The 71465-nt window shown below is 40.7% G+C and overlaps 2 protein-coding genes across 3 annotated transcripts; both read left to right on the top strand.

Moving 5' to 3' along the window:
- Positions 1–59831: 59831 nt before the first annotated feature.
- LOC125599931 lies at positions 59832–63512 on the top strand. Its single transcript, XM_048772953.1, has 9 exons — positions 59832–60258; positions 60430–61218; positions 61298–61504; positions 61585–61674; positions 61752–61859; positions 61940–62173; positions 62261–62611; positions 62690–63001; positions 63076–63512. Exons 2-9 carry the CDS (start codon positions 60442–60444, stop codon positions 63361–63363), a joined length of 2367 nt encoding a protein of 788 aa, XP_048628910.1. The 5' UTR covers positions 59832–60258; positions 60430–60441; the 3' UTR covers positions 63364–63512.
- A 240-nt stretch (positions 63513–63752) lies between these two features.
- Positions 63753–68030, top strand: LOC106392781. Of its 2 annotated transcripts, XM_048772952.1 has the most exons (7): positions 63753–64251; positions 64343–65969; positions 66053–66323; positions 66429–66678; positions 66781–67068; positions 67144–67249; positions 67319–68030. In XM_048772952.1, exons 1-7 carry the CDS (start codon positions 64223–64225, stop codon positions 67928–67930), a joined length of 3183 nt encoding a protein of 1060 aa, XP_048628909.1. In that variant the 5' UTR covers positions 63753–64222; the 3' UTR covers positions 67931–68030. The 2 variants fall into 2 exon arrangements, with proteins under 2 accessions (XP_048628909.1, XP_048628908.1); XM_048772951.1 differs by having other exon boundaries at positions 66053–66678.
- Positions 68031–71465: the final 3435 nt, after the last annotated feature.

Below are 71465 nucleotides of genomic sequence, written 5' to 3'. Positions count from 1 at the left end.
TGAATCACCTGATTTGAAAGTGGGATAACTTCTTCATGCCAACTCCTATGAGATTTATTCAACTTCCTGGTGATTCTCCACCACTTTATGTATCCAAATCAAGCTTCTTACAAAGTGATTCATCCTGGTTTGATTGGAACGACGAAGAAGAAGGTGCTATTCCCAAACTGGGAAACTGGAATCACCTGATTTGAAAGTGGGATAACTTCTTCATGCCAACTCCTATGAGATTTATTCAACTTCCTGGTGATTCTCCACCACTTTATGTATCCAAATCAAGCTTTCACAAAGTGATTCATCCTGGTTTGATTGGAACGACGAAGAAGCTGTGCTATTCCCAAACTGGAAACTGGAAATGGAATCACCTGATTGAAAGTGGGATAACTTCTTCATGCCAACTCCTATGAGATTTATTCAACTTCCTGGTGATTCTCCACCACTTTATGTATCCAAATCAAGCTTCTACAAAGTGATTCATCCTGGTTTGATTGGAACGACGAAGAAGCTGTGCTATTCCCAAACTGGGAAACTGGAATCACCTGATTTGAAAGTGGGATAACTTCTTCATGCCAACTCCTATGAGATTTATTCAACTTCCTGGTGATTCTCCACCACTTTATGTATCCAAATCAAGCTTCTTACAAAGTGATTCATCCTGGTTTGATTGGAACGACGAAGAAGCTGTGCTATTCCCAAACTGGGAAACTGGAATCACCTGATTTGAAAGTGGGGATAACTTCTTCATGCCAACTCCTATGAGATTTATTCAACTTCCTGGTGATTCTCCACCACTTTATGTATCCAAATCAAGCTTCTTACAAAGTGATTCATCCTGGTTTGATTGGAACGACGAAGAAGCTGTGCTATTCCCAAACTGGGAAACTGGAATCACCTGATTTGAAAGTGGGATAACTTCTTCATGCCAACTCCTATGAGATTTATTCAACTTCCTGGTGATTCTCCACCACTTTATGTATCCAAATCAAGCTTCTTACAAAGTGATTCATCCTGGTTTGATTGGAACGACGAAGAAGCTGTGCTATTCCCAAACTGGGAAACTGGAATCACCTGATTTGAAAGTGGGATAACTTCTTCATGCCAACTCCTATGAGATTTATTCAACTTCCTGGTGATTCTCCACCACTTTATGTATCCAAATCAAGCTTTCAAAGTGATTCATCCTGGTTTGATTGGAACGACGAAGAAGCTGTGCTATTCCCAAACTGGGAAACTGGAATCACCTGATTTGAAAGTGGGATAACTTCTTCATGCCAACTCCTATGAGATTTATTCAACTTCCTGGTGATTCTCCACCACTTTATGTATCCAAATCAAGCTTCTACAAAGTGATTCATCCTGGTTTGATTGGAACGACGAAGAAGAAGCTGTGCTATTCCCAAACTGGGAAACTGGAATCACCTGATTTGAAAGTGGGATAACTTCTTCATGCCAACTCCTATGAGATTTATTCAACTTCCTGGTGATTCTCCACCACTTTATGTATCCAAATCAAGCTTCTTACAAAGTGATTCATCCTGGTTTGATTGGAACGACGAAGAAGCTGTGCTATTCCCAAACTGGGAAACTGGAATCACCTGATTTGAAAGTGGGATAACTTCTTCATGCCAACTCCTATGAGATTTATTCAACTTCCTGGTGATTCTCCACCACTTTATGTATCCAAATCAAGCTTCTTACAAAGTGATTCATCCTGGTTTGATTGGAACGACGAAGAAGCTGTGCTATTCCCAAACTGGGAAACTGGAATCACCTGATTTGAAAGTGGGATAACTTCTTCATGCCAACTCCTATGAGATTTATTCAACTTCCTGGTGATTCTCCACCACTTTATGTATCCAAATCAAGCTTCTCACAAAGTGATTCATCCTGGTTTGATTGGAACGACGAAGAAGCTGTGCTATTCCCAAACTGGGAAACTGGAATCACCTGATTTGAAAGTGGGATAACTTCTTCATGCCAACTCCTATGAGATTTATTCAACTTCCTGGTGATTCTCCACCACTTTATGTATCCAAATCAAGCTTCTTACAAAGTGATTCATCCTGGTTTGATTGGAACGACGAAGAAGCTGTGCTATTCCCAAACTGGGAAACTGGAATCACCTGATTTGAAAGTGGGATAACTTCTTCATGCCAACTCCTATGAGATTTATTCAACTTCCTGGTGATTCTCCACCACTTTATGTATCCAAATCAAGCTTCTTACAAAGTGATTCATCCTGGTTTGATTGGAACGACGAAGAAGCTGTGCTATTCCCAAACTGGGAAACTGGAATCACCTGATTTGAAAGTGGGATAACTTCTTCATGCCAACTCCTATGAGATTTATTCAACTTCCTGGTGATTCTCCACCACTTTATGTATCCAAATCAAGCTTTTCACAAAGTGATTCATCCTGGTTTGATTGGAACGACGAAGAAGCTGTGCTATTCCAAACTGGGAAACTGGAATCACCTGATTGAACTGATTTCAAAGTATGAGAATTCTTCTTGTGATTGGAACGACAAGAAGGAGCTGTGCTATTCCCAAACTGGGAAACTGGAATCACCTGATTTGAAAGTGGGATAACTTCTTCATGCCAACTCCTATGAGATTTATTCAACTTCCTGGTGATTCTCCACCACTTTATGTATCCAAATCAAGCTTTTACAAAGTGATTCATCCTGGTTTGATTGGAACGACGAAGAAGCTGTGCTATTCCCAAACTGGGAAACTGGAATCACCTGATTTGAAAGTGGGATAACTTCTTCATGCCAACTCCTATGAGATTTATTCAACTTCCTGGTGATTCTCCACCACTTTATGTATCCAAATCAAGCTTCTTACAAAGTGATTCATCCTGGTTTGATTGGAACGACGAAGAAGCTGTGCTATTCCCAAACTGGGAAACTGGAATCACCTGATTTGAAAGTGGGATAACTTCTTCATGCCAACTCCTATGAGATTTATTCAACTTCCTGGTGATTCTCCACCACTTTATGTATCCAAATCAAGCTTCTTACAAAGTGATTCATCCTGGTTTGATTGGAACGACGAAGAAGCTGTGCTATTCCCAAACTGGGAAACTGGAATCACCTGATTTGAAAGTGGGATAACTTCTTCATGCCAACTCCTATGAGATTTATTCAACTTCCTGGTGATTCTCCACCACTTTATGTATCCAAATCAAGCTTTTCACAAAGTGATTCATCCTGGTTTGATTGGAACGACGAAGAAGCTGTGCTATTCCCAAACTGGGAAACTGGAATCACCTGATTTGAAAGTGGGATAACTCTTCATGCCAACTCCTATGAGATTTATTCAACTTCCTGGTGATTCTCCACCACTTTATGTATCCAAATCAAGCTTCTTACAAAGTGATTCATCCTGGTTTGATTGGAACGACGAAGAAGCTGTGCTATTCCCAAACTGGGAAACTGGAATCACCTGATTTGAAAGTGGGATAACTTCTTCATGCCAACTCCTATGAGATTTATTCAACTTCCTGGTGATTCTCCACCACTTTATGTATCCAAATCAAGCTTCTTACAAAGTGATTCATCCTGGTTTGATTGGAACGACGAAGAAGCTGTGCTATTCCCAAACTGGGAAACTGGAATCACCTGATTTGAAAGTGGGATAACTTCTTCATGCCAACTCCTATGAGATTTATTCAACTTCCTGGTGATTCTCCACCACTTTATGTATCCAAATCAAGCTTTTCACAAAGTGATTCATCCTGGTTTGATTGGAACGACGAAGAAGCTGTGCTATTCCCAAACTGGGAAACTGGAATCACCTGATTTGAAAGTGGGATAACTTCTTCATGCCAACTCCTATGAGATTTATTCAACTTCCTGGTGATTCTCCACCACTTTATGTATCCAAATCAAGCTTCTTACAAAGTGATTCATCCTGGTTTGATTGGAACGACGAAGAAGCTGTGCTATTCCCAAACTGGGAAACTGGAATCACCTGATTTGAAAGTGGGATAACTTCTTCATGCCAACTCCTATGAGATTTATTCAACTTCCTGGTGATTCTCCACCACTTTATGTATCCAAATCAAGCTTCTTACAAAGTGATTCATCCTGGTTTGATTGGAACGACGAAGAAGCTGTGCTATTCCCAAACTGGGAAACTGGAATCACCTGATTTGAAAGTGGGATAACTTCTTCATGCCAACTCCTATGAGATTTATTCAACTTCCTGGTGATTCTCCACCACTTTATGTATCCAAATCAAGCTTCTTACAAAGTGATTCATCCTGGTTTGATTGGAACGACGAAGAAGCTGTGCTATTCCCAAACTGGGAAACTGGAATCACCTGATTTGAAAGTGGGATAACTTCTTCATGCCAACTCCTATGAGATTTATTCAACTTCCTGGTGATTCTCCACCACTTTATGTATCCAAATCAAGCTTCTTACAAAGTGATTCATCCTGGTTTGATTGGAACGACGAAGAAGCTGTGCTATTCCCAAACTGGGAAACTGGAATCACCTGATTTGAAAGTGGGATAACTTCTTCATGCCAACTCCTATGAGATTTATTCAACTTCCTGGTGATTCTCCACCACTTTATGTATCCAAATCAAGCTTCTTACAAAGTGATTCATCCTGGTTTGATTGGAACGACGAAGAAGCTGTGCTATTCCCAAACTGGGAAACTGGAATCACCTGATTTGAAAGTGGGATAACTTCTTCATGCCAACTCCTATGAGATTTATTCAACTTCCTGGTGATTCTCCACCACTTTATGTATCCAAATCAAGCTTTTCACAAAGTGATTCATCCTGGTTTGATTGGAACGACGAAGAAGCTGTGCTATTCCCAAACTGGGAAACTGGAATCACCTGATTTGAAAGTGGGATAACTTCTTCATGCCAACTCCTATGAGATTTATTCAACTTCCTGGTGATTCTCCACCACTTTATGTATCCAAATCAAGCTTCTTACAAAGTGATTCATCCTGGTTTGATTGGAACGACGAAGAAGCTGTGCTATTCCCAAACTGGGAAACTGGAATCACCTGATTTGAAAGTGGGATAACTTCTTCATGCCAACTCCTATGAGATTTATTCAACTTCCTGGTGATTCTCCACCACTTTATGTATCCAAATCAAGCTTTTCACAAAGTGATTCATCCTGGTTTGATTGGAACGACGAAGAAGCTGTGCTATTCCCAAACTGGGAAACTGGAATCACCTGATTTGAAAGTGGGATAACTTCTTCATGCCAACTCCTATGAGATTTATTCAACTTCCTGGTGATTCTCCACCACTTTATGTATCCAAATCAAGCTTCTTACAAAGTGATTCATCCTGGTTTGATTGGAACGACGAAGAAGCTGTGCTATTCCCAAACTGGGAAACTGGAATCACCTGATTTGAAAGTGGGATAACTTCTTCATGCCAACTCCTATGAGATTTATTCAACTTCCTGGTGATTCTCCACCACTTTATGTATCCAAATCAAGCTTCTTACAAAGTGATTCATCCTGGTTTGATTGGAACGACGAAGAAGCTGTGCTATTCCCAAACTGGGAAACTGGAATCACCTGATTTGAAAGTGGGATAACTTCTTCATGCCAACTCCTATGAGATTTATTCAACTTCCTGGTGATTCTCCACCACTTTATGTATCCAAATCAAGCTTTTCACAAAGTGATTCATCCTGGTTTGATTGGAACGACGAAGAAGCTGCTGCTATTCCCAAACTGGGAAACTGGAATCACCTGATTTGAAAGTGGGATAACTTCTTCTTGGATTGGAACGACGAAGAAGTGTGCTATTCCCAAACTGGGAAACTGGAATCACCTGATTTGAAAGTGGGATAACTTCTTCATGCCAACTCCTATGAGATTTATTCAACTTCCTGGTGATTCTCCACCACTTTATGTATCCAAATCAAGCTTCTTACAAAGTGATTCATCCTGGTTTGATTGGAACGACGAAGAAGCTGTGCTATTCCCAAACTGGGAAACTGGAATCACCTGATTTGAAAGTGGGATAACTTCTTCATGCCAACTCCTATGAGATTTATTCAACTTCCTGGTGATTCTCCACCACTTTATGTATCCAAATCAAGCTTCACAAAGTGATTCATCCTGGTTTGATTGGAACGACGAAGAAGCTGTGCTATTCCCGAACTGGGAAACTGGAATCACCTGATTTGAAAGTGGGATAACTTCTTCATGCCAACTCCTATGAGATTTATTCAACTTCCTGGTGATTCTCCACCACTTTATGTATCCAAATCAAGCTTCTTACAAAGTGATTCATCCTGGTTTGATTGGAACGACGAAGAAGCTGTGCTATTCCCAAACTGGGAAACTGGAATCACCTGATTTGAAAGTGGGATAACTTCTTCATGCCAACTCCTATGAGATTTATTCAACTTCCTGGTGATTCTCCACCACTTTATGTATCCAAATCAAGCTTCTTACAAAGTGATTCATCCTGGTTTGATTGGAACGACGAAGAAGCTGTGCTATTCCCAAACTGGGAAACTGGAATCACCTGATTTGAAAGTGGGATAACTTCTTCATGCCAACTCCTATGAGATTTATTCAACTTCCTGGTGATTCTCCACCACTTTATGTATCCAAATCAAGCTTTTCACAAAGTGATTCATCCTGGTTTGATTGGAACGACGAAGAAGCGGTGCTATTCCCGAATTGGGAAACTGGAATCACCTGATTTGAAAGTGGGATAACTTCTTCTTGTATTGGAACGACGAAGAAGCGGTGCTATTCCCGAACTGGGAAACTGGAATCACCTGATTTGAAAGTGGGATAACTTCTTCATGCCAACTCCTATGAGATTTATTCAACTTCCTGGTGATTCTCCACCACTTTATGTATCCAAATCAAGATTTTCACAAAGTGATTCATCCTGGTTTGATTGGAACGACGAAGAAGCTGTGCTATTCCCGAACTGGGAAACTGGAATCACCTGATCTGAAAGTGGGATAACTTCTTCATGCCAACTCCTATGAGATTTATTCAACTTCCTGGTGATTCTCCACCACTTTATGTATCCAAATCAAGCTTCTTACAAAGTGATTCATCCTGGTTTGATTGGAACGACGAAGAAGCTGTGCTATTCCCAAACTGGGAAACTGGAATCACCTGATTTGAAAGTGGGATAACTTCTTCATGCCAACTCCTATGAGATTTATTCAACTTCCTGGTGATTCTCCACCACTTTATGTATCCAAATCAAGCTTCTTACAAAGTGATTCATCCTGGTTTGATTGGAACGACGAAGAAGCTGTGCTATTCCCAAACTGGGAAACTGGAATCACCTGATTTGAAAGTGGGATAACTTCTTCATGCCAACTCCTATGAGATTTATTCAACTTCCTGGTGATTCTCCACCACTTTATGTATCCAAATCAAGCTTTTCACAAAGTGATTCATCCTGGTTTGATTGGAACGACGAAGAAGCTGTGCTATTCCCAAACTGGGAAACTGGAATCACCTGATTTGAAAGTGGGATAACTTCTTCATGCCAACTCCTATGAGATTTATTCAACTTCCTGGTGATTCTCCACCACTTTATGTATCCAAATCAAGCTTCTTACAAAGTGATTCATCCTGGTTTGATTGGAACGACGAAGAAGCTGTGCTATTCCCAAACTGGGAAACTGGAATCACCTGATTTGAAAGTGGGATAACTTCTTCATGCCAACTCCTATGAGATTTATTCAACTTCCTGGTGATTCTCCACCACTTTATGTATCCAAATCAAGCTTCTTACAAAGTGATTCATCCTGGTTTGATTGGAACGACGAAGAAGCTGTGCTATTCCCAAACTGGGAAACTGGAATCACCTGATTTGAAAGTGGGATAACTTCTTCATGCCAACTCCTATGAGATTTATTCAACTTCCTGGTGATTCTCCACCACTTTATGTATCCAAATCAAGCTTTTCACAAAGTGATTCATCCTGGTTTGATTGGAACGACGAAGAAGCTGTGCTATTCCCAAACTGGGAAACTGGAATCACCTGATTTGAAAGTGGGATAACTTCTTCATGCCAACTCCTATGAGATTTATTCAACTTCCTGGTGATTCTCCACCACTTTATGTATCCAAATCAAGCTTCTTACAAAGTGATTCATCCTGGTTTGATTGGAACGACGAAGAAGCTGTGCTATTCCCAAACTGGGAAACTGGAATCACCTGATTTGAAAGTGGGATAACTTCTTCATGCCAACTCCTATGAGATTTATTCAACTTCCTGGTGATTCTCCACCACTTTATGTATCCAAATCAAGCTTTTCACAAAGTGATTCATCCTGGTTTGATTGGAACGACGAAGAAGCTGTGCTATTCCCAAACTGGGAAACTGGAATCACCTGATTTGAAAGTGGGATAACTTCTTCATGCCAACTCCTATGAGATTTATTCAACTTCCTGGTGATTCTCCACCACTTTATGTATCCAAATCAAGCTTCTTACAAAGTGATTCATCCTGGTTTGATTGGAACGACGAAGAAGCTGTGCTATTCCCAAACTGGGAAACTGGAATCACCTGATTTGAAAGTGGGATAACTTCTTCATGCCAACTCCTATGAGATTTATTCAACTTCCTGGTGATTCTCCACCACTTTATGTATCCAAATCAAGCTTTTACAAAGTGATTCATCCTGGTTTGATTGGAACGACGAAGAAGCTGTGCTATTCCCAAACTGGGAAACTGGAATCACCTGATTTGAAAGTGGGATAACTTCTTCATGCCAACTCCTATGAGATTTATTCAACTTCCTGGTGATTCTCCACCACTTTATGTATCCAAATCAAGCTTCTTACAAAGTGATTCATCCTGGTTTGATTGGAACGACGAAGAAGCTGTGCTATTCCCAAACTGGGAAACTGGAATCACCTGATTTGAAAGTGGGATAACTTCTTCATGCCAACTCCTATGAGATTTATTCAACTTCCTGGTGATTCTCCACCACTTTATGTATCCAAATCAAGCTTCTTACAAAGTGATTCATCCTGGTTTGATTGGAACGACGAAGAAGCTGTGCTATTCCCAAACTGGGAAACTGGAATCACCTGATTTGAAAGTGGGATAACTTCTTCATGCCAACTCCTATGAGATTTATTCAACTTCCTGGTGATTCTCCACCACTTTATGTATCCAAATCAAGCTTTCACAAAGTGATTCATCCTGGTTTGATTGGAACGACGAAGAAGCTGTGCTATTCCCAAACTGGGAAACTGGAATCACCTGATTTGAAAGTGGGATAACTTCTTCATGCCAACTCCTATGAGATTTATTCAACTTCCTGGTGATTCTCCACCACTTTATGTATCCAAATCAAGCTTCTTACAAAGTGATTCATCCTGGTTTGATTGGAACGACGAAGAAGCTGTGCTATTCCCAAACTGGGAAACTGGAATCACCTGATTTGAAAGTGGGATAACTTCTTCATGCCAACTCCTATGAGATTTATTCAACTTCCTGGTGATTCTCCACCACTTTATGTATCCAAATCAAGCTTTCACAAAGTGATTCATCCTGGTTTGATTGGAACGACGAAGAAGCTGTGCTATTCCCAAACTGGGAAACTGGAATCACCTGATTTGAAAGTGGGATAACTTCTTCATGCCAACTCCTATGAGATTTATTCAACTTCCTGGTGATTCTCCACCACTTTATGTATCCAAATCAAGCTTCTTACAAAGTGATTCATCCTGGTTTGATTGGAACGACGAAGAAGCTGTGCTATTCCCAAACTGGGAAACTGGAATCACCTGATTTGAAAGTGGGATAACTTCTTCATGCCAACTCCTATGAGATTTATTCAACTTCCTGGTGATTCTCCACCACTTTATGTATCCAAATCAAGCTTCTTACAAAGTGATTCATCCTGGTTTGATTGGAACGACGAAGAAGCTGTGCTATTCCCAAACTGGGAAACTGGAATCACCTGATTTGAAAGTGGGATAACTTCTTCATGCCAACTCCTATGAGATTTATTCAACTTCCTGGTGATTCTCCACCACTTTATGTATCCAAATCAAGCTTTTCACAAAGTGATTCATCCTGGTTTGATTGGAACGACGAAGAAGCGGTGCTATTCCCGAATTGGGAAACTGGAATCACCTGATTTGAAAGTGGGATAACTTCTTCTTGGATTGGAACGACGAAGAAGCGGTGCTATTCCCGAACTGGGAAACTGGAATCACCTGATTTGAAAGTGGGATAACTTCTTCATGCCAACTCCTATGAGATTTATTCAACTTCCTGGTGATTCTCCACCACTTTATGTATCCAAATCAAGCTTCTTACAAAGTGATTCATCCTGGTTTGATTGGAACGACGAAGAAGCTGTGCTATTCCCAAACTGGGAAACTGGAATCACCTGATTTGAAAGTGGGATAACTTCTTCATGCCAACTCCTATGAGATTTATTCAACTTCCTGGTGATTCTCCACCACTTTATGTATCCAAATCAAGATTTCACAAAGTGATTCATCCTGGTTTGATTGGAACGACGAAGAAGCGGTGCTATTCCCAAACTGGGAAACTGGAATCACCTGATTTGAAAGTGGGATAACTTCTTCATGCCAACTCCTATGAGATTTATTCAACTTCCTGGTGATTCTCCACCACTTTATGTATCCAAATCAAGCTTCTTACAAAGTGATTCATCCTGGTTTGATTGGAACGACGAAGAAGCTGTGCTATTCCCAAACTGGGAAACTGGAATCACCTGATTTGAAAGTGGGATAACTTCTTCATGCCAACTCCTATGAGATTTATTCAACTTCCTGGTGATTCTCCACCACTTTATGTATCCAAATCAAGCTTCTTACAAAGTGATTCATCCTGGTTTGATTGGAACGACGAAGAAGCTGTGCTATTCCCAAACTGGGAAACTGGAATCACCTGATTTGAAAGTGGGATAACTTCTTCATGCCAACTCCTATGAGATTTATTCAACTTCCTGGTGATTCTCCACCACTTTATGTATCCAAATCAAGCTTTTCACAAAGTGATTCATCCTGGTTTGATTGGAACGACGAAGAAGCGGTGCTATTCCCGAATTGGGAAACTGGAATCACCTGATTTGAAAGTGGGGATAACTTTCTTGTATTGGAACGACGAAGAAGAAGCTGTGCTATTCCCAAACTGGGAAACTGGAATCACCTGATTTGAAAGTGGGATAACTTCTTCATGCCAACTCCTATGAGATTTATTCAACTTCCTGGTGATTCTCCACCACTTTATGTATCCAAATCAAGCTTTTCACAAAGTGATTCATCCTGGTTTGATTGGAACGACGAAGAAGCTGTGCTATTCCCGAACTGGGAAACTGGAATCACCTGATTTGAAAGTGGGATAACTTCTTCATGCCAACTCCTATGAGATTTATTCAACTTCCTGGTGATTCTCCACCACTTTATGTATCCAAATCAAGCTTCTTACAAAGTGATTCATCCTGGTTTGATTGGAACGACGAAGAAGCTGTGCTATTCCCAAACTGGGAAACTGGAATCACCTGATTTGAAAGTGGGATAACTTCTTCATGCCAACTCCTATGAGATTTATTCAACTTCCTGGTGATTCTCCACCACTTTATGTATCCAAATCAAGCTTCTTACAAAGTGATTCATCCTGGTTTGATTGGAACGACGAAGAAGCTGTGCTATTCCCAAACTGGGAAACTGGAATCACCTGATTTGAAAGTGGGATAACTTCTTCATGCCAACTCCTATGAGATTTATTCAACTTCCTGGTGATTCTCCACCACTTTATGTATCCAAATCAAGCTTTTCACAAAGTGATTCATCCTGGTTTGATTGGAACGACGAAGAAGCTGTGCTATTCCCAAACTGGGAAACTGGAATCACCTGATTTGAAAGTGGGATAACTTCTTCATGCCAACTCCTATGAGATTTATTCAACTTCCTGGTGATTCTCCACCACTTTATGTATCCAAATCAAGCTTCTTACAAAGTGATTCATCCTGGTTTGATTGGAACGACGAAGAAGCTGTGCTATTCCCAAACTGGGAAACTGGAATCACCTGATTTGAAAGTGGGATAACTTCTTCATGCCAACTCCTATGAGATTTATTCAACTTCCTGGTGATTCTCCACCACTTTATGTATCCAAATCAAGCTTCTTACAAAGTGATTCATCCTGGTTTGATTGGAACGACGAAGAAGCTGTGCTATTCCCAAACTGGGAAACTGGAATCACCTGATTTGAAAGTGGGATAACTTCTTCATGCCAACTCCTATGAGATTTATTCAACTTCCTGGTGATTCTCCACCACTTTATGTATCCAAATCAAGCTTCTTACAAAGTGATTCATCCTGGTTTGATTGGAACGACGAAGAAGCTGTGCTATTCCCAAACTGGGAAACTGGAATCACCTGATTTGAAAGTGGGATAACTTCTTCATGCCAACTCCTATGAGATTTATTCAACTTCCTGGTGATTCTCCACCACTTTATGTATCCAAATCAAGCTTCTTACAAAGTGATTCATCCTGGTTTGATTGGAACGACGAAGAAGCTGTGCTATTCCCAAACTGGGAAACTGGAATCACCTGATTTGAAAGTGGGATAACTTCTTCATGCCAACTCCTATGAGATTTATTCAACTTCCTGGTGATTCTCCACCACTTTATGTATCCAAATCAAGCTTCTTACAAAGTGATTCATCCTGGTTTGATTGGAACGACGAAGAAGCTGTGCTATTCCCAAACTGGGAAACTGGAATCACCTGATTTGAAAGTGGGATAACTTCTTCATGCCAACTCCTATGAGATTTATTCAACTTCCTGGTGATTCTCCACCACTTTATGTATCCAAATCAAGCTTTTACAAAGTGATTCATCCTGGTTTGATTGGAACGACGAAGAAGCTGTGCTATTCCCAAACTGGGAAACTGGAATCACCTGATTTGAAAGTGGGATAACTTCTTCATGCCAACTCCTATGAGATTTATTCAACTTCCTGGTGATTCTCCACCACTTTATGTATCCAAATCAAGCTTCTTACAAAGTGATTCATCCTGGTTTGATTGGAACGACGAAGAAGCTGTGCTATTCCCAAACTGGGAAACTGGAATCACCTGATTTGAAAGTGGGATAACTTCTTCATGCCAACTCCTATGAGATTTATTCAACTTCCTGGTGATTCTCCACCACTTTATGTATCCAAATCAAGCTTTTCACAAAGTGATTCATCCTGGTTTGATTGGAACGACGAAGAAGCTGTGCTATTCCCAAACTGGGAAACTGGAATCACCTGATTTGAAAGTGGGATAACTTCTTCATGCCAACTCCTATGAGATTTATTCAACTTCCTGGTGATTCTCCACCACTTTATGTATCCAAATCAAGCTTCTTACAAAGTGATTCATCCTGGTTTGATTGGAACGACGAAGAAGCTGTGCTATTCCCAAACTGGGAAACTGGAATCACCTGATTTGAAAGTGGGATAACTTCTTCATGCCAACTCCTATGAGATTTATTCAACTTCCTGGTGATTCTCCACCACTTTATGTATCCAAATCAAGCTTCTTACAAAGTGATTCATCCTGGTTTGATTGGAACGACGAAGAAGCTGTGCTATTCCCAAACTGGGAAACTGGAATCACCTGATTTGAAAGTGGGATAACTTCTTCATGCCAACTCCTATGAGATTTATTCAACTTCCTGGTGATTCTCCACCACTTTATGTATCCAAATCAAGCTTTTCACAAAGTGATTCATCCTGGTTTGATTGGAACGACGAAGAAGCTGTGCTATTCCCAAACTGGGAAACTGGAATCACCTGATTTGAAAGTGGGATAACTTCTTCATTGGATTGGAACGACGAAGAAGCTGTGCTATTCCCAAACTGGGAAACTGGAATCACCTGATTTGAAAGTGGGATAACTTCTTCATGCCAACTCCTATGAGATTTATTCAACTTCCTGGTGATTCTCCACCACTTTATGTATCCAAATCAAGCTTCTTACAAAGTGATTCATCCTGGTTTGATTGGAACGACGAAGAAGCTGTGCTATTCCCAAACTGGGAAACTGGAATCACCTGATTTGAAAGTGGGATAACTTCTTCATGCCAACTCCTATGAGATTTATTCAACTTCCTGGTGATTCTCCACCACTTTATGTATCCAAATCAAGCTTTACAAAGTGATTCATCCTGGTTTGATTGGAACGACGAAGAAGCTGTGCTATTCCCAAACTGGGAAACTGGAATCACCTGATTTGAAAGTGGGATAACTTCTTCATGCCAACTCCTATGAGATTTATTCAACTTCCTGGTGATTCTCCACCACTTTATGTATCCAAATCAAGCTTCTTACAAAGTGATTCATCCTGGTTTGATTGGAACGACGAAGAAGCTGTGCTATTCCCAAACTGGGAAACTGGAATCACCTGATTTGAAAGTGGGATAACTTCTTCATGCCAACTCCTATGAGATTTATTCAACTTCCTGGTGATTCTCCACCACTTTATGTATCCAAATCAAGCTTCTTACAAAGTGATTCATCCTGGTTTGATTGGAACGACGAAGAAGCTGTGCTATTCCCAAACTGGGAAACTGGAATCACCTGATTTGAAAGTGGGATAACTTCTTCATGCCAACTCCTATGAGATTTATTCAACTTCCTGGTGATTCTCCACCACTTTATGTATCCAAATCAAGCTTTTCACAAAGTGATTCATCCTGGTTTGATTGGAACGACGAAGAAGCTGTGCTATTCCCAAACTGGGAAACTGGAATCACCTGATTTGAAAGTGGGATAACTTTGGAACGACGAAGAAGCTGTGCTATTCCCAAACTGGGAAACTGGAATCACCTGATTTGAAAGTGGGATAACTTCTTCATGCCAACTCCTATGAGATTTATTCAACTTCCTGGTGATTCTCCACCACTTTATGTATCCAAATCAAGCTTTTCACAAAGTGATTCATCCTGGTTTGATTGGAACGACGAAGAAGCTGTGCTATTCCCAAACTGGGAAACTGGAATCACCTGATTTGAAAGTGGGATAACTTCTTCATGCCAACTCCTATGAGATTTATTCAACTTCCTGGTGATTCTCCACCACTTTATGTATCCAAATCAAGCTTCTTACAAAGTGATTCATCCTGGTTTGATTGGAACGACGAAGAAGCTGTGCTATTCCCAAACTGGGAAACTGGAATCACCTGATTTGAAAGTGGGATAACTTCTTCATGCCAACTCCTATGAGATTTATTCAACTTCCTGGTGATTCTCCACCACTTTATGTATCCAAATCAAGCTTCTTACAAAGTGATTCATCCTGGTTTGATTGGAACGACGAAGAAGCTGTGCTATTCCCAAACTGGGAAACTGGAATCACCTGATTTGAAAGTGGGATAACTTCTTCATGCCAACTCCTATGAGATTTATTCAACTTCCTGGTGATTCTCCACCACTTTATGTATCCAAATCAAGCTTTCACAAAGTGATTCATCCTGGTTTGATTGGAACGACGAAGAAGCTGTGCTATTCCCAAACTGGGAAACTGGAATCACCTGATTTGAAAGTGGGATAACTTCTTCATGCCAACTCCTATGAGATTTATTCAACTTCCTGGTGATTCTCCACCACTTTATGTATCCAAATCAAGCTTCTTACAAAGTGATTCATCCTGGTTTGATTGGAACGACGAAGAAGCTGTGCTATTCCCAAACTGGGAAACTGGAATCACCTGATTTGAAAGTGGGATAACTTCTTCATGCCAACTCCTATGAGATTTATTCAACTTCCTGGTGATTCTCCACCACTTTATGTATCCAAATCAAGCTTCTTACAAAGTGATTCATCCTGGTTTGATTGGAACGACGAAGAAGCTGTGCTATTCCCAAACTGGGAAACTGGAATCACCTGATTTGAAAGTGGGATAACTTCTTCATGCCAACTCCTATGAGATTTATTCAACTTCCTGGTGATTCTCCACCACTTTATGTATCCAAATCAAGCTTCTTACAAAGTGATTCATCCTGGTTTGATTGGAACGACGAAGAAGCTGTGCTATTCCCAAACTGGGAAACTGGAATCACCTGATTTGAAAGTGGGATAACTTCTTCATGCCAACTCCTATGAGATTTATTCAACTTCCTGGTGATTCTCCACCACTTTATGTATCCAAATCAAGCTTCTTACAAAGTGATTCATCCTGGTTTGATTGGAACGACGAAGAAGCTGTGCTATTCCCAAACTGGGAAACTGGAATCACCTGATTTGAAAGTGGGATAACTTCTTCATGCCAACTCCTATGAGATTTATTCAACTTCCTGGTGATTCTCCACCACTTTATGTATCCAAATCAAGCTTCTTACAAAGTGATTCATCCTGGTTTGATTGGAACGACGAAGAAGCTGTGCTATTCCCAAACTGGGAAACTGGAATCACCTGATTTGAAAGTGGGATAACTTCTTCATGCCAACTCCTATGAGATTTATTCAACTTCCTGGTGATTCTCCACCACTTTATGTATCCAAATCAAGCTTTTCACAAAGTGATTCATCCTGGTTTGATTGGAACGACGAAGAAGCTGTGCTATTCCCAAACTGGGAAACTGGAATCACCTGATTTGAAAGTGGGATAACTTCTTCATGCCAACTCCTATGAGATTTATTCAACTTCCTGGTGATTCTCCACCACTTTATGTATCCAAATCAAGCTTTTACAAAGTGATTCATCCTGGTTTGATTGGAACGACGAAGAAGCTGTGCTATTCCCAAACTGGGAAACTGGAATCACCTGATTTGAAAGTGGGATAACTTCTTCATGCCAACTCCTATGAGATTTATTCAACTTCCTGGTGATTCTCCACCACTTTATGTATCCAAATCAAGCTTCTTACAAAGTGATTCATCCTGGTTTGATTGGAACGACGAAGAAGCTGTGCTATTCCCAAACTGGGAAACTGGAATCACCTGATTTGAAAGTGGGATAACTTCTTCATGCCAACTCCTATGAGATTTATTCAACTTCCTGGTGATTCTCCACCACTTTATGTATCCAAATCAAGCTTCTTACAAAGTGATTCATCCTGGTTTGATTGGAACGACGAAGAAGCTGTGCTATTCCCAAACTGGGAAACTGGAATCACCTGATTTGAAAGTGGGATAACTTCTTCATGCCAACTCCTATGAGATTTATTCAACTTCCTGGTGATTCTCCACCACTTTATGTATCCAAATCAAGCTTTTCACAAAGTGATTCATCCTGGTTTGATTGGAACGACGAAGCTGTGCTATTCCCAAACTGGGAAACTGGAATCACCTGATTTGAAAGTGGGATAACTTCTTCTTGGCAACTCCTGCATGGAACGACGAAGAAGCTGTGCTATTCCCAAACTGGGAAACTGGAATCACCTGATTTGAAAGTGGGATAACTTCTTCATGCCAACTCCTATGAGATTTATTCAACTTCCTGGTGATTCTCCACCACTTTATGTATCCAAATCAAGCTTCTTACAAAGTGATTCATCCTGGTTTGATTGGAACGACGAAGAAGCTGTGCTATTCCCAAACTGGGAAACTGGAATCACCTGATTTGAAAGTGGGATAACTTCTTCATGCCAACTCCTATGAGATTTATTCAACTTCCTGGTGATTCTCCACCACTTTATGTATCCAAATCAAGCTTTTCACAAAGTGATTCATCCTGGTTTGATTGGAACGACGAAGAAGCTGTGCTATTCCCAAACTGGGAAACTGGAATCACCTGATTTGAAAGTGGGATAACTTCTTCATGCCAACTCCTATGAGATTTATTCAACTTCCTGGTGATTCTCCACCACTTTATGTATCCAAATCAAGCTTCTTACAAAGTGATTCATCCTGGTTTGATTGGAACGACGAAGAAGCTGTGCTATTCCCAAACTGGGAAACTGGAATCACCTGATTTGAAAGTGGGATAACTTCTTCATGCCAACTCCTATGAGATTTATTCAACTTCCTGGTGATTCTCCACCACTTTATGTATCCAAATCAAGCTTCTTACAAAGTGATTCATCCTGGTTTGATTGGAACGACGAAGAAGCTGTGCTATTCCCAAACTGGGAAACTGGAATCACCTGATTTGAAAGTGGGATAACTTCTTCATGCCAACTCCTATGAGATTTATTCAACTTCCTGGTGATTCTCCACCACTTTATGTATCCAAATCAAGCTTTTCACAAAGTGATTCATCCTGGTTTGATTGGAACGACGAAGAAGCTGTGCTATTCCCAAATGGGGAAACTGGAATCACCTGATTTGATTGGAACGACGAAGAAGCTGTGCTATTCCCAAACTGGGAAACTGGAATCACCTGATTTGAAAGTGGGATAACTTCTTCATGCCAACTCCTATGAGATTTATTCAACTTCCTGGTGATTCTCCACCACTTTATGTATCCAAATCAAGCTTTTCACAAAGTGATTCATCCTGGTTTGATTGGAACGACGAAGAAGCTGTGCTATTCCCAAACTGGGAAACTGGAATCACCTGATTTGAAAGTGGGATAACTTCTTCATGCCAACTCCTATGAGATTTATTCAACTTCCTGGTGATTCTCCACCACTTTATGTATCCAAATCAAGCTTCTTACAAAGTGATTCATCCTGGTTTGATTGGAACGACGAAGAAGCTGTGCTATTCCCAAACTGGGAAACTGGAATCACCTGATTTGAAAGTGGGATAACTTCTTCATGCCAACTCCTATGAGATTTATTCAACTTCCTGGTGATTCTCCACCACTTTATGTATCCAAATCAAGCTTCTTACAAAGTGATTCATCCTGGTTTGATTGGAACGACGAAGAAGCTGTGCTATTCCCAAACTGGGAAACTGGAATCACCTGATTTGAAAGTGGGATAACTTCTTCATGCCAACTCCTATGAGATTTATTCAACTTCCTGGTGATTCTCCACCACTTTATGTATCCAAATCAAGCTTCTTACAAAGTGATTCATCCTGGTTTGATTGGAACGACGAAGAAGCTGTGCTATTCCCAAACTGGGAAACTGGAATCACCTGATTTGAAAGTGGGATAACTTCTTCATGCCAACTCCTATGAGATTTATTCAACTTCCTGGTGATTCTCCACCACTTTATGTATCCAAATCAAGCTTCTTACAAAGTGATTCATCCTGGTTTGATTGGAACGACGAAGAAGCTGTGCTATTCCCAAACTGGGAAACTGGAATCACCTGATTTGAAAGTGGGATAACTTCTTCATGCCAACTCCTATGAGATTTATTCAACTTCCTGGTGATTCTCCACCACTTTATGTATCCAAATCAAGCTTCTTACAAAGTGATTCATCCTGGTTTGATTGGAACGACGAAGAAGCTGTGCTATTCCCAAACTGGGAAACTGGAATCACCTGATTTGAAAGTGGGATAACTTCTTCATGCCAACTCCTATGAGATTTATTCAACTTCCTGGTGATTCTCCACCACTTTATGTATCCAAATCAAGCTTCTTACAAAGTGATTCATCCTGGTTTGATTGGAACGACGAAGAAGCTGTGCTATTCCCAAACTGGGAAACTGGAATCACCTGATTTGAAAGTGGGATAACTTCTTCATGCCAACTCCTATGAGATTTATTCAACTTCCTGGTGATTCTCCACCACTTTATGTATCCAAATCAAGCTTCTTACAAAGTGATTCATCCTGGTTTGATTGGAACGACGAAGAAGCTGTGCTATTCCCAAACTGGGAAACTGGAATCACCTGATTTGAAAGTGGGATAACTTCTTCATGCCAACTCCTATGAGATTTATTCAACTTCCTGGTGATTCTCCACCACTTTATGTATCCAAATCAAGCTTCTTACAAAGTGATTCATCCTGGTTTGATTGGAACGACGAAGAAGCTGTGCTATTCCCAAACTGGGAAACTGGAATCACCTGATTTGAAAGTGGGATAACTTCTTCATGCCAACTCCTATGAGATTTATTCAACTTCCTGGTGATTCTCCACCACTTTATGTATCCAAATCAAGCTTTTACAAAGTGATTCATCCTGGTTTGATTGGAACGACGAAGAAGCTGTGCTATTCCCAAACTGGGAAACTGGAATCACCTGATTTGAAAGTGGGATAACTTCTTCATGCCAACTCCTATGAGATTTATTCAACTTCCTGGTGATTCTCCACCACTTTATGTATCCAAATCAAGCTTTTCACAAAGTGATTCATCCTGGTTTGATTGGAACGACGAAGAAGCTGTGCTATTCCCAAACTGGGAAACTGGAATCACCTGATTTGAAAGTGGGATAACTTCTTCATGCCAACTCCTATGAGATTTATTCAACTTCCTGGTGATTCTCCACCACTTTATGTATCCAAATCAAGCTTCTTACAAAGTGATTCATCCTGGTTTGATTGGAACGACGAAGAAGCTGTGCTATTCCCAAACTGGGAAACTGGAATCACCTGATTTGAAAGTGGGATAACTTCTTCATGCCAACTCCTATGAGATTTATTCAACTTCCTGGTGATTCTCCACCACTTTATGTATCCAAATCAAGCTTCTTACAAAGTGATTCATCCTGGTTTGATTGGAACGACGAAGAAGCTGTGCTATTCCCAAACTGGGAAACTGGAATCACCTGATTTGAAAGTGGGATAACTTCTTCATGCCAACTCCTATGAGATTTATTCAACTTCCTGGTGATTCTCCACCACTTTATGTATCCAAATCAAGCTTTTCACAAAGTGATTCATCCTGGTTTGATTGGAACGACGAAGAAGCTGTGCTATTCCCAAACTGGGAAACTGGAATCACCTGATTTGAAAGTGGGATAACTTCTTCATGCCAACTCCTATGAGATTTATTCAACTTCCTGGTGATTCTCCACCACTTTATGTATCCAAATCAAGCTTCTTACAAAGTGATTCATCCTGGTTTGATTGGAACGACGAAGAAGCTGTGCTATTCCCAAACTGGGAAACTGGAATCACCTGATTTGAAAGTGGGATAACTTCTTCATGCCAACTCCTATGAGATTTATTCAACTTCCTGGTGATTCTCCACCACTTTATGTATCCAAATCAAGCTTTCACAAAGTGATTCATCCTGGTTTGATTGGAACGACGAAGAAGCTGTGCTATTCCCAAACTGGGAAACTGGAATCACCTGATTTGAAAGTGGGATAACTTCTTCATGCCAACTCCTATGAGATTTATTCAACTTCCTGGTGATTCTCCACCACTTTATGTATCCAAATCAAGCTTCTTACAAAGTGATTCATCCTGGTTTGATTGGAACGACGAAGAAGCTGTGCTATTCCCAAACTGGGAAACTGGAATCACCTGATTTGAAAGTGGGATAACTTCTTCATGCCAACTCCTATGAGATTTATTCAACTTCCTGGTGATTCTCCACCACTTTATGTATCCAAATCAAGCTTCTTACAAAGTGATTCATCCTGGTTTGATTGGAACGACGAAGAAGCTGTGCTATTCCCAAACTGGGAAACTGGAATCACCTGATTTGAAAGTGGGATAACTTCTTCATGCCAACTCCTATGAGATTTATTCAACTTCCTGGTGATTCTCCACCACTTTATGTATCCAAATCAAGCTTCTCACAAAGTGATTCATCCTGGTTTGATTGGAACGACGAAGAAGCTGTGCTATTCCCAAACTGGGAAACTGGAATCACCTGATTTGAAAGTGGGATAACTTCTTCATGCCAACTCCTATGAGATTTATTCAACTTCCTGGTGATTCTCCACCACTTTATGTATCCAAATCAAGCTTCTTACAAAGTGATTCATCCTGGTTTGATTGGAACGACGAAGAAGCTGTGCTATTCCCAAACTGGGAAACTGGAATCACCTGATTTGAAAGTGGGATAACTTCTTCATGCCAACTCCTATGAGATTTATTCAACTTCCTGGTGATTCTCCACCACTTTATGTATCCAAATCAAGCTTCTTACAAAGTGATTCATCCTGGTTTGATTGGAACGACGAAGAAGCTGTGCTATTCCCAAACTGGGAAACTGGAATCACCTGATTTGAAAGTGGGATAACTTCTTCATGCCAACTCCTATGAGATTTATTCAACTTCCTGGTGATTCTCCACCACTTTATGTATCCAAATCAAGCTTCTTACAAAGTGATTCATCCTGGTTTGATTGGAACGACGAAGAAGCTGTGCTATTCCCAAACTGGGAAACTGGAATCACCTGATTTGAAAGTGGGATAACTTCTTCATGCCAACTCCTATGAGATTTATTCAACTTCCTGGTGATTCTCCACCACTTTATGTATCCAAATCAAGCTTCTTCACAAAGTGATTCATCCTGGTTTGATTGGAACGACGAAGAAGCTGTGCTATTCCCAAACTGGGAAACTGGAATCACCTGATTTGAAAGTGGGATAACTTCTTCATGCCAACTCCTATGAGATTTATTCAACTTCCTGGTGATTCTCCACCACTTTATGTATCCAAATCAAGCTTCTTACAAAGTGATTCATCCTGGTTTGATTGGAACGACGAAGAAGCTGTGCTATTCCCAAACTGGGAAACTGGAATCACCTGATTTGAAAGTGGGATAACTTCTTCATGCCAACTCCTATGAGATTTATTCAACTTCCTGGTGATTCTCCACCACTTTATGTATCCAAATCAAGCTTTTTACAAAGTGATTCATCCTGGTTTGATTGGAACGACGAAGAAGCTGTGCTATTCCCAAACTGGGAAACTGGAATCACCTGATTTGAAAGTGGGATAACTTCTTCATGCCAACTCCTATGAGATTTATTCAACTTCCTGGTGATTCTCCACCACTTTATGTATCCAAATCAAGCTTCTTACAAAGTGATTCATCCTGGTTTGATTGGAACGACGAAGAAGCTGTGCTATTCCCAAACTGGGAAACTGGAATCACCTGATTTGAAAGTGGGATAACTTCTTCATGCCAACTCCTATGAGATTTATTCAACTTCCTGGTGATTCTCCACCACTTTATGTATCCAAATCAAGCTTCTTACAAAGTGATTCATCCTGGTTTGATTGGAACGACGAAGAAGCTGTGCTATTCCCAAACTGGGAAACTGGAATCACCTGATTTGAAAGTGGGATAACTTCTTCATGCCAACTCCTATGAGATTTATTCAACTTCCTGGTGATTCTCCACCACTTTATGTATCCAAATCAAGCTTCTTACAAAGTGATTCATCCTGGTTTGATTGGAACGACGAAGAAGCTGTGCTATTCCCAAACTGGGAAACTGGAATCACCTGATTTGAAAGTGGGATAACTTCTTCATGCCAACTCCTATGAGATTTATTCAACTTCCTGGTGATTCTCCACCACTTTATGTATCCAAATCAAGCTTTCACAAAGTGATTCATCCTGGTTTGATTGGAACGACGAAGAAGCTGTGCTATTCCCAAACTGGGAAACTGGAATCACCTGATTTGAAAGTGGGATAACTTCTTCATGCCAACTCCTATGAGATTTATTCAACTTCCTGGTGATTCTCCACCACTTTATGTATCCAAATCAAGCTTCTTACAAAGTGATTCATCCTGGTTTGATTGGAACGACGAAGAAGCTGTGCTATTCCCAAACTGGGAAACTGGAATCACCTGATTTGAAAGTGGGATAACTTCTTCATGCCAACTCCTATGAGATTTATTCAACTTCCTGGTGATTCTCCACCACTTTATGTATCCAAATCAAGCTTTCACAAAGTGATTCATCCTGGTTTGATTGGAACGACGAAGAAGCTGTGCTATTCCCAAACTGGGAAACTGGAATCACCTGATTTGAAAGTGGGATAACTTCTTCATGCCAACTCCTATGAGATTTATTCAACTTCCTGGTGATTCTCCACCACTTTATGTATCCAAATCAAGCTTCTTACAAAGTGATTCATCCTGGTTTGATTGGAACGACGAAGAAGCTGTGCTATTCCCAAACTGGGAAACTGGAATCACCTGATTTGAAAGTGGGATAACTTCTTCATGCCAACTCCTATGAGATTTATTCAACTTCCTGGTGATTCTCCACCACTTTATGTATCCAAATCAAGCTTCTTACAAAGTGATTCATCCTGGTTTGATTGGAACGACGAAGAAGCTGTGCTATTCCCAAACTGGGAAACTGGAATCACCTGATTTGAAAGTGGGATAACTTCTTCATGCCAACTCCTATGAGATTTATTCAACTTCCTGGTGATTCTCCACCACTTTATGTATCCAAATCAAGCTTCTTACAAAGTGATTCATCCTGGTTTGATTGGAACGACGAAGAAGCTGTGCTATTCCCAAACTGGGAAACTGGAATCACCTGATTTGAAAGTGGGATAACTTCTTCATGCCAACTCCTATGAGATTTATTCAACTTCCTGGTGATTCTCCACCACTTTATGTATCCAAATCAAGCTTCTTACAAAGTGATTCATCCTGGTTTGATTGGAACGACGAAGAAGCTGTGCTATTCCCAAACTGGGAAACTGGAATCACCTGATTTGAAAGTGGGATAACTTCTTCATGCCAACTCCTATGAGATTTATTCAACTTCCTGGTGATTCTCCACCACTTTATGTATCCAAATCAAGCTTCTTACAAAGTGATTCATCCTGGTTTGATTGGAACGACGAAGAAGCTGTGCTATTCCCAAACTGGGAAACTGGAATCACCTGATTTGAAAGTGGGATAACTTCTTCATGCCAACTCCTATGAGATTTATTCAACTTCCTGGTGATTCTCCACCACTTTATGTATCCAAATCAAGCTTCTTACAAAGTGATTCATCCTGGTTTGATTGGAACGACGAAGAAGCTGTGCTATTCCCAAACTGGGAAACTGGAATCACCTGATTTGAAAGTGGGATAACTTCTTCATGCCAACTCCTATGAGATTTATTCAACTTCCTGGTGATTCTCCACCACTTTATGTATCCAAATCAAGCTTCTTACAAAGTGATTCATCCTGGTTTGATTGGAACGACGAAGAAGCTGTGCTATTCCCAAACTGGGAAACTGGAATCACCTGATTTGAAAGTGGGATAACTTCTTCATGCCAACTCCTATGAGATTTATTCAACTTCCTGGTGATTCTCCACCACTTTATGTATCCAAATCAAGCTTCTCACAAAGTGATTCATCCTGGTTTGATTGGAACGACGAAGAAGCTGTGCTATTCCCAAACTGGGAAACTGGAATCACCTGATTTGAAAGTGGGATAACTTCTTCATGCCAACTCCTATGAGATTTATTCAACTTCCTGGTGATTCTCCACCACTTTATGTATCCAAATCAAGCTTCTTACAAAGTGATTCATCCTGGTTTGATTGGAACGACGAAGAAGCTGTGCTATTCCCAAACTGGGAAACTGGAATCACCTGATTTGAAAGTGGGATAACTTCTTCATGCCAACTCCTATGAGATTTATTCAACTTCCTGGTGATTCTCCACCACTTTATGTATCCAAATCAAGCTTCTTACAAAGTGATTCATCCTGGTTTGATTGGAACGACGAAGAAGCTGTGCTATTCCCAAACTGGGAAACTGGAATCACCTGATTTGAAAGTGGGATAACTTCTTCATGCCAACTCCTATGAGATTTATTCAACTTCCTGGTGATTCTCCACCACTTTATGTATCCAAATCAAGCTTCTTACAAAGTGATTCATCCTGGTTTGATTGGAACGACGAAGAAGCTGTGCTATTCCCAAACTGGGAAACTGGAATCACCTGATTTGAAAGTGGGATAACTTCTTCATGCCAACTCCTATGAGATTTATTCAACTTCCTGGTGATTCTCCACCACTTTATGTATCCAAATCAAGCTTCTTACAAAGTGATTCATCCTGGTTTGATTGGAACGACGAAGAAGCTGTGCTATTCCCAAACTGGGAAACTGGAATCACCTGATTTGAAAGTGGGATAACTTCTTCATGCCAACTCCTATGAGATTTATTCAACTTCCTGGTGATTCTCCACCACTTTATGTATCCAAATCAAGCTTTTCACAAAGTGATTCATCCTGGTTTGATTGGAACGACGAAGAAGCTGTGCTATTCCCAAACTGGGAAACTGGAATCACCTGATTTGAAAGTGGGATAACTTCTTCATGCCAACTCCTATGAGATTTATTCAACTTCCTGGTGATTCTCCACCACTTTATGTATCCAAATCAAGCTTCTTACAAAGTGATTCATCCTGGTTTGATTGGAACGACGAAGAAGCTGTGCTATTCCCAAACTGGGAAACTGGAATCACCTGATTTGAAAGTGGGATAACTTCTTCATGCCAACTCCTATGAGATTTATTCAACTTCCTGGTGATTCTCCACCACTTTATGTATCCAAATCAAGCTTCTTACAAAGTGATTCATCCTGGTTTGATTGGAACGACGAAGAAGCTGTGCTATTCCCAAACTGGGAAACTGGAATCACCTGATTTGAAAGTGGGATAACTTCTTCATGCCAACTCCTATGAGATTTATTCAACTTCCTGGTGATTCTCCACCACTTTATGTATCCAAATCAAGCTTCTTACAAAGTGATTCATCCTGGTTTGATTGGAACGACGAAGAAGCTGTGCTATTCCCAAACTGGGAAACTGGAATCACCTGATTTGAAAGTGGGATAACTTCTTCATGCCAACTCCTATGAGATTTATTCAACTTCCTGGTGATTCTCCACCACTTTATGTATCCAAATCAAGCTTCTTACAAAGTGATTCATCCTGGTTTGATTGGAACGACGAAGAAGCTGTGCTATTCCCAAACTGGGAAACTGGAATCACCTGATTTGAAAGTGGGATAACTTCTTCATGCCAACTCCTATGAGATTTATTCAACTTCCTGGTGATTCTCCACCACTTTATGTATCCAAATCAAGCTTCTTACAAAGTGATTCATCCTGGTTTGATTGGAACGACGAAGAAGCTGTGCTATTCCCAAACTGGGAAACTGGAATCACCTGATTTGAAAGTGGGATAACTTCTTCATGCCAACTCCTATGAGATTTATTCAACTTCCTGGTGATTCTCCACCACTTTATGTATCCAAATCAAGCTTCTTACAAAGTGATTCATCCTGGTTTGATTGGAACGACGAAGAAGCTGTGCTATTCCCAAACTGGGAAACTGGAATCACCTGATTTGAAAGTGGGATAACTTCTTCATGCCAACTCCTATGAGATTTATTCAACTTCCTGGTGATTCTCCACCACTTTATGTATCCAAATCAAGCTTCTTACAAAGTGATTCATCCTGGTTTGATTGGAACGACGAAGAAGCTGTGCTATTCCCAAACTGGGAAACTGGAATCACCTGATTTGAAAGTGGGATAACTTCTTCATGCCAACTCCTATGAGATTTATTCAACTTCCTGGTGATTCTCCACCACTTTATGTATCCAAATCAAGCTTCTTACAAAGTGATTCATCCTGGTTTGATTGGAACGACGAAGAAGCTGTGCTATTCCCAAACTGGGAAACTGGAATCACCTGATTTGAAAGTGGGATAACTTCTTCATGCCAACTCCTATGAGATTTATTCAACTTCCTGGTGATTCTCCACCACTTTATGTATCCAAATCAAGCTTCTTACAAAGTGATTCATCCTGGTTTGATTGGAACGACGAAGAAGCTGTGCTATTCCCAAACTGGGAAACTGGAATCACCTGATTTGAAAGTGGGATAACTTCTTCATGCCAACTCCTATGAGATTTATTCAACTTCCTGGTGATTCTCCACCACTTTATGTATCCAAATCAAGCTTCTTACAAAGTGATTCATCCTGGTTTGATTGGAACGACGAAGAAGCTGTGCTATTCCCAAACTGGGAAACTGGAATCACCTGATTTGAAAGTGGGATAACTTCTTCATGCCAACTCCTATGAGATTTATTCAACTTCCTGGTGATTCTCCACCACTTTATGTATCCAAATCAAGCTTCTTACAAAGTGATTCATCCTGGTTTGATTGGAACGACGAAGAAGCTGTGCTATTCCCAAACTGGGAAACTGGAATCACCTGATTTGAAAGTGGGATAACTTCTTCATGCCAACTCCTATGAGATTTATTCAACTTCCTGGTGATTCTCCACCACTTTATGTATCCAAATCAAGCTTCTTACAAAGTGATTCATCCTGGTTTGATTGGAACGACGAAGAAGCTGTGCTATTCCCAAACTGGGAAACTGGAATCACCTGATTTGAAAGTGGGATAACTTCTTCATGCCAACTCCTATGAGATTTATTCAACTTCCTGGTGATTCTCCACCACTTTATGTATCCAAATCAAGCTTCTTCACAAAGTGATTCATCCTGGTTTGATTGGAACGACGAAGAAGCTGTGCTATTCCCAAACTGGGAAACTGGAATCACCTGATTTGAAAGTGGGATAACTTCTTCATGCCAACTCCTATGAGATTTATTCAACTTCCTGGTGATTCTCCACCACTTTATGTATCCAAATCAAGCTTCTTACAAAGTGATTCATCCTGGTTTGATTGGAACGACGAAGAAGCTGTGCTATTCCCAAACTGGGAAACTGGAATCACCTGATTTGAAAGTGGGATAACTTCTTCATGCCAACTCCTATGAGATTTATTCAACTTCCTGGTGATTCTCCACCACTTTATGTATCCAAATCAAGCTTCTTACAAAGTGATTCATCCTGGTTTGATTGGAACGACGAAGAAGCTGTGCTATTCCCAAACTGGGAAACTGGAATCACCTGATTTGAAAGTGGGATAACTTCTTCATGCCAACTCCTATGAGATTTATTCAACTTCCTGGTGATTCTCCACCACTTTATGTATCCAAATCAAGCTTCTTACAAAGTGATTCATCCTGGTTTGATTGGAACGACGAAGAAGCTGTGCTATTCCCAAACTGGGAAACTGGAATCACCTGATTTGAAAGTGGGATAACTTCTTCATGCCAACTCCTATGAGATTTATTCAACTTCCTGGTGATTCTCCACCACTTTATGTATCCAAATCAAGCTTCTTACAAAGTGATTCATCCTGGTTTGATTGGAACGACGAAGAAGCTGTGCTATTCCCAAACTGGGAAACTGGAATCACCTGATTTGAAAGTGGGATAACTTCTTCATGCCAACTCCTATGAGATTTATTCAACTTCCTGGTGATTCTCCACCACTTTATGTATCCAAATCAAGCTTCTTACAAAGTGATTCATCCTGGTTTGATTGGAACGACGAAGAAGCTGTGCTATTCCCAAACTGGGAAACTGGAATCACCTGATTTGAAAGTGGGATAACTTCTTCATGCCAACTCCTATGAGATTTATTCAACTTCCTGGTGATTCTCCACCACTTTATGTATCCAAATCAAGCTTCTTACAAAGTGATTCATCCTGGTTTGATTGGAACGACGAAGAAGCTGTGCTATTCCCAAACTGGGAAACTGGAATCACCTGATTTGAAAGTGGGATAACTTCTTCATGCCAACTCCTATGAGATTTATTCAACTTCCTGGTGATTCTCCACCACTTTATGTATCCAAATCAAGCTTCTTACAAAGTGATTCATCCTGGTTTGATTGGAACGACGAAGAAGCTGTGCTATTCCCAAACTGGGAAACTGGAATCACCTGATTTGAAAGTGGGATAACTTCTTCATGCCAACTCCTATGAGATTTATTCAACTTCCTGGTGATTCTCCACCACTTTATGTATCCAAATCAAGCTTCTTACAAAGTGATTCATCCTGGTTTGATTGGAACGACGAAGAAGCTGTGCTATTCCCAAACTGGGAAACTGGAATCACCTGATTTGAAAGTGGGATAACTTCTTCATGCCAACTCCTATGAGATTTATTCAACTTCCTGGTGATTCTCCACCACTTTATGTATCCAAATCAAGCTTCTTACAAAGTGATTCATCCTGGTTTGATTGGAACGACGAAGAAGCTGTGCTATTCCCAAACTGGGAAACTGGAATCACCTGATTTGAAAGTGGGATAACTTCTTCATGCCAACTCCTATGAGATTTATTCAACTTCCTGGTGATTCTCCACCACTTTATGTATCCAAATCAAGCTTCTTACAAAGTGATTCATCCTGGTTTGATTGGAACGACGAAGAAGCTGTGCTATTCCCAAACTGGGAAACTGGAATCACCTGATTTGAAAGTGGGATAACTTCTTCATGCCAACTCCTATGAGATTTATTCAACTTCCTGGTGATTCTCCACCACTTTATGTATCCAAATCAAGCTTCTTACAAAGTGATTCATCCTGGTTTGATTGGAACGACGAAGAAGCTGTGCTATTCCCAAACTGGGAAACTGGAATCACCTGATTTGAAAGTGGGATAACTTCTTCATGCCAACTCCTATGAGATTTATTCAACTTCCTGGTGATTCTCCACCACTTTATGTATCCAAATCAAGCTTCTTACAAAGTGATTCATCCTGGTTTGATTGGAACGACGAAGAAGCTGTGCTATTCCCAAACTGGGAAACTGGAATCACCTGATTTGAAAGTGGGATAACTTCTTCATGCCAACTCCTATGAGATTTATTCAACTTCCTGGTGATTCTCCACCACTTTATGTATCCAAATCAAGCTTCTTACAAAGTGATTCATCCTGGTTTGATTGGAACGACGAAGAAGCTGTGCTATTCCCAAACTGGGAAACTGGAATCACCTGATTTGAAAGTGGGATAACTTCTTCATGCCAACTCCTATGAGATTTATTCAACTTCCTGGTGATTCTCCACCACTTTATGTATCCAAATCAAGCTTCTTACAAAGTGATTCATCCTGGTTTGATTGGAACGACGAAGAAGCTGTGCTATTCCCAAACTGGGAAACTGGAATCACCTGATTTGAAAGTGGGATAACTTCTTCATGCCAACTCCTATGAGATTTATTCAACTTCCTGGTGATTCTCCACCACTTTATGTATCCAAATCAAGCTTCTTACAAAGTGATTCATCCTGGTTTGATTGGAACGACGAAGAAGCTGTGCTATTCCCAAACTGGGAAACTGGAATCACCTGATTTGAAAGTGGGATAACTTCTTCATGCCAACTCCTATGAGATTTATTCAACTTCCTGGTGATTCTCCACCACTTTATGTATCCAAATCAAGCTTCTTACAAAGTGATTCATCCTGGTTTGATTGGAACGACGAAGAAGCTGTGCTATTCCCAAACTGGGAAACTGGAATCACCTGATTTGAAAGTGGGATAACTTCTTCATGCCAACTCCTATGAGATTTATTCAACTTCCTGGTGATTCTCCACCACTTTATGTATCCAAATCAAGCTTCTTACAAAGTGATTCATCCTGGTTTGATTGGAACGACGAAGAAGCTGTGCTATTCCCAAACTGGGAAACTGGAATCACCTGATTTGAAAGTGGGATAACTTCTTCATGCCAACTCCTATGAGATTTATTCAACTTCCTGGTGATTCTCCACCACTTTATGTATCCAAATCAAGCTTCTTACAAAGTGATTCATCCTGGTTTGATTGGAACGACGAAGAAGCTGTGCTATTCCCAAACTGGGAAACTGGAATCACCTGATTTGAAAGTGGGATAACTTCTTCATGCCAACTCCTATGAGATTTATTCAACTTCCTGGTGATTCTCCACCACTTTATGTATCCAAATCAAGCTTCTTACAAAGTGATTCATCCTGGTTTGATTGGAACGACGAAGAAGCTGTGCTATTCCCAAACTGGGAAACTGGAATCACCTGATTTGAAAGTGGGATAACTTCTTCATGCCAACTCCTATGAGATTTATTCAACTTCCTGGTGATTCTCCACCACTTTATGTATCCAAATCAAGCTTTTACAAAGTGATTCATCCTGGTTTGATTGGAACGACGAAGAAGCTGTGCTATTCCCAAACTGGGAAACTGGAATCACCTGATTTGAAAGTGGGATAACTTCTTCATGCCAACTCCTATGAGATTTATTCAACTTCCTGGTGATTCTCCACCACTTTATGTATCCAAATCAAGCTTCTTACAAAGTGATTCATCCTGGTTTGATTGGAACGACGAAGAAGCTGTGCTATTCCCAAACTGGGAAACTGGAATCACCTGATTTGAAAGTGGGATAACTTCTTCATGCCAACTCCTATGAGATTTATTCAACTTCCTGGTGATTCTCCACCACTTTATGTATCCAAATCAAGCTTCTTACAAAGTGATTCATCCTGGTTTGATTGGAACGACGAAGAAGCTGTGCTATTCCCAAACTGGGAAACTGGAATCACCTGATTTGAAAGTGGGATAACTTCTTCATGCCAACTCCTATGAGATTTATTCAACTTCCTGGTGATTCTCCACCACTTTATGTATCCAAATCAAGCTTCTTACAAAGTGATTCATCCTGGTTTGATTGGAACGACGAAGAAGCTGTGCTATTCCCAAACTGGGAAACTGGAATCACCTGATTTGAAAGTGGGATAACTTCTTCATGCCAACTCCTATGAGATTTATTCAACTTCCTGGTGATTCTCCACCACTTTATGTATCCAAATCAAGCTTCTTACAAAGTGATTCATCCTGGTTTGATTGGAACGACGAAGAAGCTGTGCTATTCCCAAACTGGGAAACTGGAATCACCTGATTTGAAAGTGGGATAACTTCTTCATGGAGATTTATTCAACTTCCTGGTGACCACCACAAGAAGCTGTGCTATTCATCCTGGTTTGATTGGAACGACGAAGAAGCTGTGCTATTCCCAAACTGGGAAACTGGAATCACCTGATTTGAAAGTGGGATAACTTCTTCATGCCAACTCCTATGAGATTTATTCAACTTCCTGGTGATTCTCCACCACTTTATGTATCCAAATCAAGCTTCTTACAAAGTGATTCATCCTGGTTTGATTGGAACGACGAAGAAGCTGTGCTATTCCCAAACTGGGAAACTGGAATCACCTGATTTGAAAGTGGGATAACTTCTTCATGCCAACTCCTATGAGATTTATTCAACTTCCTGGTGATTCTCCACCACTTTATGTATCCAAATCAAGCTTCTTCACAAAGTGATTCATCCTGGTTTGATTGGAACGACGAAGAAGCTGTGCTATTCCCAAACTGGGAAACTGGAATCACCTGATTTGAAAGTGGGATAACTTCTTCATGCCAACTCCTATGAGATTTATTCAACTTCCTGGTGATTCTCCACCACTTTATGTATCCAAATCAAGCTTCTACAAAGTGATTCATCCTGGTTTGATTGGAACGACGAAGAAGCTGTGCTATTCCCAAACTGGGAAACTGGAATCACCTGATTTGAAAGTGGGATAACTTCTTCATGCCAACTCCTATGAGATTTATTCAACTTCCTGGTGATTCTCCACCACTTTATGTATCCAAATCAAGCTTTTCAAAGTGATTCATCCTGGTTTGATTGGAACGACGAAGAAGCTGTGCTATTCCCAAACTGGGAAACTGGAATCACCTGATTTGAAAGTGGGATAACTTCTTCATGCCAACTCCTATGAGATTTATTCAACTTCCTGGTGATTCTCCACCACTTTATGTATCCAAATCAAGCTTCTTACAAAGTGATTCATCCTGGTTTGATTGGAACGACGAAGAAGCTGTGCTATTCCCAAACTGGGAAACTGGAATCACCTGATTTGAAAGTGGGATAACTTCTTCATGCCAACTCCTATGAGATTTATTCAACTTCCTGGTGATTCTCCACCACTTTATGTATCCAAATCAAGCTTCTTACAAAGTGATTCATCCTGGTTTGATTGGAACGACGAAAGAAGCTGTGCTATTCCCAAACTGGGAAACTGGAATCACCTGATTTGAAAGTGGGATAACTTCTTCATGCCAACTCCTATGAGATTTATTCAACTTCCTGGTGATTCTCCACCACTTTATGTATCCAAATCAAGCTTCTTACAAAGTGATTCATCCTGGTTTGATTGGAACGACGAAGAAGCTGTTCTATTCCCAAACTGGGAAACTGGAATCACCTGATTTGAAAGTGGGATAACTTCTTCATCCCAACTCCTATGAGATTTATTCAACTTCCTGGTGATTCTCCACCACTTTATGTATCCAAATCAAGCTTCTTACAAAGTGATTCATCCTGGTTTGATTGGAACGACGAAGAAGCTGTGCTATTCCCAAACTGGAAACTGGAATCACCTGATTTGAAAGTGGGATAACTTCTTCATGCCAACTCCTATGAGATTTATTCAACTTCCTGGTGATTCTCCACCACTTTATGTATCCAAATCAAGCTTCTTACAAAGTGATTCATCCTGGTTTGATTGGAACGACGAAGAAGCTGTGCTATTCCCAAACTGGGAAACTGGAATCACCTGATTTGAAAGTGGGATAACTTCTTCATGCCAACTCCTATGAGATTTATTCAACTTCCTGGTGATTCTCCACCACTTTATGTATCCAAATCAAGCTTCTTACAAAGTGATTCATCCTGGTTTGATTGGAACGACGAAGAAGCTGTGCTATTCCCAAACTGGGAAACTGGAATCACCTGATTTGAAAGTGGGATAACTTCTTCATGCCAACTCCTATGAGATTTATTCAACTTCCTGGTGATTCTCCACCACTTTATGTATCCAAATCAAGCTTCTTACAAAGTGATTCATCCTGGTTTGATTGGAACGACGAAGAAGCTGTGCTATTCCCAAACTGGGAAACTGGAATCACCTGATTTGAAAGTGGGATAACTTCTTCATGCCAACTCCTATGAGATTTATTCAACTTCCTGGTGATTCTCCACCACTTTATGTATCCAAATCAAGCTTCTTACAAAGTGATTCATCCTGGTTTGATTGGAACGACGAAGAAGCTGTGCTATTCCCAAACTGGGAAACTGGAATCACCTGATTTGAAAGTGGGATAACTTCTTCATCCCAACTCCTATGAGATTTATTCAACTTCCTGGTGATTCTCCACCACTTTATGTATCCAAATCAAGCTTCTTACAAAGTGATTCATCCTGGTTTGATTGGAACGACGAAGAAGCTGTGCTATTCCCAAACTGGGAAACTGGAATCACCTGATTTGAAAGTGGGATAACTTCTTCATGCCAACTCCTATGAGATTTATTCAACTTCCTGGTGATTCTCCACCACTTTATGTATCCAAATCAAGCTTCTTACAAAGTGATTCATCCTGGTTTGATTGGAACGACGAAGAAGCTGTGCTATTCCCAAACGGGAAACTGGAATCACCTGATTTGAAAGTGGGATAACTTCTTCATCCCAACTCCTATGAGATTTATTCAACTTCCTGGTGATTCTCCACCACTTTATGTATCCAAATCAAGCTTCTACAAAGTGATTCATCCTGGTTTGATTGGAACGACGAAGAAGCTGTGCTATTCCCAAACTGGGAAACTGGAATCACCTGATTTGAAAGTGGGATAACTTCTTCATGCCAACTCCTATGAGATTTATTCAACTTCCTGGTGATTCTCCACCACTTTATGTATCCAAATCAAGCTTTTCACAAAGTGATTCATCCTGGTTTGATTGGAACGACGAAGAAGCTGTGCTATTCCCAAACTGGAAACTGGAATCACCTGATTTGAAAGTGGGATAACTTCTTCATGCCAACTCCTATGAGATTTATTCAACTTCCTGGTGATTCTCCACCACTTTATGTATCCAAATCAAGCTTCTTACAAAGTGATTCATCCTGGTTTGATTGGAACGACGAAGAAGCTGTGCTATTCCCAAACTGGGAAACTGGAATCACCTGATTTGAAAGTGGGATAACTTCTTCATGCCAACTCCTATGAGATTTATTCAACTTCCTGGTGATTCTCCACCACTTTATGTATCCAAATCAAGCTTCTTACAAAGTGATTCATCCTGGTTTGATTGGAACGACGAAGAAGCTGTGCTATTCCCAAACTGGGAAACTGGAATCACCTGATTTGAAAGTGGGATAACTTCTTCATGCCAACTCCTATGAGATTTATTCAACTTCCTGGTGATTCTCCACCACTTTATGTATCCAAATCAAGCTTCTTACAAAGTGATTCATCCTGGTTTGATTGGAACGACGAAGAAGCTGTGCTATTCCCAAACTGGGAAACTGGAATCACCTGATTTGAAAGTGGGATAACTTCTTCATGCCAACTCCTATGAGATTTATTCAACTTCCTGGTGATTCTCCACCACTTTATGTATCCAAATCAAGCTTCTTACAAAGTGATTCATCCTGGTTTGATTGGAACGACGAAGAAGCTGTGCTATTCCCAAACTGGGAAACTGGAATCACCTGATTTGAAAGTGGGATAACTTCTTCATGCCAACTCCTATGAGATTTATTCAACTTCCTGGTGATTCTCCACCACTTTATGTATCCAAATCAAGCTTCTTACAAAGTGATTCATCCTGGTTTGATTGGAACGACGAAGAAGCTGTGCTATTCCCAAACTGGGAAACTGGAATCACCTGATTTGAAAGTGGGATAACTTCTTCATGCCAACTCCTATGAGATTTATTCAACTTCCTGGTGATTCTCCACCACTTTATGTATCCAAATCAAGCTTCTTACAAAGTGATTCATCCTGGTTTGATTGGAACGACGAAGAAGCTGTGCTATTCCCAAACTGGGAAACTGGAATCACCTGATTTGAAAGTGGGATAACTTCTTCATCCCAACTCCTATGAGATTTATTCAACTTCCTGGTGATTCTCCACCACTTTATGTATCCAAATCAAGCTTCTTACAAAGTGATTCATCCTGGTTTGATTGGAACGACGAAGAAGCTGTGCTATTCCCAAACTGGAAACTGGAATCACCTGATTTGAAAGTGGGATAACTTCTTCATGCCAACTCCTATGAGATTTATTCAACTTCCTGGTGATTCTCCACCACTTTATGTATCCAAATCAAGCTTCTTACAAAGTGATTCATCCTGGTTTGATTGGAACGACGAAGAAGCTGTGCTATTCCCAAACTGGGAAACTGGAATCACCTGATTTGAAAGTGGGATAACTTCTTCATGCCCACTCCTATGAGATTTATTCAACTTCCTGGTGATTCTCCACCACTTTATGTATCCAAATCAAGCTTCTTACAAAGTGATTCATCCTGGTTTGATTGGAACGACGAAGAAGCTGTGCTATTCCCAAACTGGGAAACTGGAATCACCTGATTTGAAAGTGGGATAACTTCTTCATGCCAACTCCTATGAGATTTATTCAACTTCCTGGTGATTCTCCACCACTTTATGTATCCAAATCAAGCTTTCACAAAGTGATTCATCCTGGTTTGATTGGAACGACGAAGAAGCTGTGCTATTCCCAAACTGGAAACTGGAATCACCTGATTTGAAAGTGGGATAACTTCTTCATGCCAACTCCTATGAGATTTATTCAACTTCCTGGTGATTCTCCACCACTTTATGTATCCAAATCAAGCTTCTTACAAAGAGATTCATCCTGGTTTGATTGGAACGACGAAGAAGCTGTGCTATTCCCAAACTGGGAAACTGGAATCACCTGATTTGAAAGTGGGATAATTTCTTCATGCCAACTCCTATGAGATTTATTCAACTTCTGGTGATTCTCCACCACTTTATGTATCCAAATCAAGCTTCTTACAAAGTGATTCATCCTGGTTTGATTGGAACGACGAAGAAGCTGTGCTATTCCCAAACTGGGAAACTGGAATCACCTGATTTGAAAGTGGGATAACTTCTTCATGCCAACTCCTATGAGATTTATTCAACTTCCTGGTGATTCTCCACCACTTTATGTATCCAAATCAAGCTTCTTACAAAGTTTTTCATCCTGGTTTGATTGGAACGACGAAGAAGCTGTGCTATTCCCAAACTGGGAAACTGGAATCACCTGATTTGAAAGTGGGATAACTTCTTCATGCCAACTCCTATGAGATTTATTCAACTTCCTGGTGATTCTCCACCACTTTATGTATCCAAATCAAGCTTCTTACAAAGTGATATACACTTTTGTGTATTAGAGTGTGTTTAAGAACAATCAGATTGTTTTGTGTAAGATTAAAGAGATTAAGAGAATAAGTAGAGAGAGAATAGAGAGAATACTCAAAACTCCATTAATTAATTTAATGTCTCAGATACAAGTTATATATGAAGAGATAAGGATAATACAAAGAGGATTTCGAAATCATAAGCATGTGAAGTCAAGGGATAGGCTGTAAAGATGCTTCACATGCTTGGACAGGCTGTAAAGGTGCTTTACCTTTCCAGCTATGACCAGACCTTATCCAAACTACTCCTTCCTTATCCAGACTTCCTCTTGGGCGTGATCCACTCTCCAAAGGGATGCAAAGTAACTTCCTAAGCTTTTAACTTAGTTACCACAGTCAAACCGAAGTTACTGTGGTAAAACTCCAAAGTTACTATCTGCCCCAATACTCTTCCTCTATCAATGTATCACCTCTTCTCAACACTCCCCCTCAAGCTTGACCATGTAGAACAAGTCAAGCTTGGAAACCATGAAGACCTCCCTCATTAAAAACCTCACCAAGGAAAACCCATTGGGATAAAACCTTGATGAGGGAAAAAGAGTGGAGACTCCATGGTTAAGGGGCTCAGCTCCTTGGAGTAAGATCAATGAGTCCAAGCCTTGATAGTATGGACTCCATTGTCTTTAATCTCGCTGCCTTAGTAAACACATCTGCAAGCTGGTCTTCACTTCTTGTATAACATGGCAGTATCACTCCTAAGATAATCATCTGCCTCACCTTATGACAATCCACCTCTATGTGCTTTGTTCTCTCATGAAACACTGAGTTGGAGGCAATGTGGATAGCTGCTTGATTGTCACAATGCATAGTCATAGGAGTAGTCTGCTCAATCTCTAGATGCTTCAAGATCCCCTTGATCCACACCAACTCGTTTGTCAGCTTCAACATGGCTCTATACTCAGCTTCAGCACTTGAACAGGAGATAACCTTCTGCTTCTTACTCTTCCAAGTTACCAAGTTCCCTCCAATGAATGTACAATACCCAGTAGTTGATCTCCTGTCCACTCTATCTCCTGCCCAATCAGCATCACAATAACCAACCACTTCTGTACTGCCATTGCAGCCCATCCAAACTCCTTGTCCAGCCGTCCCACTTAAATACCTCAGTATCCTATCAACCATCTTCCAATGATGGACCTTTGGCGCCTGCATATGTTGACTCACTTGATTCACAGCGAAGCATATATCTGGCCTAGTAATTGTCAAGTAGATCAGCTTGCCAACCATCTTCCTGTATAGCTTAGGATCCTCAAACAGCTGCTTCTCTTCAACCTCCCCCTCACGCAGAACCTTATATCCCTCCTCGAGGGGTGTCTTAGCTATCTTTCCTCCAAGCACATCAGTCTCCTTCAACATATCCATAGTATACTTCCTTTGAGACATAAACAAACCCTCCTTTGATCTGCATATCTCAATGCCCAGAAAATACTTCATCTCTCCCAAATCCTTGATGTCAAACACAGATTTGAGAAACTCCTTAGTAGCTTGAATCCCTGCCTTATCACTCCCTGTGATAATCAAATCATCCACATACACTAGAATCACAATGATCCCTGAAGGTCCTGTCAAGGTGAAGAGAGTGTGATCTAATTCAGACTTCCTAAAGCCTCTCCCATTGAGTGTTGTACTCAGCTTCCTGTACCAAGCTCTAGGTGATTGTTTCAGCCCATATATTGCCTTCTTCAATCTCAAAACATTCCCTGGCTTTACTAGATGCTCAAGACCAGGAGGAGGAAGCATGTATACCTCATCTTCTAGCTCACCTTGTAAGAAAGCATTCTTCACATCCATCTGCCACAAATCCCACTCCAAGTTTGTTGCAATGGACAACACAATCCGAACTGTATGTAGCTTAGCTACTGGTGCAAAGGTATCAATGTAATCCTCTCCATAGGTCTGTGTAAATCCTCTTGCAACCAATCTGGTCTTCTTCCTATCAATCTGTCCATTTGCTAGATACTTGATTGTGAAGATCCATCTACTAGATACAGCCCTCTTTCCCTTAGGCAGCTCACTCTCATACCATGTATCATTTTTGATCATAGCACCTGCTTCAGCTCCCACTGATTCTTTCCATTCCTTGTCTAACATAGCTTCTTCATAAGTCCTTGGTACATAACTCTCATCCAGACTAATCATAAAGGCATAATGCTCCTCTGGAAACTCAGCAAAGGAACACACGGCTTGAGAAGGATGCTCCACAGCCTGGGCATTGTAGTACACTCTCGTGTTTACCCAGTTGGAAGGATCCCTCTTTATCCTTGTGCTCCTCCTCAAAGCTTGAACCTGATCTTCAGTTTGCACACTAGCCGGCTCCACTTGCTCTTCTTCTGAACTGGCCGGTCTGAGTTGTTCTTCTACACTAGACTGAACCTCATCCACTTCTCCACTAGACTGAACCTCATCCACTTCTCCACTAGACTGAACCTCATTGTTCTCAACTTCTTGTGATGTATCTTGATCATGAAGACCTGAATCCTCTTGGTTTTGCTCTTGCTCACCAGATTCAGTTCCATTCCCCCTCTCATGATCAAGAGGAGTTGTTCTTCCAGCTCCACCACTCTGATTGGAAGACTCTCTCCTTCCGGTTTCCTGATCCTGGGATAATCCTATCCCAAGCTTCTCTAACAACACTCTCAGTATTGTTGCCTTATCAGATGGAGCTTGAGACAAATCCTTCAGATTTTCCCACTCCTTTTCTTCATAATAACCTTTTGTTTCAACAAACTTCACTTCTCTAGATACCATCACTCTCCTTGCTTCAGGATCATAGCACTTGTACCCCTTCTGAGTGATAGAGTAACCAATGAACATAGCCTTAGTACTCTTTGCCTCCAGCTTGTTTCTCTGCTCTCCTGGAACCATGACATAGCACACACACCCAAAGACACGTAGATGATCAATGACAGGTTTACTCTTGTTCAATACCTCAAATGGAGACAGATTCTTCAATATCTTGGTTGGAACCCGGTTGATGAGATAGCAAGCAGTCTGCACAGCATCACTCCAAAAGCGTTTTGGGACATTTGCATGAAACATCATTGATCTAGCAACCTCCATCAAGTGCCTGTTCTTCCTCTCAGCTACCCCATTCTGCTGTGGTGTGTAAGGGCAGCTAGTCTGATGCACAATCCCATGCTTGGCTAGATGACTCTTGAAGGCATTGCTGATGTATTCACCTCCATTATCTGATCTCAGTACCTTCACAGTAGCATTGTATTGATTAGATACATATGCTTGGAAGTTCATAAATGCTTCTAGCACCCTATCTTTAGATGGAAGCAATGTAAGCCAAGTATACTTAGACTTCTCGTCAATGAATGTCACAAAGTACTTCTGGCTATCTCTAGACAAACAAGGAGCAGTCCACACATCTGAATGAACTAGATCAAAGCAATGCTCATAAGTAGTTTCTGATGTTGGAAAAACAGTCCTACAATGCTTCCCTAATATGCATGCTTCACACTCCAAGTGACTAAATGACATATTAGGAATTATCAATTCAATAGCACGAGCATGAGGATGTCCCAATCTAGCATGCCAAGTAATACTATCAATCTTCTCATAAGTACTACTCAAACACATAGAATCAAAGGGTTTAGAGATCTTAGCCAATTGGAGCTGATATAGATTATTCTTGCTGTCTCCTCTCCCAATGACCCTTCCAGTCTTCAAATCTTGGAACTCAACATCATCTGGCCTGAATACTACTTGACAGCCAAGATCAATTGTGGCTTTCCTCACAGATAGCAAATTTGAAGCAAACTGTGGCATGTAGAAGGCATCTGAGTCTTTATCAAATAGCTTGAGCTTTCCAACTCCTTCTATTGGAATCCTATCACCATTAGCTATCATCACACCCCCAGTGGCTTTCTTTACATCACTCATTAAGCTTCTATCACTAATCATGTGATGACTTGCTCCAGAATCAACAATGATGGGTTTGTTGGATGTGGATGCTTTGGCAGGAGCACCTTGTCTCCGGGTCGTAGCCAAAGCATACACATACTTGACAAACTCATCCCATTCCTCCTTTGTGACACGCTCATCTGCTCCTTTGGTCTCTAGCTTCCTCATAACCCCACTGCTCTCTACAGATTCTCCCATGTAAGCTGAGTAGAAACACTCTCCTACTTGCATACTCTCCTTGATACCCTTCCTCCATAATCTGCTCATCATGACCCACATCTTAGAAAGTTTTCTCAACTTTCCCTTCTTGCAGCTTGTACCTCTCTTCCATCTACCTGGCTTCTTGTTTATCTCCCACACATCACAAATGTGTTCAACCAACTCACATATCTCTCCCATAAGAAAGCTAAAGATCACATCTTGCTTCCTCCTTCCTGTATGAGTTTTCACCATACCCAACTCTGATTCTACTTCTCTCAGCCTCCCCACAAGCTGATACAACTCGTCCTTCCTTTGTCTTAGACTATAGATCACGCCCTTGGCTTCATGACCCTCCAACCTTGCTGTCTGACCTTCTTCAGCAGCTACCTCCTTTAAAGGTTCTACCTTTACTTGAATCTCCTTCAAACTTGCTGTCTGATCTTTCTCAGCAGCTCTCACCTTTAAAGGCTCTTCCTTTACATGATTACTCCAAATCCCACAGCTTTCCAAAGCTGTCTCTACCCAATCTGACCAGATCCACTTGTTTTCTCTCCCTTTCTTCACTTGATAACTTGATCTTGTCTTCATCTCTCTGCTCACGTTTGACTCCATCAGATGTCCTCAATAAAACCCAGCAAATGAAGAACAGAGCTCAAAACCACCAAGAACACTCAAGAACATCAAGAACAGCTCAAGAACACAAAACCAGATTTTTTAAGAACATGAATAACACACTTCCACCCTTTTAGTAACCTGGCTCTGATACCATATACACTTTTGTGTATTAGAGTGTGTTTAAGAACAATCAGATTGTTTTGTGTAAGATTAAAGAGATTAAGAGAATAAGTAGAGAGAGAATAGAGAGAATACTCAAAACTCCATTAATTAATTTAATGTCTCAGATACAAGTTATATATGAAGAGATAAGGATAATACAAAGAGGATTTCGAAATCATAAGCATGTGAAGTCAAGGGATAGGCTGTAAAGATGCTTCACATGCTTGGACAGGCTGTAAAGGTGCTTTACCTTTCCAGCTATGACCAGACCTTATCCAAACTACTCCTTCCTTATCCAGACTTCCTCTTGGGCGTGATCCACTCTCCAAAGGGATGCAAAGTAACTTCCTAAGCTTTTAACTTAGTTACCACAGTCAAACCGAAGTTACTGTGGTAAAACTCCAAAGTTACTATCTGCCCCAATACTCTTCCTCTATCAATGTATCACCTCTTCTCAACAATTCATCCTGGTTTGTTTGGAACGACGAAGAAGCTGTGCTATTCCCAAACTGGGAAACTGGAATCACCTGATTTGAAAGTGGGATAACTTCTTCATGCCAACTCCTATGAGATTTATTCAACTTCCTGGTGATTCTCCACCACTTTATGTATCCAAATCAAGCTTCTTACAAAGAGATTCATCCTGGTTTGATTGGAACGACGAAGAAGCTGTGCTATTCCCAAACTGGGAAACTGGAATCACCTGATTTGAAAGTGGGATAACTTCTTCATGCCAACTCCTATGAGATTTATTCAACTTCCTGGTGATTCTCCACCACTTTATGTATCCAAATCAAGCTTCTTACAAAGTGATTCATCCTGGTTTGATTGGAACGACGAAGAAGCTGTGCTATTCCCAAACTGGGAAACTGGAATCACCTGATTTGAAAGTGGGATAACTTCTTCATGCCAACTCCTATGAGATTTATTCAACTTCCTGGTGATTCTCCACCACTTTATGTATCCAAATCAAGCTTTTCACAAAGTGATTCATCCTGGTTTGATTGGAACGACGAAGAAGCTGTGCTATTCCCAAACTGGGAAACTGGAATCACCTGATTTGAAAGTGGGATAACTTCTTCATGCCAACTCCTATGAGATTTATTCAACTTCCTGGTGATTCTCCACCACTTTATGTATCCAAATCAAGCTTCTTACAAAGTGATTCATCCTGGTTTGATTGGAACGACGAAGAAGCTGTGCTATTCCCAAACTGGGAAACTGGAATCACCTGATTTGAAAGTGGGATAACTTCTTCATGCCAACTCCTATGAGATTTATTCAACTTCCTGGTGATTCTCCACCACTTTATGTATCCAAATCAAGCTTCTTACAAAGTGATTCATCCTGGTTTGATTGGAACGACGAAGAAGCTGTGCTATTCCCAAACTGGGAAACTGGAATCACCTGATTTGAAAGTGGGATAACTTCTTCATGCCAACTCCTATGAGATTTATTCAACTTCCTGGTGATTCTCCACCACTTTATGTATCCAAATCAAGCTTTTCACAAAGTGATTCATCCTGGTTTGATTGGAACGACGAAGAAGCTGTGCTATTCCCAAACTGGGAAACTGGAATCACCTGATTTGAAAGTGGGATAACTTCTTCATGCCAACTCCTATGAGATTTATTCAACTTCCTGGTGATTCTCCACCACTTTATGTATCCAAATCAAGCTTCTCACAAAGTGATTCATCCTGGTTTGATTGGAACGACGAAGAAGCTGTGCTATTCCCAAACTGGGAAACTGGAATCACCTGATTTGAAAGTGGGATAACTTCTTCATCCAACTCCTATGAGATTTATTCAACTTCCTGGTGATTCTCCACCACTTTATGTATCCAAATCAAGCTTCTTACAAAGTGATTCATCCTGGTTTGATTGGAACGACGAAGAAGCTGTGCTATTCCCAAACTGGGAAACTGGAATCACCTGATTTGAAAGTGGGATAACTTCTTCATGCCAACTCCTATGAGATTTATTCAACTTCCTGGTGATTCTCCACCACTTTATGTATCCAAATCAAGCTTCTTACAAAGTGATTCATCCTGGTTTGATTGGAACGACGAAGAAGCTGTGCTATTCCCAAACTGGGAAACTGGAATCACCTGATTTGAAAGTGGGATAACTTCTTCATGCCAACTCCTATGAGATTTATTCAACTTCCTGGTGATTCTCCACCACTTTATGTATCCAAATCAAGCTTTTCACAAAGTGATTCATCCTGGTTTGATTGGAACGACGAAGAAGCTGTGCTATTCCCAAACTGGGAAACTGGAATCACCTGATTTGAAAGTGGGATAACTTCTTCATGCCAACTCCTATGAGATTTATTCAACTTCCTGGTGATTCTCCACCACTTTATGTATCCAAATCAAGCTTCTTACAAAGTGATTCATCCTGGTTTGATTGGAACGACGAAGAAGCTGTGCTATTCCCAAACTGGGAAACTGGAATCACCTGATTTGAAAGTGGGATAACTTCTTCATCCCAACTCCTATGAGATTTATTCAACTTCCTGGTGATTCTCCACCACTTTATGTATCCAAATCAAGCTTCTTACAAAGTGATTCATCCTGGTTTGATTGGAACGACGAAGAAGCTGTGCTATTCCCAAACTGGGAAACTGGAATCACCTGATTTGAAAGTGGGATAACTTCTTCATGCCAACTCCTATGAGATTTATTCAACTTCCTGGTGATTCTCCACCACTTTATGTATCCAAATCAAGCTTTTCACAAAGTGATTCATCCTGGTTTGATTGGAACGACGAAGAAGCTGTGCTATTCCCAAACTGGGAAACTGGAATCACCTGATTTGAAAGTGGGATAACTTCTTCATGCCAACTCCTATGAGATTTATTCAACTTCCTGGTGATTCTCCACCACTTTATGTATCCAAATCAAGCTTTCACAAAGTGATTCATCCTGGTTTGATTGGAACGACGAAGAAGCTGTGCTATTCCCAAACTGGGAAACTGGAATCACCTGATTTGAAAGTGGGATAACTTCTTCATGCCAACTCCTATGAGATTTATTCAACTTCCTGGTGATTCTCCACCACTTTATGTATCCAAATCAAGCTTCTTACAAAGTGATTCATCCTGGTTTGATTGGAACGACGAAGAAGCTGTGCTATTCCCAAACTGGGAAACTGGAATCACCTGATTTGAAAGTGGGATAACTTCTTCATGCCAACTCCTATGAGATTTATTCAACTTCCTGGTGATTCTCCACCACTTTATGTATCCAAATCAAGCTTCTTACAAAGTGATTCATCCTGGTTTGATTGGAACGACGAAGAAGCTGTGCTATTCCCAAACTGGGAAACTGGAATCACCTGATTTGAAAGTGGGATAACTTCTTCATGCCAACTCCTATGAGATTTATTCAACTTCCTGGTGATTCTCCACCACTTTATGTATCCAAATCAAGCTTTTCACAAAGTGATTCATCCTGGTTTGATTGGAACGACGAAGAAGCTGTGCTATTCCCAAACTGGGAAACTGGAATCACCTGATTTGAAAGTGGGATAACTTCTTCATGCCAACTCCTATGAGATTTATTCAACTTCCTGGTGATTCTCCACCACTTTATGTATCCAAATCAAGCTTCTCACAAAGTGATTCATCCTGGTTTGATTGGAACGACGAAGAAGCTGTGCTATTCCCAAACTGGGAAACTGGAATCACCTGATTTGAAAGTGGGATAACTTCTTCATCCCAACTCCTATGAGATTTATTCAACTTCCTGGTGATTCTCCACCACTTTATGTATCCAAATCAAGCTTCTTACAAAGTGATTCATCCTGGTTTGATTGGAACGACGAAGAAGCTGTGCTATTCCCAAACTGGGAAACTGGAATCACCTGATTTGAAAGTGGGATAACTTCTTCATGCCAACTCCTATGAGATTTATTCAACTTCCTGGTGATTCTCCACCACTTTATGTATCCAAATCAAGCTTCTTACAAAGTGATTCATCCTGGTTTGATTGGAACGACGAAGAAGCTGTGCTATTCCCAAACTGGGAAACTGGAATCACCTGATTTGAAAGTGGGATAACTTCTTCATCCCAACTCCTATGAGATTTATTCAACTTCCTGGTGATTCTCCACCACTTTATGTATCCAAATCAAGCTTCTCACAAAGTGATTCATCCTGGTTTGATTGGAACGACGAAGAAGCTGTGCTATTCCCAAACTGGGAAACTGGAATCACCTGATTTGAAAGTGGGATAACTTCTTCATGCCAACTCCTATGAGATTTATTCAACTTCCTGGTGATTCTCCACCACTTTATGTATCCAAATCAAGCTTTCACAAAGTGATTCATCCTGGTTTGATTGGAACGACGAAGAAGCTGTGCTATTCCCAAACTGGGAAACTGGAATCACCTGATTTGAAAGTGGGATAACTTCTTCATGCCAACTCCTATGAGATTTATTCAACTTCCTGGTGATTCTCCACCACTTTATGTATCCAAATCAAGCTTTTCACAAAGTGATTCATCCTGGTTTGATTGGAACGACGAAGAAGCTGTGCTATTCCCAAACTGGGAAACTGGAATCACCTGATTTGAAAGTGGGATAACTTCTTCATCCCAACTCCTATGAGATTTATTCAACTTCCTGGTGATTCTCCACCACTTTATGTATCCAAATCAAGCTTTTACAAAGTGATTCATCCTGGTTTGATTGGAACGACGAAGAAGCTGTGCTATTCCCAAACTGGGAAACTGGAATCACCTGATTTGAAAGTGGGATAACTTCTTCATGCCAACTCCTATGAGATTTATTCAACTTCCTGGTGATTCTCCACCACTTTATGTATCCAAATCAAGCTTCTCACAAAGTGATTCATCCTGGTTTGATTGGAACGACGAAGAAGCTGTGCTATTCCCAAACTGGGAAACTGGAATCACCTGATTTGAAAGTGGGATAACTTCTTCATCCCAACTCCTACGAGATTTATTCAACTTCCTGGTGATTCTCCACCACTTTATGTATCCAAATCAAGCTTCTTACAAAGTGATTCATCCTGGTTTGATTGGAACGACGAAAAAGCTGTGCTATTCCCAAACTGGGAAACTGGACTCACCTGATTTGAAAGTGGGATAACTTCTTCATCCCAACGACGAAAAAGCTGTGCTATTCTCAAACTGGAAAACTGGAATCACCTGATTTGAAAGTGGGATAACTTCTTCATGCCAACTCCTATGAGATTTATTCAACTTCCTGGTGATTCTCCACCACTTTATGTATCCAAATCAAGCTTTTCACAAAGTGATTCATCCTGGTTTGATTGGAACGACGAAGAAGCTGTGCTATTCCCAAACTGGGAAACTGGAATCACCTGATTTGAAAGTGGGATAACTTCTTCATGCCAACTCCTATGAGATTTATTCAACTTCCTGGTGATTCTCCACCACTTTATGTATCCAAATCAAGCTTTTCACAAAGTGATTCATCCTGGTTTGATTGGAACGACGAAGAAGCTGTGCTATTCCCAAACTGGGAAACTGGAATCACCTGATTTGAAAGTGGGATAACTTCTTCATCCCAACTCCTATGAGATTTATTCAACTTCCTGGTGATTCTCCACCACTTTATGTATCCAAATCAAGCTTCTTACAAAGTGATTCATCCTGGTTTGATTGGAACGACGAAAAGCTGTGCTATTCCCAAACTGGGAAACTGGAATCACCTGATTTGAAAGTGGGATAACTTCTTCATGCCAACTCCTATGAGATTTATTCAACTTCCTGGTGATTCTCCACCACTTTATGTATCCAAATCAAGCTTTTCACAAAGTGATTCATCCTGGTTTGATTGGAACGACGAAGAAGCTGTGCTATTCCCAAACTGGGAAACTGGAATCACCTGATTTGAAAGTGGGATAACTTCTTCATGCCAACTCCTATGAGATTTATTCAACTTCCTGGTGATTCTCCACCACTTTATGTATCCAAATCAAGCTTCTTACAAAGTGATTCATCCTGGTTTGATTGGAACGACGAAGAAGCTGTGCTATTCCCAAACTGGGAAACTGGAATCACCTGATTTGAAAGTGGGATAACTTCTTCATGCCAACTCCTATGAGATTTATTCAACTTCCTGGTGATTCTCCACCACTTTATGTATCCAAATCAAGCTTTTCACAAAGTGATTCATCCTGGTTTGATTGGAACGACGAAGAAGCTGTGCTATTCCCAAACTGGGAAACTGGAATCACCTGATTTGAAAGTGGGATAACTTCTTCATGCCAACTCCTATGAGATTTATTCAACTTCCTGGTGATTCTCCACCACTTTATGTATCCAAATCAAGCTTTTCACAAAGTGATTCATCCTGGTTTGATTGGAACGACGAAGAAGCTGTGCTATTCCCAAACTGGGAAACTGGAATCACCTGATTTGAAAGTGGGATAACTTCTTCATGCCAACTCCTATGAGATTTATTCAACTTCCTGGTGATTCTCCACCACTTTATGTATCCAAATCAAGCTTCTTACAAAGTGATTCATCCTGGTTTGATTGGAACGACGAAGAAGCTGTGCTATTCCCAAACTGGGAAACTGGAATCACCTGATTTGAAAGTGGGATAACTTCTTCATGCCAACTCCTATGAGATTTATTCAACTTCCTGGTGATTCTCCACCACTTTATGTATCCAAATCAAGCTTCTTACAAAGTGATTCATCCTGGTTTGATTGGAACGACGAAGAAGCTGTGCTATTCCCAAACTGGGAAACTGGAATCACCTGATTTGAAAGTGGGATAACTTCTTCATCCCAACTCCTATGAGATTTATTCAACTTCCTGGTGATTCTCCACCACTTTATGTATCCAAATCAAGCTTCTTACAAAGTGATTCATCCTGGTTTGATTGGAACGACGAAGAAGCTGTGCTATTCCCAAACTGGGAAACTGGAATCACCTGATTTGAAAGTGGGATAACTTCTTCATGCCAACTCCTATGAGATTTATTCAACTTCCTGGTGATTCTCCACCACTTTATGTATCCAAATCAAGCTTCTTACAAAGTGATTCATCCTGGTTTGATTGGAACGACGAAGAAGCTGTGCTATTCCCAAACTGGGAAACTGGAATCACCTGATTTGAAAGTGGGATAACTTCTTCATCCCAACTCCTATGAGATTTATTCAACTTCCTGGTGATTCTCCACCACTTTATGTATCCAAATCAAGCTTCTTACAAAGTGATTCATCCTGGTTTGATTGGAACGACGAAAAGTTGTGCTATTCCCAAACTGGGAAACTGGAATCACCTGATTTGAAAGTGGGATAACTTCTTCATGCCAACTCCTATGAGATTTATTCAACTTCCTGGTGATTCTCCACCACTTTATGTATCCAAATCAAGCTTTTCACAAAGTGATTCATCCTGGTTTGATTGGAACGACGAAGAAGCTGTGCTATTCCCAAACTGGGAAACTGGAATCACCTGATTTGAAAGTGGGATAACTTCTTCATGCCAACTCCTATGAGATTTATTCAACTTCCTGGTGATTCTCCACCACTTTATGTATCCAAATCAAGCTTCTTACAAAGTGATTCATCCTGGTTTGATTGGAACGACGAAGAAGCTGTGCTATTCCCAAACTGGGAAACTGGAATCACCTGATTTGAAAGTGGGATAACTTCTTCATCCCAACTCCTATGAGATTTATTCAACTTCCTGGTGATTCTCCACCACTTTATGTATCCAAATCAAGCTTCTTACAAAGTGATTCATCCTGGTTTGATTGGAACGACGAAGAAGCTGTGCTATTCCCAAACTGGGAAACTGGAATCACCTGATTTGAAAGTGGGATAACTTCTTCATGCCAACTCCTATGAGATTTATTCAACTTCCTGGTGATTCTCCACCACTTTATGTATCCAAATCAAGCTTTTCACAAAGTGATTCATCCTGGTTTGATTGGAACGACGAAGAAGCTGTGCTATTCCCAAACTGGGAAACTGGAATCACCTGATTTGAAAGTGGGATAACTTCTTCATGCCAACTCCTATGAGATTTATTCAACTTCCTGGTGATTCTCCACCACTTTATGTATCCAAATCAAGCTTTTCACAAAGTGATTCATCCTGGTTTGATTGGAACGACGAAGAAGCTGTGCTATTCCCAAACTGGGAAACTGGAATCACCTGATTTGAAAGTGGGATAACTTCTTCATGCCAACTCCTATGAGATTTATTCAACTTCCTGGTGATTCTCCACCACTTTATGTATCCAAATCAAGCTTCTTACAAAGTATTCATCCTGGTTTGATTGGAACGACGAAGAAGCTGTGCTATTCCCAAACTGGGAAACTGGAATCACCTGATTTGAAAGTGGGATAACTTCTTCATGCCAATCCTATGAGATTTATTCAACTTCCTGGTGATTCTCCACCACTTTATGTATCCAAATCAAGCTTCTTACAAAGTGATTCATCCTGGTTTGATTGGAACGACGAAGAAGCTGTGCTATTCCCAAACTGGGAAACTGGAATCACCTGATTTGAAAGTGGGATAACTTCTTCATGCCAACTCCTATGAGATTTATTCAACTTCCTGGTGATTCTCCCTCACTTTATGTATCCAAATCAAGCTTTTCACAAAGTGATTCATCCTGGTTTGATTGGAACGACGAAGAAGCTGTGCTATTCCCAAACTGGGAAACTGGAATCACCTGATTTGAAAGTGGGATAACTTCTTCATGCCAACTCCTATGAGATTTATTCAACTTCCTGGTGATTCTCCACCACTTTATGTATCCAAATCAAGCTTCTCACAAAGTGATTCATCCTGGTTTGATTGGAACGACGAAGAAGCTGTCCTATTCCCAAACTGGGAAACTGGAATCACCTGATTTGAAAGTGGGATAACTTCTTCATCCCAACTCCTATGAGATTTATTCAACTTCCTGGTGATTCTCCACCACTTTATGTATCCAAATCAAGCTTCTTACAAAGTGATTCATCCTGGTTTGATTGGAACGACGAAGAAGCTGTGCTATTCCCAAACTGGGAAACTGGAATCACCTGATTTGAAAGTGGGATAACTTCTTCATGCCAACTCCTATGAGATTTATTCAACTTCCTGGTGATTCTCCACCACTTTATGTATCCAAATCAAGCTTCTTACAAAGAGATTCATCCTGGTTTGATTGGAACGACGAAGAAGCTGTGCTATTCCCAAACGGGGAAACTGGAATCACCTGATTTGAAAGTGGGATAACTTCTTCATCCCAACTCCTATGAGATATATTCAACTTCCTGGTGATTCTCCACCACTTTATGTATCCAAATCAAGCTTCTCACAAAGTGATTCATCCTGGTTTGATTGGAACGACGAAAAAGCTGTGCTATTCTCAAACTGGAAAACTGGAATCACCTGATTTGAAAGTGGGATAACTTCTTCATGCCAACTCCTATTGAAATGTTTTAGAGAATCTGAGTTGTATATGAGAGAGTAGTATGATTTAGGTTGAGTAGAGAAAGGATTAGTGACTAATGGAGAATCATTATGGAAATGTGTAGAGAGAGATTGATAGGATAGAACTGTCTAATCTTATTATGAGATGAGGTTACATCATTTATAGAAGAGGCATTAGGGTTTACAAGTTAAGGGAAAACATCACTAGTCATAAGCATGTGTAGTCAAGACCAAAGGGAGCGTTTCTTTTGAATGAATGGACGGTAAGGCTCACACGCTTTGCCTTTGCCTTTACAGCCTGTCCACGGCCTGGATGGATAAGGCTCGTCCCTCCCTTATCCCTAAACGGTCTGATCAGTCTTGAGACCCTCCGTGTGCTGTAGAGGCTTTACTCACCCATCTCCTTCTCCCTTTATGTTTCCTTAGATGTACGGCCAAGCCCCTGTCCGTACATAGGCCGTACTGTCCGTACCTAGGCCGTACTGTCCGTACTCTTTCCCATCACTTGCTTAGCTCTACCTTTCCTTCTCATAATGGCTTCCTCTTCTCAACACTCCCCCTCAAGCTTAGCTTTGTGAAAGCCTAAGCTTGGATGGCCATGAGATCTTCCTCATTAAAAACCTCACCAAGGAAAAACCCATTGGGACAAAACCTTGATGAGGGAAAAAGAGTAAAGACCTCACAGCCAAGAGGATCAGCTCCTACTCTTCCCAAGATCAATGAGGCCCAACCTGATATGAATGGACTCCATTGTCTTCTGTCTTGCAGCCTTGGTGAACACATCAGCTAACTGATCTTCACTCCTCGTATAACATGGCAAGATGACTCCTAGAATGATCATTTGCCTCACCTTGTGGCAATCAACTTCAATGTGCTTGGTTCTTTCATGAAACACCGAGTTGGATGCAATGTGAATGGCTGCTTGGTTATCACAATGCATTGTCATTGGCGTGGCTTGATCAATCTCCAAATGCTTCAAGATGCCTTTGATCCACACCAACTCGTTGGTAAGCTTCAGCATAGCTCTATACTCAGCTTCTGCGCTTGAGCAAGAGACCACCTTCTGCTTCTTACTCTTCCATGTCACCAAGTTGCCTCCAATGAATGTGCAATAGCCTGTGGTTGATCTCCTGTCTGCTCTATCACCAGCCCAATCTGCATCACAGTATCCAACCACTTCAGTGCTTCCATTGCAGCCCATCCATACTCCTTGATCAGGTGAGCCGTTGAGATACATCAAGATCCTCTCCACCATGCGCCAATGATGTTCCTTAGGAACTTGCATGTGTTGACTCACCTGGTTCACAGCAAAACAAATGTCAGGTCTAGTTATAGTAAGATAGATCAATTTGCCAACTAGTTTTCTATAGAGTTTAGGATCCTGATAAGGTTTGCTGTCTTCATTCTCCCCCTCTCGTGGGACTTTATAGCCATCCTCCATAGGCATCCTTGCTGTCTTGCCTCCATAAGCCCCTGCATCTTTCAAAAGATCAAGTGTATACTTCCTTTGGGACATGAACAAACCTTCCTTGGATCTACATATCTCAATTCCAAGAAAGTATTTCATTTCTCCCAAATCTTTAATCTCAAACATGGATTTAAGAAACTCCTTGGTTGCTATGATACCTTCCTTATCACTTCCTGTGATAATGATATCATCAACATACACAAGAAGTGCAATCATACCTGAGGGAGTAGTAAGAGTGAAAAGGGTGTGATCAAGTTCAGACTTCTTGAAGCCTCGGCCATTTAGGGTAGTACTTAGCTTGTTGTACCAAGCTCTTGGTGATTGTTTTAACCCATAGATAGCTTTCTTTAGTCTCAACACATTCCCTCTCTTCACTAAGTGTTCCAAGCCGGGAGGTGGATGCATATACACTTCATCCTCAAGTTCTCCTTGTAGAAAGGCATTCTTCACATCCATTTGCCATAAGCCCCATCCAAGGTTCACGGCCAAGCTTAAGACAATTCGGATTGTGTGTAGTTTAGCTACTGGTGCAAAGGTCTCAATGTAATCTTCTCCATATGTTTGTGTGAAGCCTCTTGCAACCAGTCTTGACTTCTTCCTTTCAACCTTTCCATCAGCCTTATACTTGATTGTGAAGATCCATCTACTTGTCACAGCCTTCTTCCCTTTGGGTAGCTCACTCTCATACCATGTATCATTCTTGATCATAGCTCCTGCCTCAGCTCCAACTGATTCCTTCCATTCTTTATCCATCATTGCCTCTTCATAGCTTCTTGGAATGTAGTTCTCATCCAAGTTTACCATAAAAGCACAATGTTCTTCAGGGTATTGAGCAAATGAACATACAGCTTGAGAAGGATGCTCCACAGCTTGGGCATTGTAGTACACTCTCGTGTTTACCCAAGAGGAAGGATCCTTCCTCAGCCTTGTACTTCTTCTTAGTTGTTGTTGTGGAGGTGTCGGCTCTCTCAATTCTTCTTGAGTCTCATCACCTGATGACTCTCCCATTGGTACTGATTCGGTCTCCACACCATCTTGTGTTGTTTCTACACCACCTTGATCATGTGACGCCAAATCCTCTCCTCTTCTATCACTTGAGCTTTCTTGAGCTCCTGTTTCTTCTCCCCCCTCATGATGAAGGTGGGGTTGTTCTGTGGTTTCCATAGATGGTGGAGATGTTCCCGGACAGCTCCCTCCACTATTTTGGTCTTGAGACACCTTAATACCTAGGTTCTCCAAGATAATTCGCAGCACACCAGCCTTGTCTGATGTAATGTCCTTCAAGTCTTCCTGATTCTTCTCATCATAGTATCCTCGTGATTCAATGAACTTCACATCTCTAGAAGTCAAAACCCTCCTTGTAACCGGATCATAACATCTATACCCCTTTTGAGTTGTTGAATAACCAATAAACATGGCTTTGGTGCTTCTAGCTTCAAGCTTGTTGCGCAGCTCTCCCGGAATCAGCACATAACACAAGCATCCGAAGACTCTCAAGTAGTCAAGGACTGGCTTGTGTTTGTTTAGAACTTCAAATGGAGCATGATCTCCTAACACCTTAGTTGGAGTTCTGTTGATCAAGTAGCATGCAGTAGAGACAGCATCACTCCAAAACCTTTTGGGAACGTGTGCTTGAAGCATGAGAGCCCTTGCCACCTCCATGAGATGTCTATTCTTTCTCTCAGCCACCCCATTTTGCTGAGGAGTATAGGGACAACTAGTCTGATGGAGTACTCCATGCTGAGCTAGATGTTGTTTGAACGCCAAGCTTGTGTATTCTCCTCCATTATCTGATCTAAAAATTTTAATCTTGGCATGATAATGGTTAGTCACATAAGCTTGAAAGTTCTTAAATGCATCAAGTACCCTATCTTTGGTTTGAATTAAGGTTAACCAGGTGTATTTGGATTTTTCATCAATGAATGTGACAAAGTACTTAAAATTATCCCTAGACATACAAGGAGCAGTCCATACATCAGAATGAATCAAATCAAAGCAATTCTCATAGACTGTTGTAGATTTAGGAAACACATTCTTACAATGCTTGCTTAGGATACAAGTTTCACAATCTTTATTCTCATAAATAACACCTGGTACCATTAAATTCAAAGGTTTAACATGAGGGTGGCCTAGTCTAGCATGCCATAATGCATTCTTATTCAAACTAGAGACAGAATCAGAAGCAAAAGTAAATGAGCAGCAATGATTAGGAACAGAAGTAAGATCTTCAAGTAAGTAAAGTTCTCCTTTAGTAACTCCTTTCCCAATCACCTTGTTGCTTTTAATATCCTGAAACTTTACATCATTAGGACTGAATATAACATTGCATTGCAAGTCAGTAGCACATCTCTTAACCGACAATAGATTAGATGTAAACTCAGGCATGTAGAAGGCCTTAGATTCTTTTTCAAACAACTTAAGTTTTCCTATCCCTTTTATGGGAATTTTATCACCATTAGCAATCATTACATTTCCATTTGCAGGCTCAATATCCTTAATTAGTCTAGTGTCACTTATCATATGATGAGATGCACCAGAATCAACTATCAATGCTTTAGGCCTATTACTAGCAGTATGAGCTTGATACGGAGTCCTAGCCGGTTTACATTCATTCCTTAAGTTGATGAATGCATTTTCAATCCTAGCATTTCTAGAATCACTTGCAATACTATCAGTTAGGTTATCAATCAGGGATGCGCCAAAAGAATAACCATAGTTGATACTACTTTTGTTACCATTGTCTTTGAACATCTTGATGAGGGCGTCTATGTCTGATCTCCGGATGTAGTCATTGTTGCTTGGCCCTCCTGTGTAAGCCACAAGTGACTTCCCATCACCCACATCACGCGTATCTCCTTCATTTGCCCTGCTTGATGAACCAGCACCCGAGGAGCTTTCGGTCATGTGTGCCCTTGCTTCTTTTTCTTTCAAGAACTTAGTCGGCTTCAGGTGAGGATGAAGGATCCAGCACTGACTCTTCTTGTGCCCATACTTCTTGCAATGATCACAGTTCCCATTGAACCTCTTGTCCTCATACTTGCCATACCCGCCTTGTTTGCTTGAGGGGCTTCATTCTGATCGGCTTGAGCAGCTTGATTGGCCAATGAGAGCCCTCCTTTGCCTCCAAACAATCCAATGGAGCCTTGCTCTTTCTGAATCTGTGAGCATACATCCTCAAGATCAGGGAGCTTATCAGACCTCAACATATGCTGAATGAGACCGGAGTAGGCAGGACTCAGCGTGAGTAGTAACCCAAACACCTTGTCTTGCTCGCGCCTCTCATTCAACTGATCTGGATCAGTTGTGCTTGGCCTCAACATCTCTAGCTCGGACCACAAAGCCCTGAACCTCCCCAAATGTTTGGTGAACTCCATGTCTTCTTGCACTAGGTTGTTGATGGCTTGCTTCACCTCAAAGACCCGGCTCAGGTTTGAAGTGTTCCCATACACTTTCTTCAAAGTGTCCCACAGCTCCTTGGCTGACTCACAGTAGCTGTATGCCTCCAGTATCGCCGGCTCCAACGACCCATGAAGAACAGACATCACCACCATGTCTTCTTGCTGCCACTTCTCTACAGCTTCACTTGAGACCTCTCCTTGGTCTTCTACTTGAGTAATGAGCTTTGGAGCTTCACCGGTTGTGACATGACTCCACACGCCCTTACTTCCAACGATGGTCTTCACTAACCGAGACCAAACCAGGTAGTTGTTCCCCTTTAAGGTAATCGCCACCTTCATCTTCATGTTCTCCATCTTTACACAGCTTGACTTTAAAAGCTTGAGATAGATGAGACCTTGATCCAACGAGTCTTGTAAGAACTGATCTGAACTTGTCTAGAACCCACACACACACAAAGATGAACACCTTTGAGCTTTGATCTTCCACGGATGACTTCAAAGCTTCAAACTTGTTTCTAAACACTTTTGTGTTTTAAGAGTATGATTCAAACAATCAGAGATAATCAGATCAAGATATTAAAGAGATTAAGAGATTTTAAAGAATAGAGAGAGAGAGACTCAAAAACTCCATTAATTAATATCTGATGAGGTTTACAAGTATTAATAGAGAGAGCAACAAGGGTTTTCGAAATGTATAAGCATGTGGAGTCAATGGACAGGCTGGAACTCCTTTTGAATCACTTGGCTGTGCTTTCTCACATGCTTGCACTAGTAAAAAGCATCCTCTCCTTTCCAGCATCATACAGGCTGTCAAAGTAAGCCCTTATCCCTTCCTTATCCTCTTCCCACGTCCTTCTTAAGATAAGAGAGGATTAACATCAGTTAGACTCCAATTTAACCCATCCTGGTAACTTCTCTTCCTTTCACTTAGTTACCACAGTAACTTTAAAGTTACTGTGATAAATCCCAAACTTACTGACCACCCCAATACTCTTCCTATATCAATGTATCCACTCCTCATCACCTCATCTCAACACTCCCCCTCAAGCTTGACCATGTGGAACAAGTCAAGCTTGGAAACCATGAAGACCTCCCTCATTAAAAACCTCACCAAAGAAAACCCACTGGGATAAAACTTTGATGAGGGAAAAAGAGTGGAGACTCCATGGTTAAGGGGCTCAGCTCCTGGGAGTAAGATCAATGAGTCCAAGCCTGGATAGTATGGACTCCATTGTCTTCAATCTCGCTGCCTTGGTAAACACATCTGCAAGCTGATCTTCACTCCTTGTATAACATGGCATAATCACTCCTAAGATAATCATCTGCCTCACCTTATGACAATCCACCTCTATGTGCTTTGTTCTCTCATGAAACACTGAGTTGGAGGCAATGTGGATAGCTGCTTGATTATCACAATGCATAGTCATAGGAGTACTCTGCTCAATCTCTAGATGCTTCAAGATCCCCTTGATCCACACCAACTCGTTTGTCAGCTTCAACATGGCTCTATACTCAGCTTCAGCACTTGAACAAGAGATAACCTTTTGCTTCTTACTCTTCCAAGTAACCAAGTTCCCTCCAATGAATGTACAATATCCAGTAGTTGATCTCCTGTCCACTCTATCTCCTGCCCAATCAGCATCACAATACCCAACCACTTCCGTACTGCCATTGCAACCCATCCAAACTCCTTGACCAGGCGTGCCACTCAAATACCTCAGTATCCTATCAACCATCTTCCAATGATGTACCTTTGGCGCCTGCATATGCTGACTCACTTGGTTCACTGCAAAACATATATCTGGCCGTGTGATGGTCAAGTAGATCAACTTGCCAACCATCTTCCTGTATAGCTTAGGATCCTTAAATAACTGCTTCTCTTCAACCTCCCCCTCACGCAAAACCTTATACCCCTCCTCAAGAGGTGTCTTTGCTACCTTTCCTCCAAGTACATCAGTCTCCTTTAGCATATCCATTGTATACTTCCTTTGAGACATAAACAAACCCTCCTTGGATCTGCATATCTCAATCCCCAAGAAATACTTCATCTCTCCCAAGTCTTTGATGTCAAACACAGACTTGAGGAACTCTTTAGTGGCTTTAATCCCAGCCTTATCACTCCCTGTGATAATCAAATCATCCACATATACCAGTATCACAATGATCCCTGATGGAGTAACCAAAGTGAAGAGTGTATGATCCAGTTCAGACTTCCTGAATCCTCTGCCATTCAGGGTTGTACTCAGCTTCCTGTACCAAGCTCTAGGAGACTGCTTCAGCCCATAGATTGCCTTCTTCAATCTCAAAACATTTCCTGGTTTTACTAGATGCTCAAGACCAGGAGGAGGAAGCATGTATACCTCATCTTTTAGCTCACCTTGTAAGAAAGCATTCTTCACATCCATCTGCCACAAATCCCACTCCAAGTTTGTTGCAATGGACAACACAATCCGAACTGTATGTAGCTTAGCTACTGGTGCAAAGGTATCAATGTAATCCTCTCCATAGGTCTGTGTAAACCCTCTTGCAACCAATCTGGTCTTCTTCCTATCAATCTGTCCATTTGCTAGATACTTGATTGTGAAGATCCATCTACTAGATACAGCCCTCTTTCCCTTAGGCAGCTCACTCTCATACCATGTATCATTTTTGATCACTACAGGAAATAAGGGTTTTAATAGCAATGTAATATAGCGGAAAAGAAGTTTGTGCTATTGTATGTTTGTGGCTAGAAATATAATAGCGTTTCTTTAAGTAAAAAGCTATTATATCTGGAGCGGCAAAATGAAATTTGCAAGCGCGCATGTTTTTGGGATTTTGATCTTTAGATTATAGCACTGAGAAAGAATAATCGTTATGGTATCCTCGACCGCTTATTTTTTTATTAAAACCCGCGAATGATAAATTTTGTGGGAAATATATCTTTGACCAAAGCAAAGAATATTTAGTACTTTTTCATTAAAACAAAAGAATATCGTCTCTGCATTTTCTCTCCCAAAGTGTTCTTCGTGAGACCCCTTCGGAATCATCGATCTCTGTCTTCTTTGTCTTCATCGATCTCTGTCTTCTTTGTCTTCTTCGATCTCAGGTTTGTCTTCTTTGATCTCTGTCTTCTTTAACTTGCATGCATCATGATAATAATCGATTGCTTATTATCTCAATAGATATGTATCGATCGTCTTCCATTTTTACAATCTACAATCATGAAAATTAATCGATTGCTTATTATCTCAATAGATCTCAAAAATGATTTTTTTAGGAACAAATTAACATGGGGCCGAAGACACGAGGAGGAATGGTTAGAAGAAGCAGACGTTCCCAAGGTCTGGAAGCAGAAACAGAGTTCATTGAGATAACCAGAAAGAGTACGAAAATGCGTAAGTTAAATAAGGGAAAAGAAGTTGCTATTGAAGAAGAAAACATTGAGATAAGGCAAGAAAGTGCTGACGAAGTCCCGACAAAGGTTTCTGAAGATGTTAATGAGGCGGATGGTGATGGTGATGGTGATGATCCACATGTGGAAATTGAAGTTGAGAATGTCATTGCTGAAGAACAGTCTCAGTCTGAGAATGGAGTTACTGAAGAACCTTCTCAGCCGAGAGAAGCTGACATGGAAGCTGAAAATGGAGTTACTCAAGAACCTTCTCAGCCGAGAGAAGCTGACATGGAACCTGAGAATGGATTTACTCAAGAACCTTCTCAGTCGAGAGAAGCTGACATGGAACCTGAGAATGGAGTTACTCAAGAACCTTCTCAGCCGAGAGAAGCTGACATTGAAACTGAGAATGGCATTTCAGGAGCAGAAGCATCGCCATCTGATGGAAAACAAAAGAAGAAAAGAGGACCCACAAAGATGCGTAAAGTGGCCAAGGATCATCAAGAGAAGGTTTCTGTGTCATTCACTGAGCTTGGCGAACATGTAGGTCCTGGATCAGTGACACTTTCATCGTTCCTTGGACCCCTTGTACGCGAACATGTGACTGTACTTCTTGATGATTGGAGGAATCTTGATAAGCAGACAAAGGACACATTATGGGAGGAAATTCAGGTATATATATGCCCTTAAGTCTATTGTATAATGTCTTTGTAAGGATTATAATGTGTGGCATTTGCATACATTACTGCAGGCGAGGTTTGATTTGAAAGAAGAGTGGCAAAAAGATTCAGTCTTCAAACAGATGGGCTGTTTGTGGAGATCTGGAAAGTCAAGGCTTGTATCACAACTGCGAAATGCAAAAAGCTCCACAGAGAGAGCAGCACTGAAACCAAGCAACATTCGATCTGTTCAGGTTTGGAGCGCTTGGGTTAAGAGTAGGACTTCGTCTGTGTTCAAGGTGAAATATACAGAGCATTTGGTTTTTAAGTGTTTACTTCGGAGATTTGATTGATCAAATTTGATTTAATAATATTGTAGGCAAAGAGTGAAAAGTACAGAGCACTAAGGAGAGCTCAGATTCCTCACACCACTAGTCGTAGAGGAATGAATCGTCTAGCTTGTGAAATGGTAAGTAACAGTATGTAATTATATTATATCTGAAGATAGAACAAACTGATAAGTAAAACAATATATCACTCTTGTAGAAAAAAAAGAGTGAAGACCCTAAGAAGATTAGCCGGAGCAAGGTCTGGATAGCAGGACACACTCACTCTGATGGTAGACCTGTTAGACCTGAGTTTGCTGAAACCATTGTAAGGTTTCATTGTCTGATTAATTAAGTTACTCTTTTTGGTATTGAAAAGGACCATAACTTATATTGTGTTTGTCTCAGGAAAAAATAATTTCACTTGATAGTCAAATGGACTCCACATCCAGTGTTAATATAAAAGAAGATGCTGTTAGTCAAGTGTTGGGAGTAGACAAACCTGGACGAGTCAGAGGGTTGGGAAGAGGGATTACTGCTACGAAACTAGCATTCTTGTCAGCTAGAGACTCCAAACTTGCCGACTTGGAAAGCGAGATTAAAGACTTGAAGATTCTGGTCCGTGACTTAGCTGGAAATAAGGTGAATTTTCTTTAGTTTTAACTGGTTATATAATGTAGAATTTCCTTGATTGATATAAAATCAATGATTCATTTTATGTTTTTACAGAAAAACAATGATGATTGTGTTTCTCCATCTGAGGCTAGTTATGTATACAAAGAAGGAACTAGAGTTCAACTACTTGATTGGTGTGAGTCAAAAGATGTTGTTGTCGCTGAAGGAGAATTCTGCTCTGCTGAAGGTACATACAAGATTGGTCGTATTCCGATTGGTCCTAACGCCGCGGCGGTTGTTGTAAAGTCGGTATCAAACCCGAAGGCATCTGTTTGGAGGCCAACTACGGATGTGCGTAATCTTCAGGAAGCAGCGGGATGCAAAATTCCATGGCCAATTGATAAACTGATACTAGATAGTGCATCGAACAACCATCCAGTTTCCTCGGATGTGTTAAGATCAAAGGTCATTCCATTAGCACGTATACTTACGTTTGTATTATAAAATTCAACATGATACTAACCATATGCATTGTCAATATAGAATACTACCGTAGATGATCTTGAAAGGTGCAAGATCTACGATTGGGTTAAGGGCGTCGAGGTAATCGCTGAAGGTTTTATGGGTTCGACTGACCCATATGAGATGGTGAACAATGTTCCTTTGGGTCCGAATGCTGTAGTTATGAGAGTTGCTAAGGTGATTAATGGGAAAGCTTTTCTATGGAGGCCAACAAGTGACATGACAACAATGAGTGATGCTGTTAATGAAAAGATCGCATGGCCGCTCCATAATGTATCAGTAATTAAAGTTCCTGAAGATGAAGGGGAAGCTAGTGTCAGAAGGCCTTCATTGGTAAATTTACAAACTTCTCTCTTTTACAAACTTATTTAGATGTAGTTGGTGTGATGTATTTGTTGTGCTTGTAGAGTCCAAGTGGCAGCACTAGTTCCACCCGTTCAGGTGGTAAAAAGAAGTGCATCTTGTTGGACCACAACAACTCAGGACGGAAAGTCGCAGAAGGCAGAGTAAGTAGTACTGATCCATTGTGTTTAGTCCATCACGTCCCGTTAGGTCCCAATGCAAGTCGGGTCTGGGTTGAAGTGGCCTTGATTGAAGATGCATCTCTATGGAGACCAAACTCTTTTCTGGAAGACATATCAGATGCTGTGGGCAGCACAGTGGCTTGGCCAAATGATAAGATTCTGTATGTTTAAATGTACTCGATCGAGTATTCTCAAAGACATATTTATGGATCGGAGTATGCTTGTTTTGTTTTAAGACATATTTTGCTTGTTTGGTTGTAAGACATATTTTGTTTGGTTGTTAAGACATATTTCTAATAAGATTATGTAGGCTTGGCATATATATAAATTATAAAAATAAGTGGTCCTTTAAAATTTTTAAAAAATAAGTGTTTCAAAATAATTTATACAATTTAAGTGTTCCATTAAAATTTTTACAAATAAATTGTTCATAAAAATTTATACAATTTAGATTTTAGGGTTTATTTAGGGATTCAACCCTATTGTAACAAATTTATACCCTATCATCATATAGGGATTCAAATTTAGGGATTCAACCCTATTGTAACAAATTTATACAATTTAGATGAAACAAATTTAGATTTTAGGGTTTATTTAGGGATTCAACCCTATATAACACATAAGGATTCAACCCTATCATCATCTATTCTCCATATAGAGAAATCATTTTATACTTATTTCAAACATATAATATTTTTGTTAAAAAAAATTAATAATAAAATTTATTAAAATTTAAATTTTGTTTATAACATAATTTCCCATCATTTTCATGCATTTTTCGTAATTTAAAAATAAATTAATATAGAATTGTACATAAACCAATAAGAAGGAATGGTGGGGATAGATGACGTGCCTTCATAGAAGCCGTAGGATCTGATTTTTTAATCTTTCAATCTCCGTCTTTCCATCGGAGATCTGTTCATTCTCCTTCTGCGATTACTCAAATCTAGGTTTAGTTCCTTTTGCTGACGCCTCCTTTTCGAAAATCGAAGGTTTCAGTCGATTTCCCTCGAAGTTATATTGTTCTGATATGGAAAAAGCATGGGTTTGGCTTCCAAGGTAGTAATCTTTTCGACATTTTAATTCATGACGAATTCTTCTTCTGTTCCAAATTTTTTGTTCTGATTCTGTTCCTTATATATATATATAGGGCTAGCCTCGAATATTTCGAAGGAGCAACAGGCTTTGTTACTGCATCAGCGAGGAGGTTAGGAGATCCGACAGAAATATTATGTCCCTGTACTCACTGCAGAAACCTTTCCCATCAAGTTTTAGACAAAGTAACGGAGCATCTTGTGATTAGGGGTATGGATAAGAAGTATATGAGGAGTTCTTGTTGGAGTCTTCATGGTGAGAGAAGGTCTGATATGAATGATAGTGTCCCTCAATCAGAAACAGAGGCTTATGGTTTGCTAAGGACGGCTTATTTTGATAGTGGTGAACCTGATGAACCGCCTTCTGATGACACTGGAGGAGAGCCTGTACATGGTGAACCTGATGAAGACTCGGAGTTTAGGAAGAAGTTGAGAGATGCTGAAACTCCATTGTACTTGACATGTAGCAAGCACACCAAAGTTTCTGCGATCATGGCCCTTTACCGCATCAAAGTAAAGAGTGGAATGTCAGAGGCTTACTTTGATCAGCTACTGTCGGCATTACATGACATGCTACCAGAAGGTAATGTACTACCAAAGTCGACTGATTCGATTAAGAAGTTCTTGAAGATTTTTGGGTTTGGCTACGAAATGATTCATGCGTGCAAGAACGATTGTATTCTCTATAGGAAGCAATATGAGGAGTTGGAAACCTGCCCAAGATGTAGTGCTTCTAGATGGGAAATTGATAAGCACAGTAATGAAGAAAAGAAAGGAATTCCTGCAAAGGTCCTACGGTATTTTCCGATCAAAGACAGATTCAAGAGGATGTTTAGATCAGCAAGGATGGCTGAGGATTTGCGATGGCATGCCAACAATGCCACTGAAGATGGTATAATGCGACATCCTGTTGACTCGTTATCTTGGGCTCAAGTGAATAATAAGTGGCCAGAGTTTGCTAGTGAAGCAAGAAACCTTCGACTCGGCCTGTCAACAGATGGTATGAACCCTTTCTCTATCCAGAACACAAAGTATAGTACTTGGCCAGTGTTGTTAGTCAATTACAACTTGCCACCAACTCTGTGTATGAAGGCTGAGAACGTCATGTTGACTATGTTGATCCCTGGACCGACGGCTCCGAGCAACAACATTGATGTTTATCTAGAGCCACTGGTTGAAGACTTACAAGAATTGTGGAGTGAGGGGATTCAGGTATACGACTCATTCCTGAAAGAGAAGTTCACACTAAAAGCTATGTTGTTGTGGACTATAAGCGACTACCCGGCTCTAGGTAGTTTGGCAGGTTGTAAAGTTAAAGGGAAACAAGCATGCAATGTTTGTGGAAAGGATACACCAAATAGGTGGCTCAAGTTTAGTCGCAAGTATGTGTATTTGGGGAATAGGAAGCGACTAAGCCCTGGACATCACTACAGACGCAGGAAAGGATGGTTTGATAATACAGTGGAGAAGGGGACTGCAAACAGGATTCAAACCGGTGCAGAAATATTTGCAACACTAAAGAACTTCAGGAATGACTTTGGAAGATCTTTAGCAAAGAAAAAAAAAAGGAAGAGAAATGTTGTCTCAGAAGATGAGGTGGCTGAAGACGAAGAAAATGATGAAACGAGTGATCAATGGAGGTGGAAGAAACGATCAATATTCTTCGATTTACCGTACTGGAAGGTATTATAGCTATTGTTAGACTGAGATACGATTGTCACATTTTGTTTATCCATTAACTGATCATTCTGTTTTCAATGTGTTAGGATTTGCCGGTGCGTCACAACATCGACGTCATGCACGTGGAAAAGAACTTGTCTGATGCATTATTATCAACGCTGATGCAGAGTGCTAAGTCAAAAGATGGCCTCAAAGCGAGACAGGACTTAGAAGATATTGGAATCCGGAAAAACTTGCACACACAGGTACGGGGAAAGAGATTCTACTTGCCTCCAGCAACTTATTGGCTCAGTAAGGAAGAGAAAAAGATATTTTGTCAAAGGTTGTCTGCGTTTAGAGGCCCTGACGGCTACTGCGGTAATATTGCAAATGTTGTTTCAATTAACCCTCCTATGATTGGAAGTCTTAAATCCCATGATCATCATGTACTAATCCAAAATCTGTTACCTGCTGCGTTACGAGGGTTGCTTCCAAGAGGACCAAGAGTGGCAGTAACTCGAGTATGTAACTACTTCAACAGATTGTGTCAGCGTGCTATTGACGCGGAGAAGCTGATAACTTTGGAAAATGAGTTTGTGGAGACAATGTGCCAACTCGAGCGGTTCTTTCCTCCATCGCTCTTCGATATCATGTTCCACCTTCCTTTACACCTAGCAAGAGAGGCACGTTTGGGAGGTCCTGTGCACTTTCGTTGGATGTATCCGTTTGAGAGGTTTGTTTTCATTTTGTTCGCGTAATGTAAATTGTTTATATCCTGAACTGTTTTTCCGATCAACTGAGGTTTGTAACTATTGCTATATTGTTTGAGCTGTAGATACATGAAAACACTCAAGGCATATGTAAAGAATTTTGCTAGGCCAGAAGCATGTATGGCTGAGGGGTACTTAGCTGGAGAATGCATAGCCTTTTGTTTAGAGTTCCTAAAGAATTCTGTACCCGTTGAAGAAGTACTTAACCGTAATGAAGATATTCAGTCTGATGGAATGGTTCTTGAAGGTCGACCACTGCAAAAGGGAACAGAGCTTATTCTTTCAGAGAAAGATAGAGACATAGCACATCGATATGTTTTGATGAATATGGCTATTATGGATCCCTATGTTGAGTAAGTTCTACTGTCCCTCTCAAATTCAGATTTTTTTATCAGTCTGATAACTCTCTACTTTGTTATGAGAACCAGGAAGCACTTACAAGAACTGCAAGATAATGATGTTCGATTAGCAACAAATGAAACTTTGTTATGGAAGCATCACACCCAACAATTTGCTGAATGGGTGAAGAATAAGGTTTGTACAACTTCACTATCTGTTCACTTTTCTATTCACATAGCTCACACAGTTTTACATCCTTGTTAGATACCTTCTAACTCAAAGGAGCATTCTACGAAGCTGAGGTGGTTGGCCTTTGGACCAAGGTTTACTGCTCATACCAATAAAGGTTTTGTCATTAACGGGAACCGATTTCACATACAATCCGTTAAGCGAAAGACTCAGAATAGTGGAGTCACTTACGAAGCTTTCAGCATGTGTAGATCTTCTGCAAGAGATACAAGACATACAGCCGATATGGTCACATATTATGGAGTGATAACAGAGATCATTCTTCTCGATTACCACATGTTCAGCGTTCCTTTATTCAAGTGTAATTGGGCGAACAGAGGCTACGGTGTTAAGGAAGAAGATGGTTTCACCCTTGTCAATCTTCATGTCAACCAAACGCCATATTTACAAGATCCATACATTCTACCATCACAAGCAAAACAGGTATTTTACTCTAGAGAAGATGAAGAATCGCCTTGGTATGTTGTTATGAGAGCACCACCGAGAGGATATCATGAACTCGAGACAGAGGAAGACGTTGTCGGAGCACCATTACTCGCACAGGAATTTGATGATACAGAGCAATTGTCTGATGATGAAAGTTTTTGTGTTAGAGATGATTGTGATGGAATTATAGTTGCTGATTGATTTTTTTTGCATGGAAAATTTGTGAGAATTGAATATATTTTTTATTTTCGAATATTTTAATTTTCTTCGAATTTTAATTAGAATTAATTTTTATTTTACATTTTTTGATTCTCTATTATTTTAAAAATCAAAATATTAAATAAAATTTGTTATAAACAAAATGAAACAATTGCATATAAAAAAATGCAATGAAATGTTCAAATATTGCTATTGATAGAAGACGACAATAGTAATTACAAATCGCTATATTTAATTTTAAAAAATGCTATAGTTAAAAAGTTATAATATCATTTTGGCGACGCTATAATACAAATTTACAATTGCATAACAAGAACCGCTATTAATAATAAAATATCAATAGCACAACAAAAATCCGCTATGAAATGTACGAGACCTATTATCGCGGGCGATATTGGAGCGCTTTCTACAACGCTATGGTAGCGTCTTATAGCGCTTTAGCGGTGCCATCAAAACCCTTATTTCCTGTAGTGGATCATAGCACCTGCTTCAGCTCCCACTGATTCTTTCCATTCCTTGTCTAACATAGCTTCTTCATAAGTCCTTGGTACATAACTCTCATCCAGACTAATCATAAAGGCATGATGCTCCTCTGGAAACTCAGCAAAGGAACACACAGCTTGAGAAGGATGCTCCACAGCCTGGGCATTGTAGTACACTCTCGTGTTTACCCAGTTGGAAGCATCCCTCTTTATCCGTGTGCTCCTCCTCAATGGTTGAACCTGTTCCTCAGTATGAACCTCTGCGTGACCCTCTGGTTCTGTCTCACTCACCTCCTCTTGATCATGACCCTCTCCTTGCTCTCCACTGACACCTGAGGAAAATTCTCTACTTCTTGTGTCACCACTTGATCATGATGACCTGAATCCCCTTGGTGCTGCTCTTGCACTCTGATTCAGACTCATTTCCCCCCTCATGATCAAGGAGAGTTGTTCTTTCAGGTTCTCTAACCTTATCATGGGACATGTTTACCCCAAGCCTTCCAATATGTTCCTCAGATTCTCTGCCATGTTTCTTGGTTCTTGAGACAGATCTTCCAAGTCTTTCCAATCTTTTCTTCATAATACCACCCCTTGGTCTCTATGAACTTAACATCTCTAGACACCAACACTCTCCTGGTTGCTGGATCATAGCACTTGTACCCTTTCTGGTGATTGAGTACCCAATGAACATAGCTTTAGTATCTTTGCTTCTAGCTTGTTCCTTCTTTCTCCGGGAATCATCACATAACATAAGCACCCAAAGACTCTCAAATGACTATGTGTGTGGCTTGGCCTTGTTTTAATACTTCAAAGGGAGACAGTTTCTTCAAGACACGTGTTGGCACTCTATTGATGAGATAGCAAGCAGTCTGAACAGCATCACTCCAAAACTCTTAGGACATTCATGTGGAACATTATTGATCTCGCAACCTCCATCAAATGTCTGTTCTTCCTCTCAGCCACCCCCTTTGTTGTGGTGTGTAAGGACAGCTAGTTTTGTTGCACAATCCCATGCTTTGCAAGATGACTCTTGAAGCATTGCTAGTGTATTCTCCTCCATTATCAGACCTCAAAATCTTCACAGTGGCATTGTACTGGTTAGTAACATATGCTTGGAAGTTCATGAAGGCTTCCAGGACTCTGTCTTTGGGAGGGAATCATGGTGATCCATGTGTACTTGGACTTCTCATCAATGAAGGTCACAAAGTACTTATGGCTGTCTCTAGACATACAGGGAGCTGTCCACACGTCTGAATGCACCAGATCAAAGCAATTCTCATATCTGGTCTCTGATGTTGGGAAGACCGTCCTACAGTGCTTTCCAAGTATACAGGCTTCACACTCCAAGTGATTGAACGCCATACTTGGTAGAATCAGTTCAATTTCCTTGGCATGAGGATGTCCCAGCTTGCATGCCATGTGAGATTATCACATCTATCCGTTGTGCTGCTTAAACACACAGACTCCACAAGACTAGGCGCCTCAGTTGTTTGGAGATGATAGAGCTGATGCTTGCTGTCTCCTCTGCCAATAACTCTTCCAGTCTTTAAATCCTGGAACTCAACTTCATTTGGTCTGAAAACCACTTGACAATCCAGATCAACTGTAGCCTTCTTAACTGAGATAGATTGGATGTAAACTGAGGTATGTAGAAGGCAGTGGAGTTCTTCTCAAACAGCTTGAGGTTTCCCACTCCTTCTATTGGGATCCTGGTACCATTGGCTATCATGACACTCCCTGTTGCTGCTTTAACCTCACTGATTAGTCTCTTGTCACTGATCATGTGGTGTGTTGCTCCAGAATCAATGATGATGGGTTTAGATGTGGATGCTTTGGCAGGAGCACCCAGACTCCGGGTCGTAGCCAAAGCATACACATGCTTAACCCAACTCATCCCATTCCTTCTTTGTCACAAACTCATCTGCCCTCTTGGTATCCATTCCTCTCATGTCCGCACTGTCTCCTACTGTCTCTCCATGTAAGCTGAGTATGAACACTCTCCTATACCATCTGCTGAAGTACATCCTTGATTCTCTTCAAGATTACACTCATCCTGTCACTTAAGTGCTCAGACTCGCTATCCTTTCTCCATGCTCTTCTCTTCATTAACCACTCCTTAGAAAGTTTTCTCAACCTTCCCCTCTTACAGCTTGTACCTCCCTTCCATCTTTCTGGCTTCCTGTTTATTTCCCACACATCATATGTATATTTAACAAGCTCACATACCTCTTCCATAAGGAAGCTGAAGATCACATCTTGCTTCCTCCTTTCTTCACAACATCTCGGATTTGATGTGTGTGTCTTCACCACATCTAGCTCTGACCATACTTCTCTCAGCCTTCCCACAAGCTGATAACACTACATCCTTTCCTTGTCTCAAGCCACGGATCACCCCTCTGTCCTCAATGACTCTCACAAGCTTGGACTTGCCTAAAGTTTGCTTCAATCTCACTCCTTGTAGTGTTTCCTTGAACAACTTCATTTCCCAGCTTCAGACCTCTTGTCTGACCTTCTTCATCTAGCCATTTCATGAAAGGTTTCCCCTTTCCATGACTACTCCATAACCCCAGCTTTCCCAAAGCTCTCTTTGCCCATCTTGACCAATCGCCATCTCTCTCTTCTTCAAGCTCCATGGTTGTACTAGATCTGTTCTTCATTTCCATGTTGAGATAGTTTGAATCCATCAGAATATCTCACACCACTCAGATAAATAAAGACCAGAACTCAAGAACACCAAGAACACTCAAGAAACACTCAAGAACACTCAGATTTTTATGAAAACGAGAATCACACTCTCCCTGTTTGAATAACCTGGCTCTGATACCATAAACAACTTTTGTTTTTAAGAGTTGATTCAAACAATCAGAGATAATCAGATCAAGATATTAAGATATTACGAGATTTTAAAGAATAGAGAGAGAGAGACTCAAAAACTCCATTAATTAATATCTGATGAGGTTTACAGTATTATAGAGAGAGCAACAAGGTTTTCGAAATGTATAAGCATGTGGAGTCAATGGACAGGCTGGACTCCT

This window comes from Brassica napus, unplaced genomic scaffold (assembly GCF_020379485.1).
Source record: "Brassica napus cultivar Da-Ae unplaced genomic scaffold, Da-Ae ScsIHWf_2062;HRSCAF=2713, whole genome shotgun sequence".
NCBI lineage: Eukaryota > Viridiplantae > Streptophyta > Magnoliopsida > Brassicales > Brassicaceae > Brassica > Brassica napus.
The sequence above is the reverse complement of the archived record's forward strand: the minus strand, read 5'-3'. Positions and strand labels throughout refer to the sequence as shown.

Bases quoted from the DNA above. Each gene is read 5' to 3' on its own strand.
- LOC125599931 (XM_048772953.1), top strand. From the start codon at position 60,442: ATGGGGCCGAAGACACGAGGAGGAATGGTTAGAAGAAGCAGACGTTCC. The intron at 61,219-61,297 runs GTATATATATGC...ACATTACTGCAG, and splicing joins CATTATGGGAGGAAATTCAG to GCGAGGTTTGATTTGAAAGA. The intron at 61,675-61,751 runs GTAAGTAACAGT...TCACTCTTGTAG, and splicing joins ATCGTCTAGCTTGTGAAATG to AAAAAAAAGAGTGAAGACCC.
- LOC106392781 (XM_048772951.1), top strand. From the start codon at position 64,223: ATGGAAAAAGCATGGGTTTGGCTTCCAAG. The intron at 64,252-64,342 runs GTAGTAATCTTT...ATATATATATAG, and splicing joins GCATGGGTTTGGCTTCCAAG to GGCTAGCCTCGAATATTTCG. The intron at 65,970-66,052 runs GTATTATAGCTA...TCAATGTGTTAG, and splicing joins TCGATTTACCGTACTGGAAG to GATTTGCCGGTGCGTCACAA.